At 38.6% G+C, this 71,589-nt stretch overlaps 1 pseudogene; it reads left to right on the forward strand.

Moving 5' to 3' along the window:
* The first annotated feature begins 11,496 nt into the window (after positions 1–11,496).
* Positions 11,497–60,194, forward strand: LOC134379075 (developmental pluripotency-associated protein 4-like; annotated as a pseudogene).
* Positions 60,195–71,589: the final 11,395 nt, after the last annotated feature.

Here is a 71,589-nt window from a genome sequence, read left to right on the forward strand (position 1 = left end):
AATCTCTGCCAAGGTATTTCCCTAATTTGAATGCAATTATAAGGAAATCATAAAACATGCTTAGAAAATAGCCTTGTAAAACAACTCTGTTCTGTTTTTACTAGTCAGTGTTTTACATATATGACTTAATTTTTATCATGTATGCTAGGATTTATTTAACAAGTATTAAATGCCAAAATCGATGATTAAATGCTTTTTTCAATTCAATATATATGAAGGTACTTTAGAAAGTTCATGGAAAGATTAGTATTCTCTTTCAATTCTATTTTTCCACAAACTTTTTGAAGTATCGTTGTACATATTCTTCCAGGAAAGAAGCACTTTTTCTTTTTAGAAGTGGTTTGTTGGTTTGCTGGTAGGGCTGGGGGCAAGAGGAGAGAAAGTTCCAGCCTTGAGAGAACTATTTAGTTTTTCAATAGACTAGAATCAGAAAATCATGCATTAATGTCATAAATGTTCATTTCATGAACATTATATCCCATGTATTGGGCTCTGAAGACAAAATGTTGAGGACGAACTTGGTCCTTGCCTTCATGGAACTTAGACTTGCAGGTCAAAATTTAAACGTGAACTGCTCGGTACGGTATAGCATAATAAAAACAAGCATATCTAAACCAAAACAACCTCTCCTTAAAGGTTCTGGATTACAAAAGAAACATTAAAATGTCCCTGCTGTAAAAGTATATTCAAACAATTTTCATGGGCAGCTATCAGCTGAATGCCATTAAAACACAGATTGAAAGAAAGCAAATATTTAGACATGAATTAAATGATAGTTGTAGTTACACCTGATAAATACATTGTGCATGAAAATAAATACAACCGGGTTTGGCAGTGCTGATTGGTGCACCTGAATATTCAAACCTTAGCTCTATCAGCAAAAACTTGACAGCATGGACTTCCAAGTGTCAATGTTGACATTGAGTTGCTTGACTGCACGTACAAATCAGGTCGTTCTTTGTGGATGATTTTTAATTTACCAACAATTTCTATTTGTAAAATGATTCTGCCACTAATTCTACCTCATTCTAATGGATGAAAAAAGGCTACTATGACTTAGGTCTAGCAACCCTGACAACAAAATCAGTGAAGGGTGCTCTTCTCTCTCCCTCTCTTTTTGTTTCTTTATTTGAAACTTTTGTCTGTTATGATTATACGATTTTACCAAAACTAATATTAGTAAATTTTGTGGGGTTTTTTGTTGGGTTTTTTCTTTTTAATTTTAACTTCTCAATATACATTGTAGTTGATTTTCATGACACTCTACCAGTTCCTCTTTCCCACTCCCTTTTTCCCCTCCCCCACTACATCATATCTGTTCACTTGTTTTAAAAATTTAAAGGAATTGCTGTGATTGTTGTGTCTTCTCACCGCCCACTTTATTTCTTCATGTGTTTATTTACTGATTAATTTTTAGCTCCCACAAATAAGTGAGAACGTGGTATTTCTCTTTCTGTGCCTGACTTGTTTCACTTAATATAATTTTCTCTAAGTCCATCCATGTTGTTGCGAATGGTAGTATTTCATTCTTTTTTATAGCAGAGTAGTATTCCGTTGTGTAGATGTACCACAGTTTCCTTATCCACTCATCTATGATGGATGTTTGGGCTGGTTCCAACTCTTGGCTATTATAAACAGTGCTGCAATAAACATGGGAGTACAGGTATCTCTTTGGCATGATGATTTCCACTCATCTGGGTATATTCCTAGCAGTGGAATATCTGGGTCATATGGTAGATCTATCTGTAATTGTTTGATGAACCTCCATAACATTTTCCATTAAGGCTGCACCATTTTGCAGTCCCACCAACAGTGTAGGAGAGTTCCTTTTTCCCACAACCTCTCCAGCACTTATCATTCTCAGTCTTTTGGATATTAGCCTTCCTGATGGGAGTGAGATGATATCTCAAAGAGGTCTTGATTTGCACTTCCCGGATGCTGAGTGATGTGGAGCATTTTTTCATGTGTCTGTTGGCCAGTCGTATGTCTTTCTTTGAGAAATGCCTATTCAGCTCCTTTGCCCATCTTTTAATTGGTTTATTTGGTTTTTTGCTGTAAAGTTGTTTGAGTTCCTTGTATATTCTGGATATTAATCCATTGTCAGATGTACATTTTGCAAATATTTTCTCCCACTCTGTTGCTTGTCTTTTCCCTCTGTTGATTGTTTCTTTTTGCTGTGCAGAAGCTTTTTAGTTTGATATAATCCCATTTCTTTATTTTTCCTTTAGTTGCCCGTGCTTTGGGGGTCCTATTCATTAAGTCTGTACCCACTCCTACTTCTTGAAGTGTTTTCCCTGTTTTCTTTAAGGAGTTTTATTGTTTCAGGATGTATATTTAATTCTTTAATCCATTTTGAGTTGATTTTGGTATATGGTGAGGTACAGGTCTAGTTTCATTCTCCTACATGTGAATATCCAGTTTTTCCAGCACCATTTGTTGAAGAGGCAGTCCCATCCCCAGTGTGTAGACTTGCTGCCTTTGTCAAAGATCAGATGGCTGTAGGTGTGTGGGTTGATTTCTGGGTTCTCTATTCTATTCCATTGATCCATGTGTCTGTTTTTATGCCATTACCATACTGTTTTGGTTATTATAGCTTTGTAATGTAGTTTAAAGTCAGGTAGTGTTATGTCTCCAGCTTTTTTTTTTTGCTTAGGAATGCTTTGGCTATGTGTGGTCTTTTGTTATTCCATATAAATGTCTGGATAGTTTTTTTCCATTTCTGAGAGAAATGTCATTGGAATTTTGATGGGGATTGCATTGAATTTGTAGATCACATTTGGTAATAATATGGACATTTTCACAATGTTAATTCTTCCAATCCAAGAACATGGGATATCTTTCCATCTTCTTGTGTTCTCTATTATTTCTCTCAACAGTGGTTTGTAGTTCTCTGTGTAGAGATTTTTGAGATCCTTGGTTAACTTTATTCCTAAGCATTTTATTTTTTGGGTGGCTATTATAAATGGGCTAGCTTTCTTGACTTCTTTTCTGCATGTTCACTGTTGGAGTATAGAAATACTACTGATTTTTTGTGTTGATTTTGTATCCTGCAGTTTTGCTGAAATCATTTATCAACTCTAGGAGGTTTTTTTGTAGAGGCTTTAGGCTGTTCAATATATAGGATCATATCATCCACAAACAGGGACTTCATCTTTTCCAACCTGGATGCCCTTTATTTCCTTCCCTTCTCTGATTGCCCTGGCTAGTACTTCCAACACTATGTTGAATAGGTGTGGTGAGAGTGGGCATCCTTGTCTAGTTCCTGTTCTTAATGGAAAAGCTTTCAACTTTTCCCCATTCAGAATGATATTGGCAGTGGGCTTATCATATATGGCTTTATTTGTGTTGAGATACTTTCCATATATACCTAACTTGTAGAGAGTCTTTATCATGAAAGAATGAATTTTGTCAAAAGCTTTTTCATCATCTATAGGGATATCATATAGTTTTTGTCTTTGCTTTTATTGATGTGATATCACATTTATTGATTTGCATATGTTGAACCAACCTTGCATCTCTGGGATGAATCCCACTTGATCATGGTGTATAATTTTGTGTATGTGTTGCTGTATTCTGTTAGCTAATATTTTATTGAGGATTTTTGCATTTATATTTATCAAGGATATTGGCCTGTAGTTTTCTATTTTTGATGTATCTTTGTCTGGTTTTGGTATCAGGGATGTTTGCCTCATAGAATGAGTTTGGGAGATTAGCCTCTGTTTCAATGTTTCAGAACAGTTCGTAGAGAATTTGTATCAGTTCCTCTTTGAAGATTGGGTAGAACTCTGCAGTGAACCCATCCAGCCCTGGGCTTTTTTCTTTGTTGGGAGCCTTCTGATAACAGCTCCAATCTCTTTTATTGTTATTGTTCTGTTCATATTTTCTATATCTTCACGCCTCAGTTTTGGTAGTTTGTATGTGTCCAGAAATTTATCCATTTCCTCCAGATTTTCCAAATTTTTTGGTATATAGTTGTTTATAGTAGTCTCTAATGATTCCTTGTATTTCTGAGGTCTCAGTTGTAATATCACCTTTTTCATTTCTAATTTTTGTTATTTGGGTCTTCTCTCTTCTTTTCTTAGTTAGCCTTACTAAAGGTTTGTCAATTTTATTTATCTTTTCACAAAACCAACTTTTTGCTTCATTGATCTTTTGTATTGTTTTTTGGGTTTCAATTTCATTTAGTTCTGCTCTGATCTTAATTATTTCCTTCTATCTACTAAAGTTTTGTTTGGATTGTTCTTGTTTTTCTTGATCTTTAAGGTCAAGTGTTAGGTTGTTTATTTGCCATCTTTCCATTCTTCTGAAGTAAGCATTTAATGTGATAAATTTCCCCCTTAGCACTGCTTTTGCAGTATCCCACAGGTTTTGGTATGATGTGTCATTATTTTCATTAATTTCAAGAAATTTTTTTATTTCCTGTTTAATTTCTTCTTGGACCCATATGTCATTAAGTAGAATGCTGTTTAATTTCCATGTGTTTGTATAGTTTCCAGAGTTTCATTTGTTATTGATTTCTAATTTTAATCCATTGTGATCTGAAAAAAATATATGGAATAATTCCAGACTTTTTGTATTTGTTGAGACTTGCTATGTGACCTAACATATGGTCTATCCTGGAGAATGTTCCATGTGCTGATGAGAAGAATAAATATTCTGAGGTTGTTGGATGGAATGTTCTGTAGATATCTGCCAAGTCCAATTGGTCTAAAGTGTTGTTTAGATCTTGTGTTTCTCTATTGATTTTTTGCCTACATGATCTGTCCAATGTTGAGAGTGGGGTGTTCAGGTTCCCTGCTATTATGGTGTTAGTGTCTACCTCATTCCTTTGATCTATTAGTGTTTGGTTTATAAATCTGGCTGCTCCAACATTAGGTGCATATATATTTATGATTGTTATGTCTTCTTGATGGATAGAGCCTTTTATCATTGTGTAGTGGCCTTCTTTGTCTCTCTTTATGGTTTTTGCTTTGAAGTCTATTTTATCTGATATAAGAATAGCTACTCCAACTCCTTTTTCATTTCTTTTTGCACGATATATGTTTTTCCATCCTTTTGCTCTCAGTTTATTTGTGTCTTTACAGGTCAGGTGAGTCTCTTGAAGGCAGCATATTGTTGGGTCCACCTTTTTAATCCAGTCAGTCAGTCTGTGTCTTTTGAGTGGGGAATTTAATCCCTTCACATTTAGAGTTATTATTGAAAGGTGTTGATTTACTCCTGGCATTTTATTGATTTTTGTTTAGATGTCTTATGTACCTTTTGTTCCTTTCTTTCTGATTTTCTGTTTGTCCTCTGTATTTGTTGGTTTCTTGGGGTGGAAGATAAATTATATTTTTTATTTTTTGTTAGCATTTTTGTTTTTCTGGTACATTTTCTTCTTTCTTGAGTGTTCATGGCAGTGATGGTTCTTTTTCAGGTATCAAATCCAGTACTTCCTTGATAATTTCTTGTAAGGCTGGTCATGTGGTAGTGAACTCCTGCAGTCTTTGTTGGTCTGAGAAATATACTATTTGTCCTTCATTTTGGAAAGATAGCCTTGCTGGGTAAAGTATTCTTGGCTGGCAATTTTTGTCCTTTAGTATTTTGAATATATCATCCCATTCTTTTCTGGCTTTTAGGGTTTCTGATGAAAAGTCTGATGTTAATCTGATTGGGGCTCCCTTAAAGGTGATTTGCCACTTCTCTCTTGCAGCTTTTAAGATTCTCTCTTTGTCTTTGAGTTTTGCCAGTTTGACTATTACATGTCTTGGAGAGGATCTTTTTGGGTTGAATATGTTTGGGGATCTTTGGGCTTCCTGAATCTGAAGGTCTGTGACTTTCCCTATGCATGGGAATTTTTCTGCCATTATTCCATTGAATATGTTTTAAATGCCATTTCCTTTTTCCTCTCCTTCTGGAATACCCATGATTCTGATATTTGAGTGCTTAAGCCTGTCTGTTATCTCTCTTATATTTTCTTCAATTTTTTAAATTCTTTTTTCTGGTCTGCCTGTGTTAATTCAACAGCCTGTCTTCAATGTCAGAAATTCTCTCTTCTGCTTTTTCTAGCCTGCTGGTTAGACTCTCTGTTGTGTTTTTTATTTCATTGAATGAATCCTTCAGCTCCACAAGCTCTGCTACATTATTTTTCAAGGTGTTGATTTCTTTGTACATTTCTTCTTTCAGATCCTGTATATTTTTTTCTCATTTCATTGTGTTGTCTAATTGAGTTTTCTTGTATCTCATTTAGTTTCCTTAGGATTGTTGCTCTAAATTTCTTGTCAGTTATTTCAAAGACTTCCTGTTCTATAGGATCTGGAGCTTGAGAGTTATTATTTCCCTTTGGTGGTGGTATACTTTCTTGATTTTTCATATTTCTGGTATCTTTCCTTTGGTGTTTTGTCATTGTGGCAGGGGGTATCACAGTCCACTCGTTTCACCCTGATGTCTGGCTTGAATCCTGAAGAGACTGCCAATTCTGGGCAGCAGGAGCTAGCCTGGGCTGGGGGTCCCATGGCGCCTGCCTGTTCTAGCTCAGCTGACTCAGGGTGTGTGGGCCTGGCAGCTCTCAGGCCTCTGTGTGCAGTGGGGACCGGACTGAGGTGGGTGTTCCACAGTGCTTGCCTCTTCCAGTGCAGCTGACTTGGCACATGTGGGCCCAGAGACTCTCAGGCCTCTCTAAGCAGTAGGGACTGACCTGGGCTGGAGGTCCCACAGTGCCTGCCTTTGCTGGTGCAGCTGTCTTGGGGCATGTAGACCCAGCAGCTCTTATGCCTCTCTAAGCAGTGGGGACTGTCCTGGGCTCGAGGTCCCATGGGGCCTGCCCCTTCCAGCACAGCTAACTCAGGGTGTGTGGGCCCCATGGCTCTCAGGACTCTCTGGGTGACAGGGACTGACCTGGGCTGAAGGTCCTGTGGCACGTGCCTTTTCTGGCATGGCTGTCTCAGGACATGTGGGCCTGATGGCTCTTAAGCCTCTCTAAGTGGCGGGGACTGTCCTGGGCTGGAGGTCCTGTGGCACCTGCCTTTTCTGGCATGGCTGACTCAGGGCATATGGGCCCCATGGCTCCCAGGCCTCTCAGGTCCCGCAGCACATGGCTCCTGCCTATTCTGGTGCAGGTCTCAGGCCTCCTGTTGTTGCTTTTTAATAGTTGCAAATTGGTCGATTTGTGGGAGAGTGACGCTAGGAACCATCTACTCTGCCATCTTGACTGGAACCAGTCTAATATTAGTAACTTTTGATTTGTTGACAATATATGGCATCATCAATTCCAAGCATTTGTGACATGTTGGTTACAAATATTGCTTACCAAATTCATCACAATAGTAGAAACAAGTTCTTGATGACTTTGTTGAAGTCCTTCTCTCTACTCGCTTTTGATATAGCTTCTTTCTCAGTACCTTGCACTTTTGGAAAGTTAAAGAGAAGCATCTTGCTTAACTTGCTACTTTGTACTCATCTTCTAAGACTATTCATGTCCCCCACAGTGTAGAATGCACAGGAACAGTTAATAGAAATCTAGCAGTTTTACCCTGTTCCTTTGAAATCAGGTCTTCACAGGGTGGTTTTATTATCCTATTTGAAATACACAAAAATAAATTTCAAAACCCAATAGAAAACAAAATAATTTATTTTTCTAGCTTCTCCGAGATATTTTTCATATCTTTCCACAATTTTTTTATGTTTTTAGGTCTTGCACAAAAATGTGATTTTTTAAAAATACAACGTATTTTAATTTTTGGAAGTAAGTGATGATATGGGAAATTTTTAAAATTTTTATTTTATCATTACACAATGTAAACATTTTTTGCGTTCCCTTACTAATTTCTATCAAGAAATGATGATATGGGAAATTTTAAGACTTGCTGAGTGACACTAGAACAGTCAATTACATCATAATCACTGGAAGGCTTGTTAAAACACAGGGTACTGGGCACCATTCCCAGTAAGTCTGATATAGTAAGTCTGGAGTGGGGCTTGAGAATTTACATTTTGAACAAGTTCTCAGGTACTGCTGCTGGTCCTAGGGAAAGCCTTTCTTTTCAGAACTACTACTTTAGAGAGGTGTTTGACTGCTAAACAAAATGGGAACATTGATATGGATCAATTATGTACAAGCTGAACTGTAGCCTCTGTGGTGACCAAGAGGACTTGCCATTCACCAATGCATTAAAAAATAGGTTGGGGAGGATGACACCCACATCTGTGAAGAGCACTTTGGTGGGTGTTTTCTGTATATGAGAGACAGTAGTGCAAGATTCCACAAAAGAATGGATTGCCCAACTCCAAGGCAATAATGAGAACTTGGAGTATTAGAGGTCAGGTGACATTGCTGAAATGTCAGAGACAAAATAGGCCAAATTATTACAATAAGTCACAAGGAAGAAATGGTAATTATAGAGTCTTTTTTTGCCATTGGGATCTGTGTGATGGCTAACTCATCATGGGGTCCCTAGTTATGAAATAAATGAGCAGCATACTAAGATGCTGTATGACATACACAGGTGGAAAATTGTAGGTCTTCTGGTCAGAAAAACATAATTCAAACCACTGTGAGCTTATGATTTCTTACCCATTCCCAAATCTAATCCCCTCAAATCTTCCACTAGTGTTTATAGTAACTCTTCTCTCAAACCTTCCCTAGAGTCTGTTCAACAGATTGAGTCTGCACTGAGAAAAGGGAAATACCCAGAACTTCTGGGCTGGGAATTATATTTGAAAATCACTCTAAAGTTACAATAAAACTGGTTACTAGAAATACCACTATGGTCCACCAGTCAGGGTTTAAGTTTGTAGAGGTCAGGGAATGGGTGAGGGCTTGGCTTAAGTCCATAAAACATTGGGTCAACATGGCAGCCAGTTCCTAAGAAGACCCCTAATGATCCTTGCATCCTGGTATTTATTCCCATCAGTGCTCCCTTTCCATATTGTACCAGGGTTGGTCTCTGTGACCAATAGACTATGGCAAAAGCGATGATATGTCATTGCTGAGATTAGGTTATAAAAAGACTGCTGCTTCCATCTTAGGCTATCATTTGGGGGAAAGCCAGCTGCCACACCTTGCAGGTAACCAAACAGCCTATGGAAAGAAAATGAGGCCTCCAGCTTCAGACAGTGAGGAACTGAGGTCAACCAACCACTGAGTAAACCTGGAAGCAGATCTTCTAGCCTTTAGATGACTGCAGAGACCCTGAGCCATAACCAACTAGCTAAGCTGCTTCTGAGTTCTTGTCTTATAGAAACTGTGAAATAAATGTTTGCTGCTTTAAGTTACTTAATTTGGGGAAAATTTGTTATGCAGTAATAGATACCTATTACAACAATAGCCCTACCATACTGGCTTATTTGAATCAAATCTCAGGCATATTATCATTTCATCTGAGTATATTTCATTGTGCATTTCTAAAAGATAGTTTCTCTTTTTTAAGCACACCACAATATTGTTATCACACTTAACAATTAACAATAATTGCTTAATATCATCAAGTATTCCACGTTTTCTATCACTGTTCAAATTTCCCTGATTGTCTTGTAAAATTTTTTAAGATTATTTGTTCAATTTAGAGTTCAGGTAACTTCCATACATTGCAATTGTTTGGAATATTTCTTTTAATTGATAGGTTCACTCTCATTACTTTTTTTTCCTTTGTAATTTACTTGTTGAAGAAATTGGGTTATTCCTGTAGAAAGTCCCACTTTATGGATTTTGCTAATTGCATTCACATGGTGCCATCAACATGCTCCCCTGTCTTTTGTATTTTCTGTAAGTTGGTCGTAACAGAGGCTTGTTCAGAATAAGGTTTTCCTTTTTTGTTTTATTTTTGTTGTTAAGATTGTATCCTAGGTGGTAATTTTATCAGGAGACACATCATGTCTGGATAGCTCTCTTTTTGTGATATTAGCAGCAATGGATGATCATTTCCTAAACATATTATTTCATTAGGGATTGAAAAATGGTAATATTCTAACTTTATCATGCCTTCTTTATTTATTAGCTGGATTAATTTTTTAAATAGAAACTTCCTCTCATTATCTATATGTATACAAAAAAAACCAGAATAAATGTATTGTACATAATATTTATTTAGTATATTTCCAAATAATGAATTAGTTCCCTACTATACTCTGAAGATGACCAATGGGTTTTTTTTTAAAGCATCATTATGAACTTATGAATTTAAACATATTTGTTGTGTTTTAATCCATTGCAATAGAGTAATCCATTTTTCTTATTGTCAAATTTCTCAAATTGTCCTGTCTTTGAATAGTGGCATCCTCCTCAAGTTGGCACCAGAATGCTTTAGATCTGACCCAAGTAGAACTGATAATTTTTTTGCTTTCTATTATGACAAGATGTTTTAGCCTCAGCATATACATTTTCTGGTCCATATCTAGAATCAGCCATTCTCCAGGAAACGCCAGTTCTTTTTATTTGGAAATCATGTTTAGAAACCATAGTCTGTGTGCTAGGGGGTGCTTATTGCTACCATGGTGGTCATTATTTCTAGGTCTTTTCTTTAATAGACAAAGCTAAAAATACTTGTTCTTAAAAAAAGATAATGTTACAAAATCATACTTATACTTCCAATTCGAATTCAAGACTATGGTATTTTTAAAAAATATTTCTATCTTTAATTGACAATAATTGTATATATTTATAGGGTACAATGTGATATTTTGATATATTATGAAATGATTAAATTAAGTGAATTAACATATCCATCACCTCACATACTTATCATTTTTTTGTGGTGCAAATATTTAAAATCTGCTCTTAGCAATTTTGAAATATACCTTACATTATTACTAACTATAGTCCCTATGCTATGGCCATGCAATAGATCTCAAAAACATTTCTTCTGTTGAACTCAAAATTTGTAACCTTTGACCAGTATCTCCCCATCCTCTCACTCCCCCAAACTATTTACATTAATTATGTAATTAATTACATAATTAAATTAAGCTAATCAGTTATGTGTCCCACAGAGAAACAGTTATTTCTTGAGTTCTATGGCACGTGGTAAGATAACTCATTCAGGAAGGCTTTACCTCAAGTAATAAGAAGCGTGAGAATGACTGTTTTATTGTCCTTCCTGGAGTTGACCAAATAACTCATGTAGAATCTTGTAGTCCTTACTGATGTTATATGATGCAAAGCAGGTGGGAATTCTAGTCATATTTCTATCTATTCCATAGATCGTTCTTAGATGAGATAACCTAGACAGGCAAACCTCGATTGCCAATTCCTCAGCCATTTCTACCTTCCTCCTCGTACAGAACCTTGATTTGGTCAGGCAACAATGTGAAATAGCCTCAGAGAATGAATTAATCATGTTCAGTCCAAGCAGTGGTTTTCATCCCTAGCTGCACATTATAATCTGTGAGAGAATTTTACAAATATTGATTACAGAGCACTCCCCCCGAATAATTAAATCAGAATCTGCAAGTACGGAGCAGGTGAAAGTATGTTTTAAAAACTTCCTCGGTTATCTTGATGTATGGCCAGAAAGTAGAAACATGGGTCTAAAGCAATCCCCGCAGTTCATGCCCCTTAGCAGAGACCAGGGAAAGGCGCGTAACCCTGATCTGACTGATGAGACACAAGGGGAATTCCGCTTGAGGGTTCTGGTAAAATTTTTTCCTTCCTGAAAAAAGAATGTAAAGAGAAAGACTTTTTTTGTGCCAGTGTCCTTACTTCCTGTTTGGAGCAATGTCAGGTGAGTAGCTAAGGCTTGGTTGTGTCGACCATTTTGCAACGATGAGGAAGACATTGCCGAAGCAATAAAAATGGCAAAGCACAAAGATCGAAAGTCTCCAGGTGTATCAGTAGGAAAAGAGACCCACTATAAATATAACGAGAATAAGGGATTTACTATAGAGACTAGACCGTACGCAAATATGAGAAGAGTTGTGAAAGGGAAGGTCTAGAAGGGAGGGGTCAGAGGATCAGAGAAATAAACACTAGACAGACCACCTGAAGCACTGGGGTGGGTAGCCAAATTGCAGCTGGCAGGGAAATCCAAGAAACCAAGCATGACAAGTTGCCAAAGTGGGGCTGCAAAAGGTGTACTCTTGGAGAGGTCTCTTGAAATTGCCACCTCTGGGGAAAAGGTTGTCTTTGTGTAGCTGTCACCACTGGGGTCTGCAGCCAAGTCCAGTGGTGGGTCAGGGACTGCTATTGATAGCAGGACCAGCAGGTGGCAAGAGAGGCAAGACACAGAATGGAGAAGTGGAGAGATGAGGTAGGTCTCCCAGCATCTCTGCCTGTACTCATCACCCAGACTCATAGCAAAGACCCGCTGAGAGTAATAGCTTCAGTTTCATTCACTTTCCAAATCTCATACAGGTTCCTCTTTTGTCCAATTCTAACCTGGAACCAAAAAGGAAAGGAGATTCTGGGAGATGTAGTTCCCATCCTTAGCTAAGAAATGGTATAAACAAACAAACTCTAATCCTTCTGGAAAGTCTAAATGTGGTAGTTAAAATCAGTAATATGAGTGGCCGGTTAGCTCAGTTAGTTAGAGCGTGGTGTTATGACACCAAGGTTCAGGGTTCAATCCCTGGTATAGCCAGCCACCAAAAAAAAAAAAAAAAAAAAAAAATTGGAATGATACCAGTTTGTTATTGAAAATCAATTTCCTTAAGTTTGTAGGCCCATGCCCCCTTCTGACTGAGTTCCAGTATTTCTGTCAGATAAATCGATAATAAGCACAGATTGTAAACAAAGAATGATTAAGGACAAAAATTCAAAGACTAAGAAGAATTGTATGATGAATAAGGTAAAATTTGAAGAAGCAGATTGATGTTAAAAATAAATATTGATAAGAATTTTAAAAAACTCAAGTGATAGAAAAAACTGAGTGAGTGGGAATTAAAAGCAGGATGCTTCTATTTTTAAAGGTAGATGGTAGACTAGAACACAAAAGAGGAGCAAAAACTAGCATAAATTTGGACAGGAATATTAATCAAAATAGTATGAAGGTAACTTAAGCCAGGATCAAGTCACCATTAGAATAAATTACTATTAATTCAGGTTTACAGAGGCAACAAACACAGAGCAAAAGTTAAATTGACCCTACTCTAACCAATGTAGACAAGAATTGTGGCAGGGGTTTTAAAAAGTACTCATTATGTCAACCTATCTCCATTGAGTATTTTTGCAAGATCCATGTGCAATGCGATAGCTCTCATAAATTTCTCTGGTTTGGAAAACTGATAAAAGAAAACTGGAGAAAGAAGGAAAGCTACAAAATTTACAGAACTTATTTAACAAATATTTTGGGAAAAATTAATAGGTGGACTGGTGTCTGCATATAATAATTATTAAAAAATAGTTTCCCTTCGTTATATTTTAAGCAAACATTTAAGAATATTGATTTTAGGGCCGGCCCGTGGCTCACTTGGGAGAGTATGTTGCTGATAACCCCAAGGCCACGGGTTTGGATCCCTATATAGGGATGGCCGGTTAGCTCACTTGGGAAAGCATAGTGCTGACAACACCAAGTCAAGAGTTAAGATCCCCTTACCAGTCATCTTTAAAAAAAATAATAATAATATTGATTTAAAGGGGCTAACCTAACAACAATTTTATCTGAGTGGTGAACTAGTTTCAAACAGACTCTGATGGATCCTGCCATATCACTCCTTGGAAATATAGCGAGTGTATCTCACTTTGCACTATGAGAATAGTCTCATTTTCAGGATACACAAGAAAGTGGTAACATTGGTTGCCTCTAGGAAAGGGAAATAAATAGTAGTTGGAGAAACAGGTCAAAAGAAAACTTTCACTCTCATTCTCACTATATACATTGTAAATGTTGTACTTTATGAATATATTACCTATTCAAAAATAACCTTGAAACCAAAACTTTTCAGATCTCAGCTTCTGCTTCTGAAATTGACAACCACCTTAAGAAAGAAAACAGTCCCAAATTCTGAGCTCATGTCTCTTGGCTTCCCTCCTCTCCTGGGTCTTGGTCCTCAAATTCTGGCTTTTTAAATTGCTCTCTGATGCCTTCAAACTGATGATTTTTCTGTTCACCTCAACCACAGATTTTAAAGCTGTTTTTAGTGGAAAGGATGGAAAAAAATGTCCTTGTTTTACCAATAACTGAAGCAGAACTTCTATGGTCTGCTTTTTTTATTTCTGCATGTGCTTGAAATGGAAATATTATTGCAATTTCCAAACACTAAGAATTTAGTAAATGCAACATGTTAATCAACAGGTGTTCAAATTTGGTGTCTCAGAAATATATATATATATGAAACAAGAACAAATGAAACATTCAATTCTATAGATGTTTATTGGTAGCCAGTACTCATTGAGTGTCTACTGTATGCCAGGCTCTATATCAAATGCTATTAAGACACCATTTTATTTAATCTTCATAACAAATAACCACCTGATATTAGTCATCAGTTCTATTTTACAGATGGAGAACCACTCTCAGTAACATGAAATAATTTTTCTGGGTTACATAGCCAACAACGAGTAGAACTTAATTCAAACTACGCTTTGTCTGATCATCAAAGTGAGTAGTACTCTCCATATTTTACCAGGCTGTGCAAGACACTGTATGAGACCCTAACCCAAAAAAGAAAACAAGAGCTTTAAACAAACAAGCACACACAAAACTGTCAGTGGTGGTGGGAGCTAAAAATAAATAAATAAATTCACACACACACACACACACACACACACACACACACAAACCGGCGGGGGGAAGAAGACATAACAACTACAATTCCTTGAAGTTGATACGACAAGCAAACAGAAAGGACATTGTTGGGTGGGAGGGAGGAGAGGGAGGAGGGAGGGGGGGTTTCAGTAATGGGCCACAATAATCAACCACATTGTATATCGACAAAATAAAATTTATTTATTTATTTATTTATTTTTTTTACCCACTTCCACAAAATAAAATTTAAAGAAAAAATTTTTTTAAATAAAAAAATAAACTGTCAGTGGTGTTATTTAGTTTGGTATTTTCTGTTCAAAATTTGCCAATATATTAAAGATATAATTTTTGTAAGTAAAGAAAAGAGTTTGTGATTGGAAGAGAAGAATATCCTGAAGAATAAAATGGAGTTATTATTTGTAGTTACCTTTCCATTTCACCACACATGACATTTCTGTGTCCATAGTAAAGGGTAAAATTCTGAAGGTATCCACTGACAAATGGGAGGTGTCACCTGTTTCACAAATATTTGTTTCTCAAACCTGCTTCTGGATATTGCCTCTACACTACACTATATGTGTAGAAACCAGGTTGGTCCCCATTTTCTCCACGCCTCCATACAGCTGAGGTCTCTTGATACCCAGCTTTAAGCTCGATTCTTCCTCTGCTTCTCAGGACCACTGATCGCTATATTTAAGCATTGCCAGGTCTAATTTCTATGAATTAAGATCAAATCCTCTTTGATACTTCTCTGCTAGTGTGAAAGTCTCATCATTTTATCCCAGCGTCCCAATTTCTGAGTCATTCTTGGCCACCTCTCTGGCACTTTCATTGTTTTCTAGGGCTTTTGTTCTGTCAGTTACCTTCCAAGACCTGGATTCATGCTCCTGAGCCTCAATGACTGCTGAGCATCTACCCCAATGCCAAATGCCTACCTGAATCACCCACCGTTAATAACTCAATTGTTACTCCAATTTATTGTCTCCTGCAGTGAGATACCCGCTGGATTGTATATCCCTTTCCTGTGCTGTTGAATGAAGCTGCTGTTTCACAAAACTGTGTGTAGAATGTTTTATCTCTTGGATGAGTAGATTGAACAATGTATATCACTTTAGAAATAAAGCGTTCATTGAAAATATTCTGAAGCCTCTCACTACTGTTAATGCTATAGGTTACAGTATACCATAATAATAATGATAACAACAACAAAAACAACAAAAAATAAGATCTAATCACTGAAATAAAGTGAGCCAAAATGCCGGGTACGAATCAAGCTTTATTAAAAGGAAAAGAATCTGCCGGGCTGCACCCAAAGAGGAGGGCAGTACCAGGCGCTGGGGTGGGAGAGCTAATATAGGCTGTAGGGTGCCAGGGCTGGCTGATGCAATCCGGGAGGGATTTTGTGCTGATGCGGAAGCTACGCCACCAGGGTGGAGAATTGCACCCCGGAGGAAGCAAAAGGGTTTCTGTTTCTCAGAAATCATGAGGTTTCTTACAAAGGGAGGGACTGGTGACCATTTTGCGCTTGGATTTTCCTAAAATGGCACCGGTTATGTTGAGGACCTATCATTCCCACCTTTTAAGTATAGAAGGGAAAGGGGGCAAAGGTCTCATTCTTCTGAATCTACTTCCTGCTGGAGATGGGGGAAGATATAAGAAAATAAAACAATTAGGTGGTGGGGTATTGGTTTCATGTGGGGAGGCTGTATTTCTTCTGGGGAAGGGTTGATGGTTCTCAGGGGCTGATATCCTCCTCCCAGGAACAATTTGGTGACCTTTTGGTTGGTGAAAGCCTGCATGCGTTCCTGTAGGAAATTAGGGAAACACTGAAAGAGGCAGGGACTAAGAAGGACAAGTCCCATCATGGTCAGGGGTCTGACGTGGTTTGTCCAGAAGTCCTCCCCCATCGCTATAGCCTAGGTGAGTGGTTTGGGTGAAGCAGAAATGTTTTTGTCCGGGGGGGGGGGGGGAACTGGACTCCAGCAGAATCTCGTTTGGAAAGAGCTACCCAGTAGTTTTTACCCCCCATAAGAGCATGATGTGGCAGTTGTCTGGTCATATCATGTTGGGGAACGTATGTCAGGAATGTGAATGTGTTCTGCAGGGTTCCCCTGAAGATTCTGAGTGGCAGACCCGGGAGGTTGGAAAGCGTCCTTCCACCCTCCACGACCTTGGCTATACATTGTGAACAGGGTGTGGCATATGTCTCTGTTAGGAAAAGAAGCAAGAGGAAGAGAAAAGGCAAGCGTTCAGGGGCTGAGAGGTTGAGAGGGTGCATAGCAGGAAAAAGGAGTAGAGGGTAACCTTGTCAGGGTGTAATCACACAGGATGCTCTGCCAGGCTAAGTCAGTTACCCACTCAGGGATGTCTTCAACACTGGAGGTGGCGGGTCGGGACCAGTCTTGGAGCAGCTCCTGTGTGAAGGACGTGAAGCAAATCTGCAAGAGGGAGAAGATGATTGCCAGGGGAAAGATCATCCTTCTTCTGGGATTGGGGGAAGAGTGGAGGTCCTGGACATTTTCAATTTTGTGGGTCCTAAAATGGATGAAGTATAAGGAGATTTTGGGTTGGGGGTTGAGCAGAGGGACCCCTCTGGCTTGGTGTTAACAGATTCTTTGGGTAAAGTCTCAGGTGCTAGTTTTACTCAGGTTAAGTGATACCAAGGGGCCTTTCTTAGTACCTTTACTGCCATGGGGGTAGTGAGAAGTACTGTATAAGGCCCTTCCCAGTATGGTGAGAGGGGCTTTGCAATTTGGGTTTTAACATATACTTGCGGTTTCAGGCTCAGTTTAAAATCTGAGGGGGTGGTGGGGGAAGGATGAGGTAATAGAAGGTTGGCCTGTTCCCGAAGAAGATCCCTAATGAGCAAAAGAGTAGGGAGATAGTGGCCTAAAGGCGATGAGCTGGAGAGTGAAGACTCTACCATACATAAGTTCAAAGGTGCTGAGGCCAGTGGGTTTGCAGGGGACAGCTCACAAGTGAGTGAATGCTAAAAGGAGAAGTTGGGTCCAAGGGAGGTGAAGTTCCATGGACAGCTTAGTGAGGTGTGTTTTTATGAGGTGATTGGCTTTTTCTACATTGCCTGATGACTCAGGCTGATATGTTATATGTAAGTCCCATTTGATATGTAATGCCTGTGCTATGAGTTGTGTAATCTGGAGAATGAATGCCGGGCTATTATCAAACTGGAGGCTGGTGGGCAAGCCAAACTGAGGGATGATTTCTGAGGTGAGAGCATGTTTTACTGCTGTAGCATCCTCTGAAGTGCAGGGAAAAGCCTCAACCCAACCTGAAAAGGTATCTACTAATGTTAGCAGATAGCATGTCCTTTTGGTGGGAGGCATGTGAGTAAAGTCAATTTGCCAATCCTGGCCAGGATTGTATCCTCTGGCCTGGTGGGTGGGAAAGGACCAAACTTCGAGGCCACCTTGATTGGATCAATGAGTACAAAAAGGACAATTTTGAGTGATTTAAGTAACTTGGCCATGTGGGGAGAGTAATATAAGGGCTGAAGAAGGCGTAGTAGGGGTTCATAGCCTATAAGAACTGAATTATGGAAATCTAAAAGGATTTTCTCAGCTTGTGTGGTAGGGAGGACATAGCAACCAGAGAGAGTATGCCAGTTGTCCTTCCTCTGTTCTCCCAACTGTTGGAGGTGTTATATTTCTTGGGGTATGTATTGGGGTAAGGGCATAGGGGCCATGAGAAGGATCTGAGTGGGAGAGGAAGAGTGGGGGCCTGGTGATTGAGCAGCCTATTCTGTAGTTAGATCTGCCAGTTTGTTTCCCTGGGCTATGGGATCATCGGAGGCTTGTTGTCCTCTGCAGTGTAGAACCCCAACCTCCTTTGGGAGTTGTGCAACCTCAAGAAGTATCTTGATAAGATGTCCATTTTTTATGGGCCCTCCTTGAGTGGTCATGTATCCTCTCTCCTTTCATATGACCATGCGGGAGTGAAGGATGTGGTGAGCATGCTTAGAGTCAGTGTATATATTGACTCATTTGTTACTTGCCAGAGTGAGAGCGCAGGTGAGGACAATGAGTTCTGCCTGTTAGGAAGTGGTTTTTGGGGGAGGGGGCAGCCTCAGTAGTTTGTGTTGGATTTACTAGGGCATAGCCCACCCAGGGGACAGGCGTGGAGGTGGTGCTCCCATCTATGAACCATGTATGTTGGGGCCACATAATAAGATGCTGGGAGATGTGTGGAAAGGGATTGAGAAAGAGGTCTAAAGCCTCCATGTAATTATGTTCTCAGGGTCGTGAGAGTTTTGGGATGACAGTGGCTCGATTTAAGGGAGGGCAAGGTTTAAAGGAGAACTGCGAATTTTCAGTGAAGGTAAGTTGATAAGTTGTAGGGTGGGAAGTGGAGAGAATTGACATGGCCTTATTGCTGAGAAGGTCTTGAAGATGATGGGGGGAACAAATGACTGTTTGTTGTCCAAAAGTTAGTTTAGAGCTTTCTTGTGCTAAAAGGGCAGCTGCCACCAAGGCCTGTAAACAGGGAGCCCATTCTCAAGCTGGGGTGTCTAGTTGTTTAGCGAAGTGTGCAGCAGGGTAGAAGGTATCTCCTGACTGCCAATCCTTGAGTTTCGGTGATGTATAGGATAAAAGGATGAGATAGATTCAGGAGGGACCGAGCTGGGACTGGCTGCAAGGAGAGCGGCTTTTAATCACTGGAAGAGAGAATGAATGGGCTTTGTGGGATCTAAAGGAATGGCAGGATCCCCTTTGGCTGCCTCATAAAGTGGTTTTGCTAGCACACCAAAGTTGGGAATCCATAGGCAAAAATACCCTGCAAGCCACAACAAAGAAAGGATTTCACCCTTTGTGGTAGGGAATTCAGAAATTAAACTCTTGTGATCCACCATTATTTCTCTAGTGTTGGGGGTGAGGTGGACTCCCAAATAAGTGACTGAAGGAGAAGAAATTTGGGCCTTGCTGAGTGACACTGAATATCCCCTAGCAGCCAGGAAATTAAGGAGAGCAACAGTGTGGGCCTGTGAATCCTCATAGGAGGGGCTACAAAGGAGCAAGTCATCCACATATTGTATTAAAATGCTAGAGGTTGGAGGAAGTTCAGATAAGTCTTTAGCTAAGGCCTGGCTGAAGAAGTGGGGGCTATCCCAAAACCCTTGAGGTAGTACTGTCCAGGTGAGTTGTTGGGAATGACATGTATCAGGATCAGTCCAAGTGAAGGTGAACAGGTTTTGACAGGAAGGGTGTAAGGGGATAGAAAAAGGGCATCTTTGAGGTCAAGTACAGAAAAGAAACAGGTTGTTTTGGGGATTGTGGATAGAAGAGTATAGGGGTTAGAAATGATGGGGTTATGGGTAAAACGGCCACATTAATGGCCCTGAGGTCTTGAACTAAATGGTATGAGTCATTGGGCTTTATAACGAGAAGGATGGGTGTATTAAAAGGTGAGTGGGTAGGCCATAAGAGATAAGAAAGGAATTTGTGTATGATGGGTGTTTTAGTCTGTTTGTGTTGCTATAACAGTAATACCTGAGACTGGGTAATTTATAAGGAAAAGAGGTTTATTTGGCTTATGATTCTGGGACAGTTGCATCTGGCATGGGCCTCAGGCTGCTTCTACTCATGGCAGAAAGTGGCAGGCAGCTGGCGGGTACAAGCAGATCACATGGTGAGAGAGGAAGCAAGAGAGGAAGCAAGAGAGAGAGAAGAGGTGCTAGGGTCTTTTAAACAACAAGCTCTCACAGGAACTAATAGAGCGAGAACTCACTCATTTACCCTCCCTTCTCCAGGGAGAGCATTAATCCATTCATGAGGGATCCTCCCCCATGACTCAACCAGTTTCTAACACTGCCACATTGGAGATCAAATTTCCACATGAGTTTTAGAGGGGACAACACATCCAAACTCCATCAATGGGTTTTAAGCCTATTAGGTGTTTGTTAGCAATGGGGTATTGTGGGACATTAGGGAGCAAAGAGGGGTTCCACAATTTAACAAGAATAGGGGAATGGTGTGTAGCCATGGAGAGAGAAGAAGTGTCCCATACTAGGGAGTAACCTTGTCCGAGGGGAAGGGGAAGGTGGAAGCCTCAGGGGCCATGTCTGGGGCAGCCTGTAACAGAAGTATTGTAGCTGGAGTTAAAGTGTTTAGGGTAAGGATAGCTTTGGACTTGGAAAGGATGTCCCATCCCAGTAAGAGGGCTGGGCATTGAGGCATTATTAAAAATTTGTGTGTGAATTGGGTGTGATGTAGGGTGCAAGAAAGGAGTTGAGTTATCCATGTGTGGTATTCTGATCCCATGACCCCTACTATTGGGAAAGAGGATGGGTTTGTTGGTCCTGCATATTCAGGAAGGGTAGAGTAAATGACCCCTGTATCGATGACAAAAGAGATCGGCTTACCTGCTATGAGGAGAGTTACCCTGGACTCATGCATGGTGATCTCTGTGGGTGCCTTGGGCCCTGGGCATCATCAGTCCTCCTCTTGGGCGAATCCAAGAAGTTCCAGTAAGAATGGCCATGAAGCCAAAAGCTGTGGGTTGGGGACTGTTCCACTCCCTCTCTGGCAAGTGGAACAGTCAACCCCCCAGTGACCTGGCTGTTTGCAGTGAGGACAGGGCCTGGGAGAAGTCCTGGGGTTAGAACAGGCCCATACCCAGTGGCCTGGTTGACCTCATTTGAAGCAGTTTCTGGGTGGCTTGCCCCTAGATGCATCCAGCTTTGGAGTATGTGAACCCCAGATAGCATTAGCCAGGAGCTGGTATTTGGCCTGATCTCTTTTGTAATGATCCTTCTTCTTCTCTTCCCTATTGTTAAAAACCTTGAAAGCTGCATTGAGGAAGTCTCGTTGGATCATATTTGGACCCTCCTCGAGTTTTTTAGTTTTTTTCAAATATCAGGGGCTGATTGGGTAATGAAATGAAAGTATAAGAGGGCCATGCCACCAGGGAGTTTGGGTCTATGGGTGTGTATTTATGTAAAGCCTCAGAGAGGTGGGTTAGGAACTCACTGGGATTTTCAGTGGATCTCTGTGGGATTTCTCTAAGCTTGTCATGTACCTCATCTGCCTGTTGTTGGGCTGTTATCCAGACCTGCTCCCTGTCCTCGGTGGACAAGGTAGAAGTGATAATCATGAAAACATCATGCCAAGCGAGATCATAAGACTGGGTAAGATATCTGAATTTCTTAAGATATGTGTCTGGGTTGGACTGGAAAGATCCCAGTCGTTTTTTGATTTGGGAGAGATTGGAAAGAGAAAAGGGGATATGGACCTCGACAATTCCCTTAATCCCTGCCAGTTTACGGAGGGGGTATAAAGGAGCCAGAGCTGAGGTGGGGTTGTCACCTGATGAAGGGGAAGAAGGAGAGGGGTTGGGTGGCTGAGGACAAAGAAGGGGAAAAGGTGAAGGGGCTGGTGAAGGGTCTGGAGTGTAAGGAGGTGGTTGGGGAGCAGAGTGGTCTGATGGAACAAAAGATTGATCTGAGTCTGGAAGGGGAGGTAAGGCATGAGCCAGGAGAATTTGAGGCATAGGACAGTTTTGACAGAGAGAAGGATGCAATCAGAGATAGAAGAAGGTTTGAACATAAGGAATCTCTCTGGCTTTGCTGCTTCAGTGACAAAAATTGTCTAGGTCTCTGAGAGTATCCAAATTGAAAGTGCCATTTTCTGGCCATTGGGATCCATTATTTAGTTTATATTTAGGCCAAACCTAGTTGCAGTAGAAAACGAGGCATTCGGGTTTTAATGTCTCCCTGGAGGCTGAGAGATTGTCCAGGAGACAGCCCAGAGGCATAGAGCATGGGGGTTTGGATTGTGAGGATCCCATTTAGAGGGGAGGTGATCAGTCCCAGTAGAAGAAGGGTAACACCAAGGAGTGTACTTGTTGGTGTGGACCTTCTTTTTGAGAGAAGAGCCACCAGCTAGAGGAGTGTCCTCCAATAGCCTGGGGCACAAGAGGGATTCCCTCGGCCAGGTGCCTGGTATTCAGAAAGTAGACAGTAGTCATAGAGAGTAGTCAGGGGAACCCATAGAAGTAGGACAGACCCACTGACTCACCATTAATTGAGGCCAATGGTAGATGTGTTGGTCTGAAACAGCAAAAGGAGAGAGTCCTGGAGGTACCTGGTTCGGCAGGTCCAGGAAGGGCAGCCGGGTGGGCCAATCAACGCAAGAGAGAGGATTGTCAGAAGGTCCCGGACAGGACCCTTCCCAGGTTTCAGCACCAAAATGAAAGAAAGTGAACCGAAACACCAGGTACCGATCAAGCTTTATTAAAAGGAAAAGAATCTGCTGGGCTGCACTCAAAATGGAGGGCAGCACCAGGCACGGGGGTGGGAGAGCTTATATAGGCTGTAGCGTGCCAGGGCTGGCTGATGCAATCAGGGAGGGGTTTGGGGCTGATGCAGAAGCTATGAGACCAGGGTGGAGAATAGCACCCCTGAGGAAGCAAAAGGGCTTCTCTTTCTCAGAAATCATGAGGTTTCTTACAAAGGGAGGGGCTGGTGACCATTTTGTGCTTGGCTTTTCCTAAAAAGTCACCAGCTATGTTCAGAACTTATCAATCACAATCACTACCCTCATGGAAATTTATAGTCTAGTAAGAGAGATAAGCTTCCTAAAGAGGAAATACAGGGTAGAATGGAAATGTGCTTTAGGAAAAGAATAGATAAAGTACATGGATGTAAAGAGAAGGAAAATATTTCTTCCAAGAGGAAAGATCAGGTATGACTTAATGAGAAATTAACAATTTTTGTAATTGGAGCTATTGGAAGAGAGTTCCTTACCCTGTAGGGAGGATATAAACCCAAAAGCTACTAACAGCTATTTTTCAGCCTTGAGAAGAAAGTCAATCTTCAGAGTGATGTGGGGATCAACAAGTAGAGAGAAGCAAACCAAGAAATAGGAAGAGAAGAAAAAAAGGGAAAGAGGATAAGAGGGAGAAAGACCATAATGACATTTGAGTCCCTGGTTCCAGACACCTCTGATACTAATTATACTGGTGACAGAGTTTGTTTACATGAGACGATAAATTCGTTTTTGTTTGTTTGTTTGTTTGTTTGCCTAAACCAGTTCCCTAAGCTGAGTTTTCTTTTGATTTACAAATAAGAGCCATAATGAATCTTACTAGACAAATACTCTTTGGAAGTTTACCCAGTTAATAATCTTAGTTAATCTTAGTTCAACTAATCTTAGTCAAGCTAATTTTTAATTTTTTTGAATGTTTGATTTGGTTACTTTAAAGTTAATTTTTTGTTTTTAAAAGATGACTGATGAGGGGATCTTAACCCTTGACCTGGTGTTGTCAGCACCACACTCTCCCAAGTGAGCCGACCAGCCATCCTTATATAGGGATCTGAACCCATGGCCTTGGTGTTATCAGTACCACACTCCCAAGTGAGCCATCGGCTGGCCATAAAGTTAATTTTTAATCATTACCCCTTGGGAATCCTGCTTCCTATCCTCCTTTAAGGGTAGTTATTCCAAAATTTGAAGAATGAGAAATAATAATACATAGAAAGGTTTCCTAGGACCATATGTTATGCAATACTTCAAAACTAAACACTTGCTCTTCAGCTATGCAGTGGGTTAAAAAATTCAGCGAACTGGCCTAGTATTTTGAAGACAGTACATTATCATTTATACCAAAAAGAAAACACCATGACTCAAAAAATGAAGTTAGTAAAACTTTTAAGCAATACTCTAGGAAGAAGAGTTATCTGAACAGCTTTAAAATGTGTTTCCCATTTGTGAGAACAATGACTAGAATACAAGAGTGTGCAATATTAGTTTACTTGCCCCAAACCCAGCATTTTGATGGTAAGATGAGAATGTCCAGCTGCTGCAGACTGTTCATCTAGTCAACAAACTGTTACCTCTTGATGAGCAAAACACTACCAGTGTGAACAAACCAGGGCGCGGTGCACATGGAAAGAGGAAAGTGCAATTTTCCAATTGGTACTAATAAAATCTGAGAATCTGGGTGTTGACAACTGATTCTATCTTCTTTTCTACACATTCCACTTATTCATTGTGGTGTAAAAACATCCTCCAAAACTTAGCAGCTTAAAACAACAATCAGTTTTTGTCTCTCATGGTTTATGTGGGTCAGGAATTCAGGAAGGGCTTGGTTAGGTGGTTGTGACTCAGGTCTCTAATGCAATTGCAGTCAGACAATGGCTAGAGGAGCTGAAGGCAGGCCAGGCATCTCTCTCCAAATAGTCCCAGGCTTTCTTCATGTGTCTGTCCATGTGAGCTAGTTTAGGATTCCTAACATCATGGCAGCCTCAGAACATTTGGGCCACTTATATGTGGATGGTGTCCCCAAATGTGATCCCAAAGTAACAAGATGAATATGTGTGGCCTTTTTATAACCTATCCTTGGATGTCACACAACATCCCTCTGCCACACACTTTTGGTCAAAGCAATCACAAAGGCCTGACCAGGTTTGAGAAGAGATGTCATAGCCTAGACCTCATTTTTCAATGGAAAGAGATAAAGTAAATTGTAAGAAGAGCAGGTGGGATGAGAGATATTGTTGTGGCCATCTTTGGAAAATATAATCTGCCACACCGTGCCTACCCCTTCTGGATGGTCTTTAATACTATTCAAACCAGATCTCATCTTAATTCTTATAAACATTGATGGGTAAGTAATAAGGCAAATGAAAGACAAAATCTGTTTTGCCTCAGGCTGCAGATCCAACCAGCAATAGCCATACCCATAGTAAAGTATCTGTAAACTCCCAACTATCCCCTCTTTATTTCTGTTTGAAAATAACTGGAAGTAATGAGTTTTATTTTGATAGAGAGCCCTACGAACCTCAGCAGTCATTTTGTGGCCTACTTATCTAATATTCCTACTTTATGACATATACATACTACAGATAAACCACATTATATCCGTCGAATTTTACAGTTTGCAAATGCACATCAAAATATTGTTGAATATACTAGATTTTTATCTGAAATTTCATTGTTTCAGTGGCTTCTGAATATTTCTCACACTTTCAGAAGTATAAGAATTTCTAGGGAACATGTATCCTAGTTTACGGAGTAATGTGTTGACCAATTCTAGAACTGCAGTAAAGCCAATTGAGATCTTCAACTAAAAAAAAAAAAATTCTAGATCAGGATTATGGGTGACTTGCTTCCGTTATTCTTTTTTATGTTTCTTGTTCTTCAACTTTTCTATCATAAAGCATGTATTACTTTTCAGTGATGAAAAAACAAAAATTTTATAGTAAAATAATAAAAAGGATAGTCCTTCCTTAGAACTTTCTCTAGTTACCTTCCTTTTTATTTTCTTTTAACTTATAGAACACTTCATACATAGCAAAAGGTAGAAAAATAAAAAAGCATCTACTAATGAACCACAGGATGGAACAAAAGTCAACATTTGCCCATATTAGCTTTGTCTCTTTCTCTCTTAGAATAAATTACAGATGTAATTAGAAAGTCACCCCCATCTTTCTGCCTTCTCTTCCTAGGTCTGCACAAGATGGTGCAGATTGTGTAAACACTGTAGTTCACATAAATGGTGCCCTGGAGGGTCACACAATGCAGAACACAATTATTCATGGCAACCCCAGAATTACTAAACTGAAATTAGTGGTTTTCATTATAATTCTCATTTTATGCTGATTATCTATCAATGTTCTTCATATGCTGATCTTTAAATTCTTACAAAGATGGTGTCACATTACAATTATTTTGTAATTTACTTTTTTACTTATTTTATCTGTGTTAATAAACATGTCTAAATCAATAATTACTGCTCTGCATTGTTCCATTTTATAAACAAACCACAATTTATCCATTCCTCTGTGAGTGTAGTTAATTTTTTCCCCTTTTTTCTCTACTACTATCAGTACTGCAATGAACCTCTTTATACATGTTTCCCAGCTCACATAACTGTGAGTTTCTTTAGGGAATGTACCTAGAAATAGAACTACTGACTACTAGAGTATGAAGATATTATACATTGCCAAATTCATCTCTGGGGTAAACTAGACAACAGTTACAAACAGATCCCAAGATATAGTGCTTCAACATAATGACAGTTTATTTCTCATTTACCTAAAAACCTAGAACAACATGCACTGACTGACCCTCACAGTCATTTCCACGATTACCGAGTAACTTGCAGAGTGGGTTGAGGGGAGGAAGTCTCTGCTCTACACAGCTGTCCAGGTAACCAGGCTGTCAGGTATTATGCCATTTTTAACATGTGGCTTCCAAGTTTCCCTGTGCATAGCCATCTCAGTCAGAAAGGAAAAGTACACGGCAAAGCACATCACTTTTAATCCCATTCCATTGATAACATTCGGTTACATGCCTACAACAAGAGAACCTGAGAAAGTTGACTAGCTGTGTGCCCAGGAAGAAGAAAATGGATTCGATAAAGAGTGAGCAGTCTCTGCTTCATTTTCCAAAGTAGTGGAAGTCATTTATATTTCCAGGAGTGTACAAGAATTTATATTTCTTTATACCCTTATGTAAACATAATATTGTCAATTTTCAATTTTTCTTAAGCTAATGGGTATGAAATAGCCCAGCATTGTGTCTTTAATTTGCATTTCTCTGATTAATAGTAAGACTGAAAATATTTACTTTTTTTTGCCATCCATTTTTTCCTCTTTTGTTTAAATCAATTGCTTTATTCCCCTCCCCCACATAAATTCTTTATAAATTCTATTATACCTATTTTGCTATATGAATTGCAAAATCCTTCCAGTTTGTGCATGTCTTTTCAATTTGTTTATGCTGTCTTTTGTCATACAAAGTTTCAAATTTTATTTTATGCAAATTTATCAGTTTTCGTTTATGGGCTGTGCTGTTTGTGCCTTATTTAAGAAATCTTTCCTTGCTCAAATGTAATGAAGATATTTTCTTGTGTTTTTTCCTGAAAGTTTTATAGTTTTGTTGTTGATGTTTAGTAATCTATTCCATCAGAATAATTTGGGGGGGGTGGCAAAATTTTCTTTCTTGCCCTATATGGAGAATCATTTGCTCCAGTGTCATTTATTGAATAGTCTACACTTAATACACTGATTTTAATACCACTTCTGTGGTATTAAATCAAAATCTATATATTTATGGGCCTGTTTCTAGATTCATTTCTTTTTAATGGTTTGTTTGATTGTAACAAGGGCATGTTTTAATTTAGATTTATTATAAGCTTAATATCTGGTAAGGATAATCCTCCCTCTTCTTCAAAACTGTCCTGGCTCTTCTTGGCCCTTTCCATCTGAGTTTTGAATGGGTTTTCATGAAAATCCTTTGATAGTAGAATAGAAATTTTTAAAACTTCATAGATTAATTTGGAGGAATCACTATCACTATGAGATCTTGGAATTGGTTTGAACATCTTTCTAATGACTCTAGAGTACTGTTTTATTGTGACATGGGGTTAAAATGTAAGCTATGCATTTCTTAAAGTCCATAGAACTGTACAACACAAAACAGGAACCCTAAAGTAAACTACGGACTTCAGTTAATAGTAATATATCGATATTGGTTTGTATTAGTCCATTTCCATTATTTATAACAGAAATACCTAAAACTGGGTAATTTATAAGAAACAATATTTATTATTAAAATATTTATCGGAGTTTCAAGATGGCGGCGGCTGCGGCGGCTGGCGCGGAGTAGCTGAGGTGGAAAAGGCGGCCACTGGGCCTCAGGCAGCCGGGAAACTTGTTGACCTTCCTCTCGCCATCTCTTAAGGTAGGACTACAGCTGCTGGCCGGTCGTGGGGGCTCAACGCCACTTTGCCCACGGCAGGAGAGGCTGCCTCATTTACAGGCAACAGCTTTGAAGTGTGGAGCAGGAAAAGAACTGTTTCTTAGCTGCAAAAGCGAGTCTCGAAACAGGGAACATGGCGCCAGGGCTGCTGTGGATGCAGCCAGGATCCCGGAGGCCGGGGCCGCACTGAAGGTGGCCAGCTGCCCTACTCAGGATTCGAGGTTTCAGGCCGGCATTAAAGAAGATTCCTGGGAGCGCCGAGCCGCGCCGCGACTGAACAGCCCGAGGCGGCAGCGCCGAGAACACGGAAGGCGACAAACCAGAGACAGAGAGTGAACACCCAACCTGGCACAACCCTGTGAGTGACCCTTGGCCCAGTTCTGTTCGGGGGGCGGATGCCCACCCGGCTCCCACCTGCACCACCAGGCCACTCACCGCCCCGGTGCTGCCTCCATTTTCCCAGGTGCGGGCAGCTCCGCCCTGCTCGGCCATCACTGAGCCCTCCCACTTGCTTGGCCTGGCGCGGGGCTTTCTGGAGCCTGCGGGCCAGCCTCCTCTACCACTCCCTCCGTGGTTCTCTGGTGGGTTGGTGGCGTGGGGCGTCCCCGGCCAGTGTCAGGAGGGCAAGGAAGTACGGGCGGGCCGACTGTCACTCCACCACACCCTGGACTCTGGTCCCCGGTAAACTTCCTATTACTGGGAGGCAGATACCATCTCTGTGGCCACCAGTTCAGAAAAAAGCCTAACGAATTTCTGGTTGGGAATAGTGTGGTAGGAGAGTTCCCAGGTCCGCTTGAACCTGCCGGAGACCAGGCTGCAGGCGGGCGCTAGACTCGGTTTATACCGGGGGGGATACAAAGGTGAACAAGACCTGAGAAGGATCTACACAGTGCTACAAAGGCACCCAGAGAGACCGGTCGTCTGTGCCTAGCAGAAACCTGGTAGACTTCCTGGGCGAGGTGGTGCCGAGCAGGGTCTTGAAGGCCCAGCTGATAGACGAGGGGTGCAGAAGACACGCCCAAGCCCAGCACAGTGCGCACAGAGGGGGGAGACATGTGGCCAGGGAGGCGGAGACTCGACAGAAACCACACACCCAGTGGGGTCGCCACTGCACAATCTAACAGCCTGGGCCAGAGCACACGGAACGGGGAGAAGTCCTGCACAGGAAGTGAAACCTCAACAGAGATCACACACCCTGTGGTACGTGATCCACCAGCCCAGCAGAGTCCAAGCTGACCAGAAAGGTGGATTCCCGGAGAAGCCCAAGACCCGAGGCAACCACACACACAAGGCACTAGAGGCCAACTGAGCAGTCACGGAGGGAGCCATACCAAATTGGCAACCACAGCAACATCCTAGTTAGTCATTAGTCTCAAACCGGTGGACTGTGAAACCCTCTGCCACAATGAATAAACACCCAAAAAAAAGATACCAGAAATACAAAAAATCAAGAAATTACACCACCAAAAGTTAATAAATCTCATACTCTAGATCCTATAGAACAAGAAGCCCTTGAAATAACTGACAAGGAATTTCAAGTGATAATTCTAAGGAAACTGAATGAGATACAAGAAAACTCAGCTAGACATCATGATGAAATGAGGAAAAGTATACAGGATCTGAAAGAGGAAATGTACAAGGAAATCAATGTCCTGAAAAAAAATGTAGCAGAACTTGTTGAACTGAAGAAGTTATTCAGCGAAATAAAAAACACAACGGAGAGTTTAACCAGCAGGCTTGTCGAAGTTGAAGAGAGAACCTCTGAACTTGAAGATGGGCTGTTTGAAATAACACAAGCAGACAAAAAGAAACATGGAAGAAAATCTGAGAGAGATATCAGACAACCATAAGCAATCAAATATCCGAGTCATGGGTATTCCAGAAGGGGAGGAAAATGGAGATTCCATTGAAAACATATTCAACAAAATAGTGGCAGAAAACTTCCCTGGTATAGGAAAAATCACAGATCTTCAGATCCAGTAAGCTCAACGATCTCCAAACGTATTCAACCCAAAAAGGCCTTCTCCAAGACATGTCATAGTCAAATTGGCAAAACTCAGAGACAAAGAGAGAATCTTAAAAGCTGCAAGAGAGAAGCGTCAAATCACCTATAAGGGAGCCCCAATCAGGTTAACATCAGACTTTTCATCACAAACCCTAAAAGCTAGAAAGGAATGGGATGATATTTTCAAAATACTAAAAGACAAAGATTGCCAGCCAAGAATACTCTACCCTGCAAGGCTATCCTTCCGAAATGAGGGGCAAATAGTATATTTCTCAGACAAACAAAAACTGCGGGAGTTCACTACCACACGACCACCCTTACAAGAAATCCTCAAGGGAGTACTGGGTTTGGTTCCTGAAAAATAACTACCACTGCCATAAAAACCCAAGAAAAATCTAAACCCGCTAGTACAATAAAAATGGCATTCATGAAGAGAAAACAAGCTAACAAAAACACTATCTACAACCTAAGGAACCAACAAACAAAGAAACCAAACAGTAAATCAGAAAGCAAGGAACAAAAGATACCTAAGACAACCAAACAACCAATAAAATGCTAGGAATAAATCAACACCTTTCAATAACAACTCTTAATGTAAAAGGCTTAAATTCCCAATTAAAAGACAAAGACTTGCTGACTGGATCAAAAAGCAGGACCCAACTATATGCTGCCTACAAGAGACCCACCTCACCCATAAAGATTCACACAGACTAAGAGTGAAAGGATGGAAAAAGATTTACCATGCAAACAGGAAAGAAAAACGAGCTGGAGTAGCTATTCTTATATCTGACAAAATAGACTTTAAACTAAAAACCATAAAAAGAGACAATGAGGGACACTACTTAATGATAAAAGGACTGATCCATCAAGAAGACATAACAATCATAAATATGTACGCACCCAATGTTGGAGCAGCCAGATTTATAAAACAAACTCTATTAGACCTAAAGAAGGAAATAGACACTAATACCATAATAGCAGGGGACCTGAACACTCCACTGTCAATATTAGACAGATCATCTAGGCAAAGAATCAGTAGAGAAACACAAGATCTAAACAAGACTCTAGACCAATTGGAATTGGCAGATATCTACAGAACATTCCACCCAACAACCTCAGAATATTCATTCTTCTCAGCAGCACATGGATCATTCTCCAGGATAGATCACATATTAGGTCACAAATCAAGTCTCAATAAATTCAAAAAATTTAGAATTATCCCATGTATCTTCTCAGACCACAATGGATTAAAACTAGAAATTAATAACAAATGAAACTCTGGAAACTATACAAACACATGGAAATTAAACAGCATTCTACTTAATGACATATGGGTCCAAGAAGAAATCAAGCAGGAAATCAAAAAATTTATTGAAACTAATGAAAACAATGGTACATCATACCAAAACCTGTGGGATACTGCAAAAGCAGTATTGAGGGGAAAATTTATTGCATTAAATGCTCACTTCAGAAGAATAGAAAGATGGCAAGTGAACAACCTAACACTTCACCTTAAAGAACTAGAAAAACAAGAACAATCCAAACCTAAAGTTAGCAGACGGAAAGAAATCATTAAGATCAGAGCAGAACTGAATAAAATTGAAAACCAAAAAACAATTCAAAAGATCAACGAATCAAAAAGTTGGTTTTTTGAAAAGATAAATAAAATTGACAAACCATTAGCATGGCTAACAAAAAAAAGAAGAGAGAAGACTCAAATAACAAAAATTAGAAATGAAAAAGGCGATATTACAACTGATTCATCTGAAATACAAGGAATCATTCGAGACTACTATAAACAACTATACGGCAACAAATTTGAAAATCTGGAGGAAATGGATAAATTTCTGGACACACACAAGCTCCCAAAACTGAACCATGAAGACGTAGAAAATTTGAACAGACCAATAACAATAAAGGAGATTGAAGCTGTTATCAGAAGGCTCCCAACAAAGAAAAGCCCAGGACCAGATGGATTCACAGCAGAATTTTACCAAACATTCAAAGAGGAATTGACACCGATTCTTTACAAACTATTCCAAAAGATTGAAACGGATGCAAATCTCCCAAACTCATTCTATGAAGCAAACATCATCCTGATACCAAAACCAGGTAAAGATATAACCAAAAAAGAAAACTACAGGCCGATATCCTTGATGAATATAGATGCAAAAATCCTCACTAAAATACTAGCAAACAGAATACAGCAACACATACGAAAAATTATTCATCACGATCAAGTGAGATTCATCCCAGGGATGCAAGGTTGGTTCAACATACGCAAATCAATAAATGTGATACACCATATTAATAAACTCAAACACAAGGACCATATGATCATCTCTATAGATGCTGAAAAAGCATTTCATAAAGTTCAGCACTCATTCATGACAAAGACCCTCTATAAGTTAGGTATAGAGGGAAAGTATCTCAACATAATTAAAGCCATATATGCCAAACCCACTGCCAATATCATCCTGAATGGGGAAAAGCTGAAAGCTTTTCCTTTAAGAACAGGAACTAGACAAGGATGCCCACTCTCACCACTCCTATTCAACATAGTGTTGGAAGTACTAGCCAGAGCAATCAGAGAAGAGAAGGAAATAAAGGGCATCCAGATTGGAAAAGATGAAGTCAAACTGTCCCTGTTTGCAGATGACATGATCCTATATATCGAACAGCCTAAAACCTCTACAAAAAAACTATTGGAATTGATAAATGATTTCAGCACAGTAGCAGGATACAAAATCAACACACAAAAATCAGTAGCATTTCTTTTCTCCAATAGTGAACATGCAGAATGAGAAATCAAGAAAGCCTGCCCATTTACAATAGCCACCAAAAAAATAAAATACTTGGGAATTGAGTTAACCAAGGATGTGAAAAATCTCCATAATGAGAACTACAAACCACTGCTGAGAGAAATTAGAGAGGATACAAGAAGATGGAAAGATATTCCATGCTCTTGGATTGGAAGAATCAACATAGTGAAAATGTCCATACTACCCAAAGTGAGATACAAATTCAATGCAATCCCCATCAAAATTCCAAAGACATTTTTCTCAGAAAAGGAAAGAACTATTCAGACATTTATATGGAACAATAAAAGACCACGCATAGCCAAAGCAATGCTGAGCAAAAAAAATAAAGCTGGAGGCATAACACTACCTGACTTTAAACTATACTACAAAGCTATAATAACCAAAACAGTATGGTACTGGCATAAAAACAGACCCACTGATCAATGGAATAGAATAGACAATCCAGAAATCAACCCACACACTTACTGCCATCTGATCTTTGACAAAGGCACCAAGCCTATTCACTGGCGAAGGGACTGCCTCTTCAGCAAATGGTGCTGTGATAACTGGATATCCATATGCAGGAGAATGAAACTAGATCCATACCTCTCACTGTATACTAAAATCAACTCAAAATGGATTAAGGATTTAAATATACACCCTGAAACAATAAAACTTCTTAAAGAAAACATAGGAGAAACACTTCAGGAAATAGGACTGGGCACAGACTTCATGAATACGACCCCAAAAGCACAGGCAACCAAAGGAAAAATAAACAAAGGGGATTATATCAAACTAAAAAGCTTCTGCACAGCAAAAGAAACAATTAAAAGAGTTAAAAGACAACCAACAGAGTGGGAGAAAATATTTGCAAAATATACATCTGACAAAGGATTAATATCCAGAATATATAAGGAACTCAAACAACTTTACAAGAAGAAAACAAGCAACCCAATTAAAAAATGGGCAAAAGAGCTAAGTAGGCATTTCTCTAAGGAAGATATACAAATGGCCAACAGACATATGAAAAAATGCTCAACATCACTCAGCATCCGGGAAATGCAAATCAAAACCACATTGAGATACTATCTAACCCCATTTAAGATGGCTAAAATCCAAAAGACTCTGAACGATAAATGCTGGCGAGGCTGTGGAGAAAAAGGAACTCTCATACATTGTTGGTGGGACTGCAAAATGGTGCAGCCTCTATGGAAAATGGTATGGAGGTTCCTCAAACAATTGCAGATAGATCTACCATACGACCCAGCTATCCCACTGTTGGGAATATACCCAGAGGAATGGAAATCATCAAGTCAAAGGTATACCTGTTCCCCAATGTTTATCGCAGCACTCTTTACAATAGCCAAGAGTTGGAACCAGCCTAAATGCCCAACATCAGATGAGTGGATACGGAAAATGTCGTACATCTACACAACGGAATACTACTCAGCTATAAAAACGAATGAAATACTGCCATTTGCAACAACATGGATGGACCTTGAGAGAATTATATTAAGTGAAACAAGTCAGGCACAGAAAGAGAAATACCACATGTTCTCACTTATTGGTGGGAGCTAAAAATTAATATATAAATTCACACACACACACACACACACACACACACATACACACACAAACGGGGGGGGGGGAAGAAGATATAACAACCACAATTATTTGAAGTTGATATGACAAGCAAACAGAAAGGACATTGTTGGGGGGGAAGGGGGGAGGGAGAAGGGAGGGAGGTTTTAGTGATGGGGAGCAATAATCAGCTACAATGTATATCGACAAAATAAAATTAAAAAAATTAAATAAATAAATAAATAAATAAATAAATAAAAATTTATCAATACCAAAAGAAAAAAGATTGGACTCGACTATATCAAAAACTTAGCATTAATTATGGTCATCTTTGCATCATGAGACTATAAATCATTTTGCTTTTCTTGAACTATGTTGTGTTTTCCAATTTTCTGTAGTAAGACATATGAACTTTATGAATAAAAAGCTTTTAAAATTTTTTAAACAAAAAAAAAAAAAAAAAGAAACAATATTTATTACTTACAGTTTCAGAGGGTGGGAAGTCCAAAGTCCAGGGAATGCATCCATGAGAGCCTTCTTGGTGGTAACTTTATACAGAGACACAGAGTCTTATATTGCAAATATGGCAGGAGCCTTTTAAAGTCCTCAGAACTATGCCTATGACCATCACTAAACCATCAACTTACTAATCCATTTACTGGGGCACAGTCCTCACAACCTAATCACCTCTTCAAGGCCTCACCTTTCAATTACCATAATAAGATTTCCGACCCTCAACAGTTGCAGTGGGGATTAAGCTTCACTAAGTTTTGGAGGGTCATTCATTCTACAGCATGGTTCATTAATTATAACAAACAGATCACATGAATGCAAGATGTTAATAACAGGGGAAATTGTTAGCTGGGGAGCAAGGAGGTATATGGGAACTCTGCACTACCTGCTCAATTTTCTGTAAACCTAAAACTGCACTAAACAATGAAGTAATTAAGAAAAAAATCCTCTTAAGCTATGGGATCCAACTCCTACTAATTGTGTGACATTTGGCAATATTTTGTGGTTTGTTTGTTTTTTTCTTATTTAGTTTCCTTGTTCTTATTATGATAGTACTTACCTCAAATAGTTGTTGTGAGGATTATATGATATGTGTAAAGTGTTTAACAGTGGTTGGCAGATTAGAAAACTTCAATAGTGGTAGCTACAGTAACAACTCAGGCTCCATCCCTTCTTTCTTCTTCTAGAATAATATTCCAGCTTCAGATGTACCCTCTGATTTAGTCCTTAGCTACTTAATCTATTTATTTATTGTAAACATATTTATTCTGTTCCAGATATTGTGCTAGGCACTGTAAATACAAAGATATAAATTTCTGTCCCCAAACAATGTGAACTGGTTGAGAGGACAGAGAGTTAAACAGATAATTATAGTATGGTGCCATGGTGCTGTGAAAAATAATACCTGACCTTCCCTCCATGTTCAGTTTCCAGGATCTTCCTAACATCTGTATCTAGCTGGACTTGGAACACTACCTTCCTTGGTTTGGCCTACAGAGCCACTGGTCAAACCTGGATTCTGACAGATCTATGAGTTCCAAAATGTTTCAGGCCCCAGTAACTCCACCTGGACCCATCACCATTAGCAGCTGGTGTCCTGGGTTGATTAGCTGCTGTCCTATCAAGAAAAATGCACCTTTAGCAGGAGTATGTATTATATACTACTCTCAAGGAATTAACATCTTCTTCCATGACTCTTAGAAGATAAGTCTTTCCTCTCCCACTGCTTCTGTTTCCCTAATCAGGCCACTCATTTCACACAAATGTGTTATCACCAATGTCCAGCAGCATTGCCCAGAACAGCAACTGCTCTACCTTTTGGAATCACCTGGACCCTTTATGCCAGTTTCTACAGAATCCTCCTAACTTCTCTTACTCAGTCCCTGCTATGTCCTAAGCACTTCCTCCAAAGACAGTGACTCCTGAACCATGCCAAAGTGTGGCCTGATGCCAAGAAGTTATAAAGTCTGCTAAAAGATATCTGGTTCTCATGGTCCTCTGGAAAGTTTTGCTTTGCAGTTTTCATTCCTTTTGATTATAGAATACAATGACTTCTTGATTATGAATGAAGGTTTCCATTCTGACCATATCTGAGGAGAAATTAAATTAGTTAGTGACTTAGGGCCTATTTATCTGTCTTTTTACAGACTAAACTAAACTTGTTTCCAAATTTAAAAATGTTTTGAGCAGATTTTACTAGTGGCTCCTTTTCACTTATAATAATCACATAGCTCAATAATTACTGGATGTTTTTGTAATCCAGTGGGAAACTCAGCAGATGATGAAGTTTGGATATGTTGTCCCCACTGAAACTAGTGTGGAAATCTGATCCCTGGTGTGGCAGTTTTGGGAGCTGATTTTGTGTGAAAATTTGGCAGTTTGAATCATGGGGGCGGATCCTTCATGAATGGATTAGTGCTCTTTCTGAGGGAGGGGGGCCTGATTGAGTTCTCACTCTTAGTTCCCATGAGGGATGGTTGTTTAAGAGACCCTGGCACCTCCCCTCTTGCTCTCTTGCTTCCTCTCACCATGTGATTTGCTTGTACCCACTGACTGCCTGACACTTTCTGCCATGAGTAGAAGCAGCCTGAGGCCCGTGACAGATGCAGCTGTCCCAGAATCGTAAGCCAAATAAAGTTCTGTTCTTTATAAATTACCCAGTCACAGGTATTCTGTTAGAGCAACACAAAATGGACTAATACAGTAAATAAGTTTCTTGAGAGAAGTATCTTTATTTTATTCATCTTTTTAGTTATAGTGATATTCACAGCCTCATACACAGTAGACCTACATAAATGTATGTTAAATTAATTTGAAATATTTTTTTCTAATAGCCACTCATAATTACATGAAGCATCATGTGTAAGTACTCCAAAATGCCAAAGATCATGTTCTCTAGAAACAGGAAGTTGTTATTGGTGATGGTAGTGAGCTTAAGAAAAACCTTTATCTCACTGCCTAAAAAATACAGCATTTACACTAACTATGGCACATGTCCTGCCATTAGGGACATTTATATAATCCATACATAGGGGGCATATGTAATTTTCTATCAGCATTTCAGAATCTTAACCCACTTTCTAACTTTGAGAAATTTCCCACTTTAGGGGTCTTGGTAGAAGGAAGTATAACTCTAGAAAATTTGAAGAAGCCATATCCTTTCCTCTTGGTCTTTCTTTCAGTAGGGCCTGAGCCCCACCTGTTAGACATACCTTCCTCAACTCTGATTTGGGAGCTAGTAGCACAAAAAGCACGGATGATAGAGCATCATCTTTGGCTGCAGAGACAGTTGCAACAAGTATTCAGCATCTCTTCATTCCTACACCCTAATTTTAGACCTAGCCCTTGAAAATGTCTGTCTTCAGAGGTGTGAGTATTTTTCAAAGGTGCCTGGTATTTTTGTGTATATACAACTTGAATAATGTTCGTATAATAAAAGCAACTGCATTTTTCATCTGTAGAGGTTAAAAAAATAGATTAGAAATTTCATCCTTTTTCTGAGAATACCTGTAAATCAACTTAAAATTGTGGATAAAGTACAAGATAAATTTTCCAAATATCTTTCGAGCAATTTGTGGGGACTAATGTGATATCAAGAATTAGCAAACATTTAAAATACACTAATTTGAGGATCTCATACCATGCCACCACTGATGGGGGAGGTACCCAGGCAGGCAGAAAAGGAGGCCAGGTACCTGCCGGACCCCTGCCCCACCTGTGCAGAAGGCAGGACCCCATGCTGCAATTTAGGTGATGGGAGAGGCACCTAGGCAAGCACTGCCCCACCAATAGAGAAGGCAAGACCCTGCATGCCATGACAGCACCACTGGGCTTCACACCTTCTGCAGAGGTGGTCCACAATAGCCACCACCACATCTAATACTGTTGTGATAACAGCTTCCTGCTTTATAACATCTACAACCACTGTGCAGGAGGCCTACTACACATTTGACTTCATTGACACAGGAGGGTCACTGGACAAACGTGGGAAAAGAGGAAGTCTTTCTCCTCAAAGTCCACTCCAGAGTAAAAGAAGAAGAAACTGATCTACCAGATGACCAAAAATCAGTGTAGAGATACTAGAAATATGAAAAAATCAAAAAATATGCCACCACCAAAGGATTCAGTAGTTCTCAAGTACCAGACCCTATAGAACAAGAAACCCTTGAAATGATTGAAAAGGAATTCTGAGTAACTGTCTTAAGGAAACTCAAAGAGATAAAAGAGGACTCTGTAAGAAAACACAATGAAATGAGAAAAAATATCCAGGCTATGAAGGATGAAATTTACAAAGGGATTAATACCTTAAAAAAGAATGTAGCAGAACTCCTGGAACTGAATGGTACATTCAATGAAATCAAAAATACAACTGAGAGCTTAAGCATCAGATTAAAACAAGCTGAAAAAGAATATTCAAACTTGAAGATGTTCTTTATGAAATAACTCAGGCAAACAAGAAAAAGGAAAACAAAAACAATAAAAAAATGAATAATCTCTAAGAGAGCTAGCAGACAATCTAAAGCACACAACATCTGAATCACGACTGTTCTGAAGGGGAGAAGAAAAGTAAAGGCATTGAAAATCTATTCAATGAAATAATAATGGAAAACTTCCCACGTATAGGGAAAGACACAGACCTTCAGATCCAGGAAGTTCAAAGATCCCTAAAAAGTTTCAATCCAAAACAATCCTCTCTGAGACACATTATAGTCAAACTGGCAAAGCTCAAAGACAAGGAGAGAATCCTAAAAGCAGCAATGGAAAAGTGTCAAGTCACTTATAATGGTACAACCATCAGACTAACAGCAGACTACTCAACTGAAACTACAGGCCAGAAGAAAATGGGATGACATATTCAAAATACTAAAAGAGAAAAATTGTCAGCCAAGAATACTAAACCCAGCAAGGCTATCCCTGAGAAATGAGGAAGAAATAATGTATTTCCCAGATAAAAACTGCAGGAGTTCATCACCACATGACCAGGCCTGCAAGAAATTTTCAAGGGAGTCCTGCATCTAGAATCTGAAAAACAATAATCAATACTATGAATGCACAAGTAATAACAAAACCCACCAGTAAAACACAAATGCAAATGAAAAAGGCAAAAGAAAAAAAATCTTACCACCTCAAAAAAAAAAAAAAAAACCCTAAAAAACAACAAACATTGAAGACCAGTAATCAAAGGAGAAGAAAGGAACAATTGATACTCAAAACATCTAAACAAAAATCTTTAAATGCCAGGAATAAGACAATAACTCTCAGTAACAATCCTAAATGTAAATGGATTAACTCCGCACTCAAAAGACACAGACTGGTAGATTGGATCAAGAAGCAAGACCCAACTATATGCTTTCTTCAAGAGACTCATCTCACCAGTAAAAATGCACACACACTAATAGTGAAGGGATGGAAAAAGATATACAATGCAAATTGGAACCCAAAACAAGCAGGAGTAGCTATTCTTATATTGGATTAGACTTTAAATAAAAAAAAAAACCATAAAAAGAGACAAGGAAGGTCACTATATAAACATAAAGGGATTGATACAGCAAGAAGATATAACAATCATTAATATATGTGCACCCAACACTGGAGCACCTGGATATATAAAGTAAACACTGTTAGACCTAAAGAGAGATATAGGCCCCAATAAATAACAGTGGGGGACCTGAACACCACCCTCTCATCATTGGATAGATCATCCAGGCAACAAATCAACAGAGAAATAAAGGATTTAATCTACACTTTAGAATGGAGCTGGCGGATACCTGCAGAACATTTCATAAAACAACTACAGAACATGCATTCTTCTCATCAGTACATGGAAATTTCTCCTAGGTAGACCACACATTAGGTCATAAATCAAGTCTCAATAACTAAAAAAAAAATAAATATCACCTCAACTATCTTTTCTGACCACAATGGATTAAAACTAGAAATTAATAACAAGTAAAACAAAGAACTCTATTCAAATACATAGAAATTAAACAACAGGCTCCTGAATGACCTATGGGTCCAAGAAGAAATTAAACAGGAAATCAAAAACTTTCTAGAAAACAACAAAAATAAAGACACATCATATCAAAACTTGTGGGATACTGAAAAAGCAGTACTAAAAGGGAAATTTATACTAATAAATGCTTACATTAAAAAAATAGAAAGATTTCAAGTAAACAACCTAACACTACACCTAAAAAAACTAGAAAAACTGGAAGAATCCAAACCCAAAGTTAGTAGAGGGAAAGAAATAATTAAGACTAAAGTAGAACTAAATAATATGAAGACCACCAAAATAATCCAAAAGATCAATGAAACAAAAAGTTGGCTTTTTGAGAAGATAAACAAAATAGACAAACCATTAGCTAAGTTAAAAAAAAAAAAAAAAGAAGAGAGAAGACACAAATAACAAAAATCAGAAATGAAAAAGGACACATTACAACTGATTCCAAAGAAATACAAAAAATCATTAGAGACTATTATAAACAATTATACACCAACAAATTTGAAAACCTGGAGGGGACGGATAAATTTCTGGACACATACAAACTACCAGACTGAAATAAGAAGACATAGAAAACTTGCACAGACCAATAACAAGCAATGAGACTTAAGCAATGATCAGCAATCTCTGAACAAAGAAAAGCCCAGGACCAGATGGCTTTACTGCTGAATTCTATCAAATCTTTAAAGAGGAATTAATACAAATTCTCTTCAAACTATTCCAAAAAATTGAAAAAGAGACCATTCTCCCAAACTCATTCTATGAGGCAAACATCACCCTGATACCCAAACCAGGCAAAGATACAACAAAAAAAGAAAACTACAGGCCAATATCCTTGATAAATATAGACACAAAGATCCTCAATAAAATACTAGCTAGCAGAATACAGCAACACGTCAAAAAAACTATACACCATGATCAAGTGGATTCATCCCAGACATTCAAGGGCAGTTCAACATATGCAAGTTAATAAATGTCATATGTCACATCAACAAAATCAAGGACAAAAACCATATGATTATCTCAATAGATGCAGAAAAAGCATTTGACAAAATTCAACATCCTTTCATGATAAAGATTCTCAACAAATTAGGTACAGAAGGAAAGTATCTCAACACAATAAAAGCAATCTATGACAAGCCCACTGCCAATATCATCCTGAAAGGAGGAAAACTGAAGGCTTTTCCCTTAAGAACAAGAATTAGACAAGGATGCTCATTATCACCACTCCTATTTAACATAGTACTGGAGGTACTAGCCAGAGCAATCAGGCAAGAGAAAGAAATAAAGGGCATCCAGATTGGAAAAGACAAGGTCAAATTGTCCCTATTTGCAGATGACATGATCCTCTATAAACAAAAACCTAAAGATTCTACCAAAAAACTCTTAGAGCTGATTTATAATTTCAGTAATGTTGCAGGATATAAAATCAATGCCCCCAAATCAGTTGTGTTTCTATTCTCCAATAATGAACTAACAGAAAGAGAAATCAAGAAAGCAAGCCCATTTATAATAGTCACCAAAAAAATAAAATACCCAGAAATCAATTTAACCAAGGAGGTGAAAGATCTCTACAATGAAAACTATAAACTGAAAGAAATTAAAGGAGACACAAAAAGATGGAAAGACACTTCATGCTCTTGGATTGGAACAGTTAACATTGTGAAAATGTCCATGCTACCCAAAGTGATCTACAGATTCAATGCAATCCCCATAAAGATACTAATGACATTCTTCACAGAAATAGAAAATACCATCCTAACATTCATATGGAACAAAAAAAGATCCCTAATAGCCAGAGCAATATTGGGCAAAAATAAATAAATAAATAAAGTTGGAGGCATAACACTGCCTTACTTCCAATTATACTACAAAGCTGTAGTAACCAAAACAGCATGGTATTGGCATAACAATACACACTCGGACCAGTGGAACAGAATAAGAACCCAGAAATCAACCCAAAAACTTACAGCCAATTCATATTTGACAAAGGCAACAAAAACATACTTTGGAGAGATAACTGCCTCTTCAATAAGTTGTGCTGGGAAAATTGGATATCCACATGCACAGGAATGAAACTGGACCTGCACCTCTCACCGTATACCAAAATCAACTCAAAATGGATTAAAGACTTAAGTAAGATCTGAAACTGTGAAACTACTAAGAGAAAATATAGGAGAAACACTTCAGAAACTAGGACTGGGCACAGACTTTATGAACAAGTGACCAAAAGCACAAGCAACAAAAGAAAAATAAACAAATGAGACTATATCAAACTAAAAAGCTTCTGCACAGCAAAGGAAACAATAAGCAGAGTGAAATGACAACCTAAAGAGTGGGAGAAAATATTTGCAAACTATACATTCACCAAGGGATTAATATCTAAAGTATACAATGAACTCAAGCAAAATTACCCAGTAAAAAACCAAATAACCCAATTTAAAAATGGCAAAGTATTTGAATAGACATTTTTAAGATATTTTTCTAAGGAATACATACAAATGGCCAACAGGCACTTAAAAAAATGTTCAACGTCACTAATCATCAGGGAAATGCAAATTAAAACCACATTGCGATATCCCCTCACCTCAGTTAGACTGGCTATAATCAAAAAGACAGAGAATAACAAATGCTGGTGAGGATATGGAAAGAAGGGAATGCTCCTACACTGTTGGTGGGACTATTAATTAGTGCAACCACTATGGAAAACAGTATGAAGTTTCCTCAAACATCTACAAGAAAGATCTTCCATATGATCCAGCAATCCCACTTCTAGGTATATACATACCCAAAGGAATGGAAATCATTGTGTCGAAGGGATACCTGCACTCCTATGTACACTGCAGCTCTATTTATAATAGCCAGGATATGGAACCAACCTAAATGTACATCGACAGAGGACTGGATAAGAAAAATGTGGTATACATACACCATGGAATACTACTCTGCCATAAAAAAAGATTGAAATTCTGCCATTCACAGCAACATGGGTGAGCTTGGAAAAAATTATGTTGAGTAAAATAAGCCAGGCACAGAGCGACGCATGTCCTCACTCATAAGTGAGAGCTAAAAGAGAAAGAAGGAAGGAAAGAAAGAACTCAGTGGTGCTTTGGACTTGCAGAGGGAGAGAGCATACCTAGGGTTGCAAAGTGGGCTGGGGGGAAAGGGGGAAAAGGAGGGGTCTTGGGGATTAATTCAATGGGGACACAGGGAATAAACACAGGTAATGGGGGAAAAAGAATTCAAAATATTTTATTAATATTTTTGTATTGATTACATGCTAAAATGATAATAATTTGGATATACTGGGTTAAATAAAATGTTGTTGAAATTAGAAAAAAATAAAAATAAAATATACTTATTTGTTACAGTCTTGCTGGAAAAAGAATATTGAAAACAGATCTGTTTGCTGTTATTATGTGAAGAAAATTTGAGATGAAAATAATTCAAAGAGAAGCTAGAGAAAAGGATAATTGAAGTAAAGCAGATTGTATATAATCTTGAGGTCAATATCCACAAAGTTATCCCAGTGATACTGAAAAGAACCTGAATGCGAAGCATAAATTAAACATTAGATTTTTTTGTTTTAAAATTAATAGTCATAATGTACTAAGTTCTCCTTACCTAATATGTTAACTTTTATACAGCAACATTAGCTTTTTTTTTTTTAAAGTTGATGAAGTTGTAATAGGAATACACTGTAACTTTATTTTCACTTTTGACTTGATTTACCCTGATCATATAAAATATAGGCATTATAAGAAGGAAAAAGTGACCCCTGCCCAAACCCTGGAAATGGTCTCCTTTGTACCCAAATAGTGCTGAAGGTACTTAGATTGTTGAGATCTTAACAGAAGGTAGCACAACAGTTCGTTTACACATTAATCATTTTAAAACCTGACATTTGGCTTATTGTAATATTATGACTGCTAAGCAGTAACTAATTACTCTGAGTTCTGAATTCCTTTTATTCCTATAAGTGTATATAATATGTGTATATATTATGTATAAATGTATATATCATGTGTGTGTGTATATGTATTTAGGAAGAATATATGTTATACTCTGTTAAAGCTAATTAAAATGGGGAACAAACCTGAAGAATCCCTGAGCAGACAAAGCCAGTTAGGATTTGTGACCTAAATCTTGTTTGATTTGCAAACACAAGAAAAACTTAACTCGAGCTATTTCTTGCAAATGCCTGTGTTAATCTCGACAAATCAGAAGCAGCCAACACACTTGTAATTATATAACTAGAGACTTTCCAGTGGGATAGACCAAATAAGGCATCTGTATATCTGTAACCAAATATTTTCTTTGCTTTGCTTCTGTGTTGGTCCTATAAATGCATTCCCCTTGCATTCCCTCAGTGGAGCTCCTGAGCTCCTGGTTTAGAGCTGCTCAATTCATGAATTGTAGTTTGCTCAAATAAACTCTAAAATTTTACTGTGCCAAATTTTATTATTTTTTAAAATTACTTCCATTGCAATCAGCAGGATGGTTCAGATATTTGCTTATTTATTCATCTTAAGAAACAAATAAACAGAAACCCAACACATGAACATGAGTTTGTTGACAAGGTTTTTTTTTCTTTTCTTTTTTTCTTTTTTTTGCAAATGTCGTTTAAAGGTTTCTACTTTCCTTGTATACTGTTTTCAAATATGATTTTTCTAAAGCTGTTAAGAATACTTATTTACTTTGAATTCATAAGTTATCATCCAAAATATTGATGTTAAGTGCATGAAGCATAAAATGATTTCAGCTTAGTTAATGTTTTGCCTTATTGTATATGTAGTTCATTACTTTTTTAAATTGTAAATTTTCTTTGTGCTATCAGTAAATTGAAATTTTAGAGTGATAAATGTAAGAAGAATTAGATAAAATATTATCTTTGTTGCAATTTGAGCAGCTATTGGATGCCATACTCTATTATAGTATTTATTAATCATCCTACATTAACTTATAAAATTTTTGTCTTACAAGCTTCTACTTAAAATTCAAATGCCATCATGGTGAATGAGAGCAATGATATAATGAGTGGAAAACGAAGGCTCATATTTAATGAAGGAATTCTTTCTATTGTACTTTTTGGCATTTGAGAAATATTTTTATCACATTCTTTAAAAAAGAAAGAAGGAAGAAAATGGAGGAAAAAGGAAGGACAGAAAATAAAACAAACTTATATAACGCAAAGTAACGCTATTAGAAAATGAACATAACATGAATCCTGTTGGAACTAGTCGTCCAGTGAGAAAGTTAAACCTTGACAATAAAAAGGGATGAATGTGTTTCCCACTGTTATGGCCCAACCTCCAGAGAAAATTCAGGAGAGCACATAACTTCTGATGTCAATATTTTGTCTCTGCTCTGGGTGATCAGGGACAGGACATTTTGATAAGCCTCAGCTATATTCTCAATTTCTAAGACATATTGCTAATGAACATTTAGGTTCCACTCAGCATTTTTCAATTAACTTCACATCTTCCAAAATATTTTCATCTCCACTAAAACAAGTATTAGATCTGAGTGTATTCAATGTTTAAGTGTGTTTTAAGATAAATAACAATGACAAATCTTTTTTTTTTTTTCATAGAATAGTCTTTAATTGTTCACTCATTTGGTGTAACTATTCCAAACTGACATTACAAAATAATTTTTAAACTTATGACTTGTCAAAACTCAAATAGAACATTGACCCAGTTAATGTGCAGTATTTTTTCCGGGTTTTCTTTTCTACATATATGTCATGTGCATACTAAAAGCATGAATTTTAGAGTCATGAAGACTTGCCGTTGGAACTTTGTCCCACCATTAACAAGCTGTGTAATCTTTGAAGGTTATTAACATCTGTGAGGTTTAGTTGTCTCATCTGTAAAACAGAGATAACGGTAACTGCTATTGCTTACTTCTGGTTTTGAGACATAGAGGCATTAAATAAATCATTCCAATTTTGTGGTCCGTTCCTTAATTTATATTGATAATTGAATGGTCAAAGTAAGGTGTCTGTGGCTTGAGGACTTGGAAAGTGATTAACAATCCTTCTGTTAGCTACTTACGGTCAGGGTCTGGGTTTTGATTTTACCCTTCTTCTGAAGTAATAAGTTAGCATGCTGCTGTTTTGTGGTTGGTAGTCAAAGACACCAGACATGGTTCACAAAGAAAGGAGTCTGTTAGCACAGTAAGTCCCATGAGTTTTAGGTGGATGCTATACATGCAGTGAGTTTGCATTGTAGCTGAGGAATGCTGAGCTCAGGGAATTCACCATTTTTATGGTAAGCAGTAAGCAAACCTGCTCTTTGTCTGGGAGAGACATTACCTCATTTCTCAAGGTTGTTCACTATAAACAACCCTGAGAAATGTCCCAGGTAAGGAAGAGTAAGAGCCTTGCATTCTTGGCATAGCCAGCAAGAATGCACAAGGATGCTCAGAGCCCATGGCCAATTGCCTCTTTCAACTCCTATCTATCTCAAGGGTGAGATTGGTATTAAATATAAACTGAAAAGTGCTTTGAGGTTTTTGACAAAAAAAAAAAAAAACAATAGATGTGACAACTCCCTGAATTTAGCATAATGCCTAGAACTGTCAGTGTTTAATGGCTGAATTAAGGAATAAATGAGACATATGCCCACAAACAATATAATTAGTATATTTATTAAATCAGTTTTGTTGTAATTTATTTTTAAAGTAAAATAAATAAAATAAGAACAATAATTTGTTAATTAGAACTAAAACACATATGTTGATTATTACTGTATTTTATAAAAACCATGAGATAGCCTAAATTCCTGCTAGGAAATGCAGAGACCTGTCTGTAAGAAAGTATAGTAACAGAAATGAAAAAAAAGGACTTAGGTGTTTAAACAGATAGGTAGCCAGAACTGACAATATGAAAGTAAATATATCCATAATTATTGAGTTCACTTAATCATTCTTAACTGCTTTCAACAATTCAAGCTGTTATTTAGAGAAAGCAGTAAATACATCAAGTAACTGAATCAATGTGCTATGTTTAATCTCAAAACCCATAGAGCTACTCTACCAATCAATCTTAATACTGTGAAACTGCCTATAAAGATCTGCTTTATTGCTTTCGCACTGCGCCACCTCATCTTATCCTCCCAAAGCCAGTTCTCTAGACCATGAGGCAGCTGATTGATCTAACCTCAGTATATTCTTTGGGCAGTAATTCTTTTCTTTTTAATTAATTATACAAATTTGTGGCATACACAGTTGAAGACCAATACCTACATACAATATGTGATGGTCAAATCAGGATAATTAGTATATTCATCATCACAAAACATAATCATTCTTTGTGTACGTTGACCAATTTCTCGCTAACCCCCCCTTCTTCTTCCTCTTTTCCACTCTAGTAACCGCAGTTCTGTTCTCTCCTTTTGTAAGTTCAATGTATTATTGTTTTGTTCAATGTGATTGTTTTGTTCTTTCTTTTTATTGAAACAAATTGATTATACATATTTGTGAGGCACAGAGTTGACTTTCAATACTTGTGTACAATATGTGATGATTAGTCAGGATAATTAACATATCTATCATCACAAAACATAATCATTCTTCGTGTCCATTAACCAGTTTCTTGCTAACGCCCTTCCCTCCCCCTTTCCCACCTCAAGCAACCACATTTCCATTCTCCCCTTCTGAAAGTTCAACATATTATTGTGATTACTGTATCTTTCTTTTGTTTTAAATTTGTTTATTTATTTTTTTTGCTTAACGTAATTTTCTCCAAGCTCATCCATGTTGCTGTGAGGAGAAGAATTTCATTCTTTTTTATGGCTAAGTAGATTCCATTGTGTACATATACATTTTCCTTATCTAGTCGTCTGTCGATGGACATTTACGTTGGTTCCAACTCTTGGCTATTGTGAATAGATCTGCAATAAACATGAGAGTGCAGGCATTCTTTTGACATGATGCTTTCCATTCCTTCAGGAATATATCCATTAGTGGGATTGCTGGATTGTGTGGTAGATCTATCTATTTGCAGTTGTTTGAGAAGCCTCCATACTGTTTTCCATAATGGCTTTATTAATTTACAGTCCCACCAACAGTGTAGAAGTGTTCCCTTTTCTCCACATCCTCACCAGTGTTTGTTATTCTCTGTCTTTTTGATTTGATAATGGCCGGTCTAACTGGTGTAAGATGATACCTCAGTGTGGTTTTGGTTTGCATTTCCCTGATGATTAGTGATGTTGAACATTTTTTCATTTACCTGTTGGCCATTCGTATGTCTTCCTTTGAAAAATGTCTCATCAGCTCCTTTGCCATTTTTTAATTGGATTATTTGTTTTTTGACTATTAAGCTATTTGAATTCCTTGTATATTCTGGATATTAATCCATCATTGGATGTATAGTTCGCAAATATTTTCTCCCATTCTGGGGTTGTCTTTTCACTCTGTTGATTGTTTCCTTTGCTGTGCAGAAGCTTTTTTGTTTGATATAACCCCATTTGTTTATTTTTTATTTGTTGCCTGTGTTTTTGAGGTTTTTTTAAAAAAAATTTATTAGCATATTCATTATTACAAATCATATTTATTCCTTATGCCCCTTATACAGTTCTCCCCTCCCACTCCCCTTCCCCTTTTCACCTCCCCCTTTCCCTTCCCTTCCCCCTTCCGCTTTTCTTCCCCCCTCTAATAACCATAAATTTGTTCTCTCCATCTGTTACGTTAACTGTTTCTCTGTTGGTTTGTTGCCTAGATGATCTGCCCAGTACTGAGACAGGTGTGATCAAGTCCTCCCATATTATCATACATCAAATGCTTCTACTACTCTGGAGTGTGCTTTGTGGGGAGAGAGAGAGAGGTCCTCTTCTCTTTTTTTATTTTTTATTTTTGGTCTCTGCTAGTGCCTCTCCTTGTGTCAATGAAATTGAAAGTCTGCCATGCCATCTGCACAGTGGCTATGACTGCTGGTATAGAGACTAGCCGCTTCTGAGGTAGCCACGCAATTGCGATGACTATGGAGGGCTACCCATGTTTAAGTGGTGTTTTTGGTGTGCTCTTTACCTGGTTGCAGCTGGGTTCAGCTTCCCCCGGCTCCACACCTCAGGCCCCTGGTAGGGTCCCGGGGCAGTGATGGCAGTTTGCCTACTTGTGGTTGGGTTTGTTTTTGAGGTCTTATTCATCAAGTCTTTGGGCAACAATTCTTAACATTGTCTCATCAATTTCCATTCTGCCTTTCTATCATGCGCAAAATGTAAAGGATGTGCTCAGGAGCTCTTGTCACTCTAAGAACACCAGGGTATAAACTAAATAGTCCACAAAGCCAAAGCAGACATTGCCCTCCTCCCTTGAAGTCCACTGTTACTTTATAAAATCTTCTGACATACTGAATTGCCACTAATTATCATAAAACATGAAAATATTAACTATGTTCCCAGTATTTGGAAGTAGAGAAAAAGTTGAGCCATTACTAGAAGGAAAAGTCTTTTGCATAAAATGATCACACACCCACATGGAGTCACACCCACCCTGAGACTGTCAAAGATGGGCATCAAGGCTGCCTTCTCTTGATCTCCTTCTGTTTTCCGCTCCCTTGTCCATGATCCCCAAAACTTCATCCCTTCCTACATCTCCCCTCCTTATCCCCATCTCCCCACTTCCTTTTCCTCACTCTTTGGCAGCCTCCTTCTGAATGTAATGAACTAACAGCTCAAGCTAGAGAGAGGAAACCAAGTGGGGAGGGTGCTGGTGTGCGGGGAGCACTGCAGCCTTTCATATCTTACCCACAGTGGAGAAGAGGGAAAACCAGCCATCTGGTTCAGTCTCAAGGTCAAAATTAACAAGACAAACAAACCTTTCAGTTAATATTGAATATGGAATCTAGTGTGTAATTTTGCTAAAGAGTATTATATATGTTTTTCTCCAACATGTTCTCCTTGTATTATCCTGGCTTGGAGTAAGCCACATCCGCAGCAGAAGTATGGGTGACTGTCCTGGATTGGGGGGAGGCAGGGTCTCTTACCAAAAATACATGGTTATTTTTACATATGATTGGTTCACTAGCAACAACAAATAAAGTTTCCTAATCTGTGATCCATATGAGTATTTGTCAATCCCAGTGATGGGCTTACATCTCAGCTTGCTTTCCAATTGTCATGAAGCATACAACACTGTTGTTAAATTGCTCTGTCTTTATAATCAGTCACGCTAGAGCATATCCCCCTTACTTTGTTACCATACAAACCTTTTATTACTTGATGTTACTATCAATTTCTATCCTACACCAAAGGTATGCATATGCATTCTTTCTTTCTTTCTTTATTTTTGTTTTTATTGAATCATAACTGATTATACATATTTTTGGGATTCAGTGTTGACGTATGTCGATCAAATCAATATTACTAGTATGTATATTGTTATAAATTGTGCCTATTCTTTATGCCCCTTGCCCAGTCTCTCCCTATCCCCTCTCCCTTCCCCTTCCCACTGATAACCCTAGATTTCTTCTCTCCTTCTGTATTAGTCTATTTTGTGTTGCTATAAAAGAAATACCTGAGACTGGGTAATTTCTAAAGAACAGAAGTTTATTTGGCTTACGATTCTGGGACAACTGCATCTGGCACAGGCCTCAGGCAGCTTCTACTCATGGCAGAAAGTGGCAGCAGGCAGTGGGTACAGGCAGATCACATGGCAAGAGGAAGTGAGAGAAAGAAAGCAAGAGAGGGAGAGAGGAGGTGCCAGGGTCCTATAAACAACCAACCCTTGTGGGAACTCATTACTCTCCCCAGCTAGGGAGAGCACTAATCCATTCATGAGGGATGTGCCCCCATGACTTAGTTTCCAACAGTGCCACATCGGGGATCAAATTTCCTCATGAGTTTTGGAGGGGACAACACATCCAAACTCCATCATTCCACCCCTGGTCCCCCAAAACTCATGTCACTCTCTCATACAAAATACAATCATTTCGTCCCAATAGTCCCAAAAGTCTTAGCTTGCTCCAGCACCAACTTAAAAGTCCAAATTCCAAAGTTTCATCTGAGACCAAAAGCAAAAGTCCTTCCAGCTGTGAACCTTGTAAAAGTCAAAACCAAATTTATCTACTGCCAAGACACAAAGGTGGAACAGACACTGGGTATGTGTTCCCATTCCAAAAGGGAGGCATAGGCCAAAAGAAAATAGAAACAGGCCCCAAACAAGTCCAAAACCCAGCAGGACAGACATTAAATCTTAAAGCTCCAAAATAACCTTTGACTCCAAGTCCTGCATCCTGGACACAATTGGGCATCTGGGCCCCCAAAGCATCAGGCAGCCCAGCCCCCACAGCTCTGCCAGTCACAGGCCTGCATTGCATGTTACCACTGGCCCTGCAGTTCTGAGGTACTAGTGGCAGCCCTCCTGCCTTGGCTCTACTAGACGTTTCACTGGTGGGGGCTCTCTGTGGGGGCTCAGACCACACATTCCTGGCGTCCCATGAAGAATGCATATACCTGCCTGGGGGCCCACTGACAACCAGGCACACCACCAGCACCAAGGCGCATGCCAAAAACATCACCTCCATGTGGGTAGCCCATCACAGCCACCACAGTAACCATGGCTGCCATGAAAGTGGCTAGATGTCACAACCACCGTGCAGATGGCCTGCCAGCCACTGGAGTGCATTGACACAAGGAGAGTCACCAGCAGAGACCAAAGAAAAGAAGAGGATGTCTTTATCTACAAAGCCCAGTCTAGAGTGACAGAAGAAGCATCTGTTCTATGATAATATTGGGGGGCCTGAACACACCTTTCAGCATTGGACAGGTCATCTAGGCAACAAATCAACAGAGTAACCATTACTCTTTCAGAAGGTGATGGAGTTTGGATGTGTTGTCCCCTCCAAAACTCATGTGGAAACTTGATCTCCAATGTGGCAGTGTTGGAAATTGATTGAGTCATGGGGGTGGATCCCTCATGAATGGATTAATGCACTCCCTTGGGGAGGAGGAGTAGTGAGTGAGTTCTCGCTCTATTAGTGCCCAGGAGAGCTGATTGTTTAAAGGACCCTGGCACCTCCTCTGTCTCTCTCTCTCTTGCTTCCTCTCACCATGTGATCTGCTTGTACCCCCTGGCTGCCTGCCACTTTCCACCATGAATAGAAGCAGCCTGAGGCCTGTGCCAGATGCAACTGTCCCAGAATCATAAGCCAAACCTCTGTTCTTTATAAATCACCCAGTTTTAGATATTCTGTTATAAGCAACACAAACAAAGTAAAACAGAAAATTGGTACCAAGGAGTGGGGTGTTGCTATACAGATACCTGAAAATGTGGATGAAGCTTTGGAACTGGGTAATGGGCAAAGGTTGGAGGAGTTTGGAAGACTTAGAAGAAGAGAAAAAGATGATGGAAAATTTGGAAGATTTTAGAGATTTGTTAAATGGCTGTGACCAGACTGTTGATAGAAACAGGGACAGTAAAGACCATGTGGGTGATAAGGTCTCAGATAGAAATGAGAAGCTTATCGGGAATTGGGCAAAAGAACACACTTGCTACCCCATAGCAAGGAATTTGGCTGCATTGTGTCCATGTCTTTGGATTTTGTGGAAGGAGGGACTTAAGAGTTGTGAACCAGAGTATCTGGTGGAAGAAATTTCCAAGCAGCAAAATATTAAGGATGCTGCATGGTTATTTCTAACAGCCTATGCTGAGTTATGGCAGAAAAGGCATGATGTAAAGCCAGAATGTAAAAGGGAAGCAGAGCGTAAAGATTTGAAGAATTTGCAGCATGGCCATGTAGAAAAGCAGAGAGCATGCAATGCTGCAGCCCAGTGACCATTAGCTAAGAAGATTAGTACAAAGGAAAGGGATTATCAAGAGTAAGAGAAAAAGGCCCTGAAGGCATAGCAGAAGTCTCTGGGGCCAACCCTTCCATTTCAGGCCCAAAGGCCTAGGGAGAGAGAATGCTCTTGGGGACAGGCCTGAGGCACAGTCCATGGGCTCATTGCCCACCCAGGGCCACCTCGAAAAGCTACTTCCAGCACCAGCACCCCAGCTGCTTTGGCTGTTCCAGCTGTGGCTAAATTGGCCCCAGGTGTCTGAACCCACAGCTTTAGAAAATATAAGCCGGAAGTTTTAGCAGCGTCCACGTGGTGTTAGGTCTGCAGGCTCACAGAATGCCAGAGCTGGGAAGGCTTGGAAGCCTCCACCCAGATTTCAAAGTATGTATGGAAAAGTCTGGGGGCCCAGGAAGAGATCTGTCACGAGTGTGGAGTCATCACAGACAGCCTTTGCTAGAGCAATGTCGAGCAGAAATGTGGGGTCAGAGTTTCAGCAGAGAAACCCCAACAGCACCATGCCTAGTGGAGCCATGAGAGTGGGACCACCATGGAGACCCCAGACCTGTGAAGCTACCAGAGTGGAACACCAGCCTGGGAGAGGTGAAGTGTGGCCTGAGACCAGGAAAACCACAAGAGCAGAGCTGCCCAAGGACATGGGGACCCAACTCCCACACCAGTGTGCAGAGGCAGTCAAACATGGAATCACAGTACCTGATTCACCAGCCTTGACATTTAATGCCTGCCCTGCTGGGTTTGGACTTGCTTGAGACCTGTTTTTCCTTTCTTTTGGCCTATTCCTCCCTTTTGGAATGGGAATGTATACTCATTGTCTGTTCCACCATTATATCTTGGCAGTAGATAAATTTGATTTTGTTTTTCAGGTTTACAGCTGGAAGGACTTTTGCTTTTGGTCTCAGATGAAACTTTGGACTTTGGACTTTTAAGTTGGTGCTGGAGCAAGCTAAGACTTTTGGGACTGTTGGGATAGAATGAATGTATTTTGTATGTGAGAGTGACATGAGTTTTGGGGGGCCAGGAGCAGAATGATGGAGTTTGGATGTGTTGTCCCCTCCAAAACTCATGTGGAAATTTGATCTCCAATTTGTCAGTGTTGGAAACTGATTGAATCATGGGGATGGATCCCTCATAAATGGATTAATGTGCTCCCTTGGGGAGGAGGGGTAGTTAGTGAATTCTTGCTCTATTAGTTCCTGCAAGAGCTGATTGTTTAAAGGACCCTGGCACCTCCTCTCTCTCTCTCTCTTGCTTCCTCTCACCATGTGATCTGCTTGTACCCCCTGGCTGCCTGCCACTTTCTGCCATGAGTAGAAGCAGCCTAAAGCCCATGCCAGATGCAACTGTCCCAGAATCATAAGCCAAATAAACCTCTGTTCTTTATAAATCACCCAGTTTCAGGTATTCTGTTACAAGCAACACAAACAGACTAAAACAGATGTTCAACAAATATTGGTTGATTAAGGGCATGAATTAACATTCTCTTTCTTCTGCAGTCCAATGATGGCTCTGATTCTAGTTTCTCTTTCATTTGGCATCTTTAATTCTGCAGTATTTCTAGTATATGAGTATAGCTCTCACTATAATGCTTTCATCATCTTTAATTCTATCAGCCTTGGGATTTTTCCTCTCTACATTGCTTTCATAAATGTTGTAATAGGAGAACACAAACATTTAAATAGCCTTGTAACATGTTTTAATGTCACATTTTATGAACACAAAAAGAATACTGAGGCAACAGAGCACAGCTGGGGTCCTAGGCAGGAGCTGAGAGCAGCCTTCTCTGCCCAGAAGCAGGCAAGAGGGCACACTGAAAACACTGCTTCCCTGTGAGTGGCCCACCACGGCCACTGACACAGCCACAGCTGCTGCAAAAGCAGCTTGATGCCACAACAATAGCCACAGCTACTGTGCAGTGGCATTCCAGACATGTGACTGCATTGACACAAGGTGAGTCACTAGCAGAGACCAGAAAAAGAAGAAGATTCCTCTCTCCTCGAAGCCCACTCCACAGTAACAGAAAGAGTAACTACGCTACAAGATGACCAGACATCAATGTAGAGACACCAAAAATATGAAAACCCAAGAAAATATGACACCACCACTAGAATACAGTAATTCTCAAATACCAGACCCTATAGAGCAGGAAACCCTTGAAATGACTAATAAGGAATTCCAAGCAACAGCCTTAAGGAAACTCACTGAGATTCTAGAAGACTCAGTTAGATGACATAATGAAACCAGAAAAAAAAAATCCAGAACATGAAGGAAGAAATTTACAAAGTGATTAATACCTTAAAAAAGAATGTAGCAGAGTCATGGAACTGAAAGAAAGAAACATAACCAATAGCTTAAGCAGTAGGCTAGAACAAGCAGATGAAAGAATTTCTGATCTTGAAGATAGCCTTTTCAAAACAATCCAGACAAGAAAAGAAAAAAAAGGAAAAAAGTCTTTTAAAAAATGAAGAAGAAAGTCTAAGAGAGCTATCAGACAACCTTAAGTGCACAAACATTCAAATCATGGGTATTTCAGAAGGGGAGGAGAAAGGAAAAGGGATGAAAAATCTCTTCAGTGAAATAATAATGAAAAACTTCCCAAGTATGGAGAGAGACATGGACCTTCAGATTTAGGAGGCTCAAAGATCCCCAGACAGATTCAACCCATAAAGATCCTCTCCAAGACACATTATAGTCAAACTGGCAAAGGTCAAGGACAAAGAGAGAGTCTTAAAAGAAGCAAGAGAAAAGCATCAAGTCACCTATAAGGGAGCCCCTATCAGACTAACAGCAGAATTTTCAACAGACCTTCTCTACAGGCCAGAAGAAGATGGGATGATATATTCAAAATTCTAAAAGAAAAAACTGCCAGCCAAGAATAGTATACCCAGAAAGGCTATTCTTCAGAAATGAGGGAAAAATAGTGTAGTTTCCAGACAAACAAAAACCTGCAGGAGTTCACCATCACATGACCAGCTCTACAAAAACTCCTCAAGGAAGTCCTGCATCTGGAATCTGAAAAACAATAATCACTGCCACAAGTACACAAGAAAGAACAAAAGTCACTTACAGAACAAAAATGCAAACGAGAAAGAGAAAGAAACGAAATCTTACCACCACAAAATACCATAATGACAATGTAATAATGCCCCTGCTTTATTTCTAATTTTGGTAATTTTAGTCTTATCTCTTTTTTCTTGGTCAGTGTAGATAAAGGTTTGCAAATTTTGTTGATCTTTTTAAAGAATTAACTTTTGGTTTTATTGATTTTTCTCTATTGTTTTTTAATTTCCCATTTCATAAAAAAAAAAAAAAAACCCTCAGTGAAATAGTTGTGACAACTAGGACTGCATTTGCCTGAAGTGTAGTGGATGTCGTACTACTCACCTACACATAACACCCTTTTGTTGTGAGGATATAAGCATGGAAATAAGACTTAGCTTGAGAAACCTAAGCTAAACATTTCTCCCTTGCAATTTTTTATTAAATATTTCAAAGACACACATAAGTAAAGATAATAATATAATGCACTGCCAAAAAAAAAAAAATGAATTCTATGCACACACATGGAAGATGAAGCACTTTTAACTGAAATGAACTCTATTTTGGAAGTGTTACCTGCAATCTTCTTAAATATGAATGTACTAATATCTAAAATTGAGAGGAAGCTACCTTTTCCATTTAGAAATCTTTTATTAAGTGTGAGTAAAAAGCTTGAGATGAGGTGATCAGTTTAAATTTTTGAAAAACAATATACCTGTAGTAAATAAATTAGTGTATAATATGGCTTAAAATCAAAGTAAAAGAGAAAGTACTCTGCTGCCTTTCTCCTAGTTCTTCTAGTAATTATTTTTGTAGTTCTGTAGCTCTAACTAGCATATTGTTTTTAGATTTGTCAACTTTAGATAGTATATACTACATATTGGCCCCTAACACCAACTATCTTTCCTTCTTCCAAATTTTACCCTCTATATCTTCAAACTAAATAGTTGTTTTATTTCCATTGTGAGCCAACATTACTAGGTACACAAATTTGGATGAGTTACTTAACCCTCTATGACTCAGTTTTTCTATTTCTCAAATGGAGAAAGTCTGAGTACTTCAAAGGATTGTTGCAAGGATTAAATGATTTAATATTTGTAATGTGCTTAGACCCGTGCCTGGCACACAATAAATTCTATATAAGTAATGACCGTTACTACTGTTGTGTTTCTTCAAGTGGGTCCATTTATAAATTAACATATTCGTAAATATTAATATTGCGTTCAATCATATTAGATAGTATATATCGGCTACCTATTCTATAAGCTACTCTTGCATTTTCCTCCACCTGTCCTCCACCTTGTACTTCCCAATTTATAGGAATTAAACACAAGTACTTAATTTAATTTAATGAATTTAATTTAATTCAATCATTTATTCTGTTCTGTAATCAAAATTAAGATTTCTATGTTTTCTGTAGAATGATTTTGAAAACTGAGTTTCTCCTCCCAAAAGACAGCATTTACATTATTATGAAAATGTTAGTATCATTTATTGTAGAGTGAAATAGAATAAGATTATACTATGTTATAAGTCCAACATCATTACCCTGTTCCAATTAAAAAATGTTTCAAACCTCAAGATAAAATATTTTCTCTTTTTTCATTAAATTACATTTACATTAAATTAACTATTCAAAAGATTCCATATTTTAGTTTGCTTTAGATTTAAACCATCATTTCTTATTAAACTTTTATTGTTTACTAGTACTTATGATTGCATTTCTTTGGCCTTGTTGATAAAAGAAACATAGCCCTTTACTGTTTACAGAAGATAATCCAGTCTGCACAAATTGCTATCTGTTGCAGCACTGTTCCAGGATCTCTCTGTTTTCTTGCTTCCATCTGGACAACCTTTGTCCGAATTTTCCCCTAGCTTAGCTTCATTGTTTCCATACTTTTCTTGTTTTCAGTTTTATTACTTGTTTTGTTAAACTATTTATTCAAAAATGTCCTCAAAAAAGATGACTGGGAGGCGAACATCCTGAATTCTTACATATCTAAAAGTGTCTTTCTTTGTCCTCACAATTGTCTGATAATTTTACAGGGCATAAAATATTAAGTTTAAAATCATTTCCCTCAGAAGTTTATAAACATATTTCTTGATTATTGTTTCATATCCAGTGTTGCTACTTAGAAGACTGATACCAGTTGGATTCTCATTACTCTGTTAATGAACTTGGATTTCTTTTCTGGAAGCTTTTAAAAATTTTATCTTTAAGGGCTGGCCCGTGGCTCACTCAGAAGAGTGCGGTGCTGATAACACCAAAGCCATTGGTTTGAATCCTATATACGGATGGATGGTTAGCTCACTGGTTGAGCATGGTGCTGACAACACCAAGCCAAGGGTTAAGATCCCCTTACCAGTCATCTTAAAAAAAAAAAAATTATCTTTATCCTTGGTAATCTACAATATAATGCGGATATGTGCACATGTAATATTTTACTTTTCATGTAGCATACTTGATTCTTCATAGGTATTTTCCCTTTAAAAACTTTTTATCTGTTTTCAGTCCTAAGAAATATCTTCTGTTTAACAATTTCCTTTCCATTTCTTCAAAGAGGAATCTTGAGCCTGGGGCCATTTTGGAAATAAGAATTTTTTTTTTTTAGTCAATCTCAACTTCTTTTCTGAGTATGAAGAATGCAAGAGGCAAAGAGTGGAATTCCACAAAAACGTCGTGGGAAGAATACGGGAACCCTAAGTCCAAAGGTGTGTCTGTAGAAACTTAAGAGGAACAGTGGGCCTCAAGTCAACCAGGCATATCTGCTTCACCAAGAACCTCCGTAAAGCAGGCCAAATGAAAGAAATCTGTGAAAGCTGACAAAGCTTCCCGTCCAAAGGAGAAGGCACAATGCGATGAAAACCTAAAACCTCAGAAGAAGGTACCGATTCCTCCATTACCCTCTCAAATGTCACCAGTCAACCTGCTTCACAGAGACGTTTTGCGGGCCTGGTGCGGACAATTAAAACGGAACACCAAAGGCCAGAAATTAGATGCATATAAGCGATGCTGTGAACATGTATACCCAAACCAGAAGAATATTCCTACCACAGCAAAAGAGGCCATGATGCATGGGAAATCAAAGGTGAATAGGGGAAAATATCCCTGGAAAGTTCTGAGAAAAGGACCTGTTCTAAGGGGATTGATCCTCCTGAAGTGATTCCTCCACATGAGGAGAGATTGTTTGCCCTCGAAGAGTCTGCTGTTCTCCTTGAGGGAATTAACACAGTTGTGGTGACAACTACTGCCCCGGAGGCTATGCTGGCCTCTCAGGACAGAATTGCTGCCAGGGCTGCGAAGACGGAGGCAGTGAAATCGTAGGTAGTGGAAACACCACCAGAGGCCAAAGGTGTCAGGTGGTGTGTGGTCCCTGGGAGAAGTCTCCCTGCAGACCCAGATGGTTGGGTTCGGCTGCAGTTTCATGCTGGACGAGCCTGGGTTCCTGAAAAGAAAATAGGGACAGTGAGTGTACTTTTCTTGCTTCCTGCCTGCAATTTTCCACCCCCGCACCTGGAGGACAATATGTTGTGCCCCAAATGTGTTCACAGGAACAAAGTCTTAATAAAAAGCCTCCAATGAGAAAAGAATACCAGGAAAAAGGGCACATCTGCGGTTGTAATTAATGTTGGAAAGGATCGACTCCACTGTGCCACTGACGGCTGAACTCTGGTCCTCTTACATCCTGTGTGCTTCACGCCTATAGGCCATGCAGACTGGGGGCCGCTTGCGTTTCCTTCACATCCTCAACAGTGCCTGCTGCTTTGTAGATTGGGGTACACAGACTCGTGTTTGAAAATGGAAAAACATTTAGCAAATTATCATTCGTTCCAGTTAATAAAGTTCTTCATACTACCAAATGTATAACTGTATGAAATTGAAATGACTTCAACAGCTCTTTTTTTTTTTAGTGGCTGACATGGTGATCCGCACCCTTGATCTTGGGGTTATAATACCATGCTCTAACCAACTGCGCTGACCCGCCAGCTCCTCAACAGCTCCTTTAAGGGAGAACTCCAGCTGAGTACTGTGAAGGAGTTGAGGAAAGAAACAGTAGTTTGTTTCTGTGCTGGATTTTCTTCCTCAGGGTACTACTTTAGGAGATGTTCCGTTCTAGCCATAAATTTTATAAAATGCAAAATATCTTAAGGTAAAGGCAGGCTGCTACTCTTTCTCTTACTGCCCAAAACACATGATCCTTAATACACAAAACAACATTTTTCAATATTTTCTTAACCTGAGACTTCTATGGTTTGACTCTAGATAGAAACAGGGTGTTTTGCTGGTATTATGTCCACTTGTATCTGCTGTATATTTCTGCTGCTTAAAAATGTTCAAAGTTGCTTCTGAACCATAAATACATAATATACTGAATTTAAAATGTGTACATAAAATAATTAATCTATTGTGTTTAGGGAAGCATATTCATTGCATGCAAATTTTTATTAATGTTATTAATTCAAAGTAGGATTTAATAAAAATGATTTTCTTTTGCATGATTCATTTGTTTTTAAAACCACTTTATTGAGGTATGATTGACTTAACAAAAAGATGCACATGTTTAGTATATGCAACTGATGAGTTTGAATCATTTTTAATTTTTTATGTACTTCCTAAATTTATAGTCTTGGAAAAGATGTTTGTTTTTTTTTTTTTTACTTGTTTTTCGTTTTAATGGTGGTTTCCAACAATGATTTATTATTATTATTATTATTATTATTATTATTATTATTATTATTATTATTATTATGAATAAGGATATTCTGGGTTTTTTGTTTGTTTGTTTGTTTTGTTTTTTGCCTCTCCAATGCATGTATAAAATTAACTCACTGGAAGGACTAGTGAAGTTGGAAAATTTGTAACAATCATAATGTATAGTCTTATAGGTTTAGGCAAGAATTCTCAATAAATGTTAAAGCAAGAGAGGAAAGTGTTGAGAAGCAGGGTATTTCCATGGTCCACAGCGTTACTTCCCCCTCACCCCCATTGCTCATTGGTGGTCAGAATTTTTCAATGTAATAAATAATACATTTTATTCAAATAATAATAATTTCTTCTCCTCTGTTTCTTTAATTCTCTCTTTCTGAAATACATACGAAGTCAACTGTCGGAGTTCCTCAAATGAGCCTCTATATTCCATCTTTTCTTTCATGCTTTCCATCTCATTTTGCTCTTCATCCTGAGAGACTTCTTTGCGGTGTTTCTATTGATTTTTTTAAAACAATTCTTTTTTTTGTTTCCAAAAGCTTTTTGTGTCTCCTTCATAGTTTCTCGCAGTTTTTTCTAGTAGAGTATCTAGCATAGTTTTATGGATATAATATCATTTTGAACTTTTCAGAGTGTATTAATAAGAGTTTTATCAAATTCGCTCTGTTTCCACCTATTTTTGATTTGTTCATTTAGGCTTTTTACATTCAGATTGTTAATTTTCTTCATATTTCTGGGCATATGCACTTGTCCATTTGTATGTACAGAATAAAAGACAGGTTAGTCAGTACAGATGTTGGCATGGGTTTCCCCTGCTGTGTGTTGTTTCTGTAGTAGTTCTCTTCCCTAACTAGCAACAAGGTAAGGAGAGATGAGTGAGGGGTATCTGTTGGTCAACTTTACTTAGGCTTTTCAGGTAGAGAGCAAGAGGACAGTTTGTAGAAACACCAAAAAGTCAGAATGGGGATGGAGGGACATTGTTCTGGGATATAATTCTAATAGATGCCTTAGGCTTCCCTAGGAAGTTCTTTAAATTTCTTTAGAAAACAGCCTCCACTCTTGGCCCTACTGGTAAATACAAGGCTTCTGGTTGCTCTGCTTCTACAAGGAGTGGGGAGTCAGAAGGACTAACTGAATGGCTGATCCAGAAATGGGCTGGCTCATTAACTACCCTGTCAGTGCCTCCACTATGAAGCTTTTCTGGCTTCCACTGGAAAGTTCAGATCCTACCTCACTACAACCTTCTCTTCCTTGTATTTGAGGCTAAAGTGCCTGCTTTATGTTACTTGTCAACAAACTACCATCCGTTTTCCATCCTCCAGAAAGTCATTGAAAACTGGTTAACTGATCAACCACCTTCCCATTTTATTTACTGCTACAGATTTATTCCCTTTTGTATTCTTCACTGTCATTTCAATGATATATGTGAAGGGAGGAGCATTAAATAAGTGTACTCAGGCTATTAGCTTCATTTATTCATTTAACAAATACTTATTGAGTGCATATCAGGTGTCGATGTTAATATAAGATTGGCTTGTTGAGCTTGTAGATTTTCTCACTCTAAGAAGGCTATTTTTCTTCTTTTTTCACATGTGTGAGACATGTAGGGCCCTGAAGCCCACCCCCTTACCACAGCTTCCCTGAAAGAAAACTAGGTGGAGCTAACAGACTATACGCCAAACTAGAAGCCAAACTCCCTCTCCCTTCCAGTCCTCCTTAGGATTTTCCATCTTTTTTTACAGTACCCTTCCCTTCCAGTCTGGCTTCCTACATATTCTTAAGAGCACTGATGATGAGACATTAAAAAAATTATTAGGCCACACTTGAGAGGCGAAAAAGAAAGAACCTAGAGAGTTACTCTAACAGGGAAGATGCTTTTGTCCAATGACATTTTCCCACTGGTTAAGGGTAGAAGTAGAATTTAACATCTTTATGGAGTGCAAGGGAGATAAATCAACCCAGGTCTTGAACAAGGGTTAAGGAGACAGGGAGGGGAAGCTCTAAAGAATCCTCCCTGCAATAAATGGGGGCTGTCCTTGCAAACCAAGAATGACTTGGAAATGGAAGAGACCACGTAGAATAACAGCCTGGTTGAATCTCCTGGAATATCCAGAGAAACTCAAGACTTGAACTTGGTTTACTATCATCCAGGGCTTCTAACAACTCCAGACAGAAATGATAATTCTTTCTGGAAGAAAGTACCTTCAAAGCATTTCATTTTCAAATATAATGCCCCACAAACATACATAATCAGACACCCCCCAAAATTAGTCTCTGCGAGCAAAAAGCAGACCCTCAGAGACTTTAGATATTCAAATTATCAAATGCAGACTCTAAAGATCTATACTGATCTATACATTTTAACAAATAAAAGGCAGGACTGAAGATATCTTCAGAGAATAGGAAACTTGAAAAGTGATACCTCGGGGTAAGTAGAGAGAATGGATCAGACTTTTAATTTTGAGAGTCTGACAGGAGAGGTGATAGGCCCCTCATGGATTTAGAAAATGATAGATAATAACAAGAACTGACAGAATCTGAACATTTACTATATACCAATTGTTTTAGTCTTCAAGGGCTGCCATAACAAAACACCACAGATTTAGTGGCTTAGGTAAGAGATAGGAAAGGCCAACTGTTTTTTCTATTCTCACACACTTAAAGAAAACTTCTCACACCAGACGTATAGGGGTTTTTCTTCACACACCAAGCAATTCTCCAGTCAGACCTCACAGATTAAGAGCTCAGTACCACAAGACTTCCCCCACTTCAAGCACCAATTGTAAGTCCCAGGTGTGACCTGTGCTTCTGACTGCTCGGCCATAAATTGGGATTCCTGTGACCTCCTCCTAGGGTTTTATATTTCGCTAAGATGGCTCACAGAACAAAGAGAAACACTTTTCTTATGTTTACTTATTTCCTATAAAGAATATTATGAAAGATATGAATGAACACCCAGATGAAAGAGATGCATAGGGAAAAGCATAGGAAAAGGGATGTGGATTTTCCATGCCCTATCTGGGCATGACAACCTCCAGAAATCTCCACATGGTCAGCCATCCAGAAGCTCTCCAAACCCTGCCCTTTTTGTTTTTTATGGAGGTTTCATTATGTAGCCATGGATTGATTACAATATTGGCTATTTTAGTGACTAACCTTCAGCCACTCTCCCCTTTCTGGAGGTCTGGGGATGGGGCTGAAAGTTCCAATATTCTAATCATAATCATATGATTTGTTCTCTTGTCAACCAGCCCCCATCCTGAAGCCATCTAGGAGTCCACCAAAAATTGCCTCATTAAAACAAAAGATGGCCCTATCATCCTGGAAATTTCAAGGGATTTAGGAGTTGTGTCAGGAATCAGCATCAAAAACCAAGTATTAGAATAGAAGATTTTCCTAGCATCCTTATCTACAAGGGTTTTAGAAGCTCTATGTCAGGAACCGAGGGCAGAGACCTGTGCGTGTGTGTGTCTGTGTGTGTTTGTGTGTGTGTGTGTGTGTGTGTGTGTACCTGCGTGCGCGTATACACACAGCCTATATGTATATATTATTGCATTATTGCATTAAGACTCCTGCCTCATGACCTTATTTGACCTTATTTATCTCCTTAAAGGCCTTATCTCCAAATACAGTAACATTGGGAGTTAGGGCTTCAACATATACATTTGGAGGGGGGTGACACAATTTAGTCCATAACACTAAGTGATGTTGTAAGAACTTTATAATAACTGCTTTAATTTTTGCAGCAATCCTAGGACATAGGAGCTCTTATTATCTCCATTTTTTAGAGGAAAAAGCCAATACACTAGGAGGCCTTAGGTCATACAGTATGATGTCACTTATGTAACTGGTTAAGCCAGGATTAGAATGGAGGGATATGTGTTCTTAACCATTACTATACACTGGGAAATAGAAGGTTTCCTGAGCTTGTGATCAAAAGGTGGCAATTGTCCTGAACGCAACCTAATCTAACATTTCAGGACTTCTTTTTGTTCTAGATTGTGGTGGTGCAGCTAGAGTATCTGAGGGATGAAGGGAGAACCCAGCCCAGCACCATTTTCCTTAGAAGGACTGACCCAGGCAGCAGCCCTGTGTCCTTCGTCATGGAGCCTAGGAGAGGCTGCCCATTACTCTCCCTATCACCTGGCAAATTAGAGCCAAGCCCCACTTCTGAGGCATGGCTCCCTAATATTTAAGGAACCACCTAAGTCAGATGCCCCCTACTTTCTGTGGTCAAAGATGCTACCTACTAACCCTTCTGATTATTGCAATAACCAGCACATTGTCTTGTTTACTCCATTTTTATCTGTGAGCCTCCAGGCCAGCTGCTATTCTGTGCTAATCTGCCCTCTTGGGTTTAATCAGAGATTCATTCATTTATTCCACAAGTGTTTGTTGAACCACTACTATGTGCCTGACACTGTTCGAGGAGCTAGGAATATATCAGTGAAAAAAAATAGTCAAAAACCCCTGCTTTCAAATAATTTGCATTCTCCTGCCTTTTACTAAAAAATTTTTCTGTTGCTATTTGTTTGAAACAGAGGTCAGACTAGTGCATGGTAATTGCGATCAGGACAACAAATATTTGATGTATATGTATAGAAACTATTTAGAAGGATACACATTACATAAAATGAAATTTGGTAGTGGGGGCAGGTATGAGGCAATTGAGGAACTTCTATTAGGTTTGTTTGTTTTTTAATCAACGGACATGTATTACTTTTATGAGAAAAAAATTTTATTTAAGTTTGTCTGTGAAAGGAAAGGAAGAGGACACTTAAGCATGTCTAATTTCTGAAGAGAAGAGCCAGTAGAAATAAAGAGTGGAACAAACCAGACGAATGAATTGAGGTCTCTGTGGATGTGGAGGGGAAGGGATATGAACACATATGGCAATATTAGCTTTAGCAAGAGAAAGAGCTTCTCTTATATTGGGATAAGAAGGGGGAAAAATGGTTTGATGCACAAGATATGTTTAGATACAGACTGAAGCAAATTTGATCAAATGAGAAAGTCTTGAGGAAAAGCATAGATTTAGGAGGCAGAAAGACCTAAGTTCAAATCCCAACTCCATCATTTCCTGGCTAAAACCTGTGGCCAATTACTTAACCTTTCATTACCTTTAAATGAGGCTAACAATCTTGCAGGGTTGTTGAAGTAGTTAATTGTGACGTGTGTGTATAGTATCCAGCAATCATTCTCAACAATTGCTGCTATTGTCTCTGTTAGTCCTCTCCCTGATCACCTGGACAGAAAGTTTATAAGAATGGAATTCCAAGGCAGTTAATAGCTCAGTATGGTCAGTCTTGCTGTTGCTTTCGCTCTGACCTTGGTGCCCAAGAGCCCAAGTGCATGAGTGCATGCCATAAACTTCCATTTCCAGGTTGTTGGTGCACTGTCCCATAAACCATTCCTCTCTCTGGGACCAAGCTCCTACCTATATAGCTGCCCTTCCAGTGGCTGAGTTTCCTGCTGGGAACGTCAATCTCTCCTATGGCTGGTTTATCCGTCATTTCCCCTATGATTAAACTTCCTCATGTCTGCTGCTGGAATTATCCAATCAGACTAAAGAATTCATGGCCATACTATCAACTTCAGATGTCTAGCCTTCACTTACCCGTGTGGGTCTGAGTCTCTGTACTCAGAAGCACTTCAGAATATGATTGGGATTACTGATGTCCCTGATATCGGAATTTGGTGGGCCACTGATCACACAGATTAAAAAAATACATATTTTGTAGTGAGAATAGGTATTCATTCTTAACTATCCACTCTATTGTAGATTCAACGCCCCTCACAATGAGACTCCTTGAGACAGTATAAGTTCCACAAACTATACGGCTCTTCCCACTCCACTTTATAGTCCAGCCTCTGCCATGGTTATCAGCTCAAACTTTCAATTCCACTTTGGTTTTGTCTTTACTTTGGACATCTGAATAGCTGAATGCCTTTTTCAGCATCATTCTGGGCATCCTTAAACTTGAGCGTGATCAGTGATTCTGTGAGCACATTGGTTACTATTGTAAACAGTAAGTCTATATTACCAATATCTGAATACACATTTTAAAATATGGGTAAGCATCCTAAAAATAGAGTGAACATGTCCTTATGGGCTTTAATTTTGAATCTTTATCAATTATTTGAAGTATAAATATACATTTATATTATTATAAGAGTAAATGATGCAGTGATTAATGATTGTTAAGGCTGTTAATTTTATGCACAAGACAATTTCTAAGGACTTTCACATGTTAAGTAGATTTATGATTAATATCATAAATAGGCAATAGAATTATGATTAATATCAATGTTAATGTTAACAGAAAATATTGGCTAGATAACTCTAGGAAGAACATTACTTTCAAGCCAACGGATATTTATAAAAATTTAAATAATAATATCAGAGAGAATAATAGAGATTAGATTTTATTATCATCATAAAACTTCTGTATGACTTTTGTAGAACTTTTGTAGAATTGTTTGATGTACTAGGATTCATGGTGTCAAATAAAATCATCTTTGAGAATTGTATTTCACCAAGATACAACAATCACAATAATACATTGAACTTTCAAAAGGAGAGAATAGAGCTGAGGTTACCAGAGGTGGGAAAGGAGGGGAAGATAAGGAGAAATTGGTAAAGGGCCATGAAAAGTGATTACATTGTATAGTGTTGAATATATTAATTATCCTGATTTGAGCATCACATACTGCGCACAGGTATGGATATATTTAACCCTGTAGCCACAGATATGTACAATCAATTATGTTTCAATAAAAAAAAACTTTTGTAAAAGACAACAATACATTATTTCTAGTTCAGAATTAAATTTAATTTACTGAAATAAAACAGAGAAAGTGCAAAAAAGTTTAAAAAGAATTATATTTCACCAAGGTCAAGAGTTTGGATCCCCTTACTGGCCAGCCTCCAAAAAAAAAAAAAAGTAATTGTATATTACTTTTAGCTACTTAATTTAATTTATATTATGAAGTCTTTGAAGAAAAAAATCCCATTGGGGAATTTTTTACTTCTGTGAAGAGGTATTAAAAGCAGAATATTGATTTTGTCAACTCAATTTTGGAATTGCTTTTCACATTCCTATGCAAACTGTTCAAGCTAGATGGAATATTTGCTATATAGATATCTTGAACAGTAAAAGGCTGCTGGAACAAAGAAAACACTTTTTATAATACTTTGCAGATTACAATAATAGCATAGCAGGACTTACTAACAACTAATGACCACCTGCAAAAGAAGTTCATTTGCTGCCGAATAAATAACCAACTGATACACCTGGAGAGGACAAGCATTCTCACATGATACCTGGAGTAAAGATCCTCTAGTCATTTAACTCCAAGGAAGATTCTGGAATTGGTACACATATAATAAGAGCTGAGGAGATAGATATTCAGAGGTGATTTTTCCCCCTTGTAGCCAAATCCATGTTCCACTGCCACATTTTTAGATCTAAAGCTTAAAACATTAAAAGTGTATATAAGGGAGGTAGTTCATGAAAATATATTAAAATAAATGTATGTGTGTAAAAGCAACCATATTTTTCATATTTTATTTTTTATTGTGGAACTTTTCAAATATACACAACAGCAGAGAGAGAACAGTTTAATAAACCCTCTTGTACCCATCCCCTAGTATCTACAATTGTTAGCATTTTGTCATTCTTATTTTACCTAGTCTATATCCATTAATTTTAATTTATCTATCTTTTCTGGAGTATTTTAAGTAAAATTCCAGATATCATATGGTTTCATTCATATGAATTTCCCCATGTATCTCTAAACGATAAGGATTTTTTTAAAAAAACATAGCGCAATGCAATTATCACACAACACAATTTTTTAAATGCCTTAAATATCCAGTCTGTGTTCAATTTTCCTTGATTGCCTTAAAATGTCTTTTTATGGTTCAGTTATTAGTTTGTTCAATTATTACTTCATTCAATTGTTTATCACTTTGCTCAAATCAGAATCCTAACAAGATCCATATACTGTATTTATTTCATGTGTCTTTTAAGACTCCTTTAGTCAATAATATTTCTCCATCACTTTTTAGTTTGTTTTTTTTTTCTTAATGGATTCATTTGTTAAAAAATCTGGGCCATTTGACATTCAGAAATTTTCACATTCTGGATTTGCATAATTGCATATTCATAGTAAAAGGCACAGCAATCTTAAGACCACTTCTGAAATTAATCAGAATCATCTTCTTGAATCAGACACAAAACTTTACATCATAGGCTTGTTCTAAAAGATATATGTATCCAAAGTATTGACCCAATCTTCAAGTCCAAAAGTAAAAATAAATCTTTATCTTAGTCAATTACCATTAGAGAAAAGGGAGAGCTTAATCCCTTTAGTGGTAACATCACCATCAGCAATGCTTACAGGGACAGACCCACCCGTAAAAAATAACTAGCTCCTCTAACCATCTCAGTTGAAAGTAAATTATCACAAAAACCCCCATCTGATACTTAGTCTTACAAATGCACATACAGTGTCCATAAGAGCAATGTAATTGCTGGGCATTGAACAGTTATTTTTTTCTTTGCTATAAGGCCAAATTGTTAAAATTGAGCTGAGGATACTTTTTATAATAAACATATAACAATAATTAAATTTTGTTTAAAGTTTCATATTAATTATTCTTTTCTAGAAGTTTACTATTTTCTGGTAACATTTGTTTTGTCCTCAGTTTTTGCTAAATATTAACTTTACCATTCAGCAACTTGGCATTTGCCCAAAATGTTAATCTGTGCATCTCTGAATATTTCTTTAATTTTATTGTAATGTGAAAGGGATACCCACTTCTTCCTACCCCAGCTGGATCTGGGGTGCTCCAGTCCATCTTTAATGCACAGGAATTTGAGTTCCTCATTCTCTAGTCAGTGGTAACATATTTAAGCCCCCAATCCCTCCTGCCACCTTTATGGGGAGAGGGAGCACAACAGTCCAGTGATCCCATAGGAGTATCAATATCTAAGATTTGGATTTAGATGTATTGCCTTAATCTGAAGACTAGTGGGTTTCATATTCTGCCCCAGTTTTTCCCACTTATGCTTATTGTCTACTAAATCACTAATTTTGTGTGTGTGGGGGGAGAGGGGCACTGAGATAATGGTGATAGTCAAACTGAAGATCATGTCTCTCAGAGCTACCACAACTGTCAGCACTTGAGGTGCCAACAAAGTACCACATTCCTTGAATGGTGGTCTGGAAGGGCGAAAGCCATCTATGTACCATTCCAGAAATGGGGAAAATGCCTCCTCTGCCTTCCACACACACTTGGTCTTCTGGACACCAAAGGAGCCACTGCTTTGTATCCTCACACTTTATGGAGTCCTTCATTGAAAACAACTCTTTCAGCTTTTGCCTGAAGAAGTGTTGGGACAAAATTACACTGAATCAATATCCGTGCTGTTCAGTCTTTCTTCTCTTTGACCCTTGGTGCCTGGGAGTGCTGGGATGGGACAATTGGCATATAGGTGGTGAGGACAGGGTAAACGATGATGATGGCACACAACAAAAATCCTTTCCCAGAGGTTAAAGTCCTCGTGCAAATTCATTCTTGGCAAATGTGAGTGGTGAAGCCAAGGAATTTTTTGTGGAATTTCTTTTATGAGCCATGTGTTTTGCTGGGTTCTAGAGATAAAGGTTTGAGCTTTACAATCTACAAGAGAAGATGATTGAACAATTTAATTTACAAATTCTTGATTGAATAATTACAAGTGGTCAAAGTTAGGAAAAAGTTGAGGGGAGCCCAAGAGAATACAATGGGGGACCTGTGGTGTGGAGAATTAGGGAAGGTATCCCCGAGGAAGTAATGTTTGAACTGAAATCAAAAAAATTAAACTTTTTCTATTTTAAAATGAAATGTTTAGCTCAGTGAAACAAGCTGCATAAGACCATTCTGGGTAGTAGATATAGAGCATGTGAAGGTCACGTGGTAGAAGAGAACATAGTGTTTTAGCAAAAGGGAGCGACATCCAGTGGGGATGGGGAAGACAGTGGTGGAAAGATGAATCTGGAACGATGGCAGAGGCCAGATCCTGCAAGGTCTCGTGGCCATTTTAAGGACTTTGGATTTTATCCTAAAATAAAGGGGAAGGAATTTATTAAATTTGCATTTAAAATAAGGTAATTCTGGCTTAAATTAGAATAAATTGAAAGTGGAGAAAGATGTGAGCCTGGACTTAGGCAGTGATGTGATAGTGGGGATGGGGGAAAGAGATTTGTGAATTTTCAAGAGGTACAG

The sequence above is a fragment of the Cynocephalus volans genome, chromosome 5, assembly GCF_027409185.1.
Source record: "Cynocephalus volans isolate mCynVol1 chromosome 5, mCynVol1.pri, whole genome shotgun sequence".
NCBI lineage: Eukaryota > Metazoa > Chordata > Mammalia > Dermoptera > Cynocephalidae > Cynocephalus > Cynocephalus volans.